The sequence below is a fragment of the Bombus bifarius genome, unplaced genomic scaffold, assembly GCF_011952205.1.
Source record: "Bombus bifarius isolate JDL3187 unplaced genomic scaffold, Bbif_JDL3187 scf7180000010252, whole genome shotgun sequence".
Taxonomy (NCBI): domain Eukaryota; kingdom Metazoa; phylum Arthropoda; class Insecta; order Hymenoptera; family Apidae; genus Bombus; species Bombus bifarius.
In genome coordinates this window covers 1,920,931-1,993,019 of record NW_022885576.1, presented here as the reverse complement: position 1 = coordinate 1,993,019, position 72,089 = coordinate 1,920,931, and the positions used below count along the sequence as shown (strand labels likewise).

Genomic DNA, 72,089 nt, shown 5'->3' with positions numbered 1-72,089 from the left:
TTTCGAAGCCCAAACATCATGTTGGATGCTTCGAAAAGTCCGAAAGGTGTCGTGATCGCGGTTTTCTTAACGTCTTCTGGCGCGATCGGGATTTGGTGGTAAGCGCGGACAAGGTCGATTTTTGAGTAGACACGCTTACCGTATAGATGTTGCGCGAAATCTTCGATATGTGGTGGGGAGTACCTGTCGGGTATGGTGCGAGCGTTCAACGCACGATAGTCGCCGCATGGTCGTAGACTTCCGTCCTTCTTTGGGATGACATGCAGGGGTGATGCCCATGGACTCTTCGATGGCCGCATCACTCCTTGCTCGATCATTGTTGCGAAATCCGCCTTGACTTGCTTGAGCCGATCCGGTGCGAGACGTCGAGGTTTACTGTAGACGGGTGGCCCGGGTGTGGTTTCAATATGGTGTACCACACTGTGTCGGATTTTCTCTCGTCCGAAGGCCGGTGGACGAGTTAGATCCGGAAACTCCGCCAAAAGTCGATGGTAGACCGATTCGCCGATTACGGTTTTGATGGATATTTCTTCCGTCGTGGCAGCATATCCCCTTGTTGATAATTGGGTTGTCGTGTCGAGGAGTCGTTTGTTTCGCGGGTCCACGAGCAACCCATAATGGCTTAAAAAATCTACGCCTATGATAGGAGTTTGAACGTCAGCAATTACGAAGTTCCACTTGAAGGCTCGTCTAAGGGACAGGTTAAGGCCAATCGCAGTGGTACCATACGTTGCGATGCGCGTCCCGTTGGCCGCGAATAGTTCGTACGCGTTTTTCTTGACGTGCCTATGGATTTTACTGCGGGGGTATACGCTGATGTCGGCGCCGGTGTCTACGAGGAAATAAATCTTCGTTCCCTTGTCCGTAACGAAGATGCGGCGGGATCTCAGGCCGTCGTCGTCTGCCGCGTCTACGGACGGCTGGTCTCGTTTCCCGACTTCCACGTGCATGGGAAACGACAGCTCCTCGCGCGTTCTCCGAACTTTGCATGATAGAAGCACAGACCGTCTTGCCGTGGCCGATCTCGCGAGCGCGAACGTCGGTGGTATCGCGAACGCGCGCGTGATCGTGATCGTGGTCGACGATGATTAATCATGCTCAACGCGTTCATCTGTGCCTGCAACTGTGATACTTGCTCGCTCAACACGTTGATTGCGGCGGCCATTGGTTCGTATGCTCCAGCGTTTTGCGCTGGTGGGTCCATTACTGCCGTTACCCGGGCGGTGCGCTGAAAATCCTCCCTGAATTCTTCAGCGATCAGGTCCGCCTGCCGCAATAACCTTTCTGGGTCCGAATCGTCGACTGCCGCGAGGATACGCCTGATGCGGGCGGGTAATCGGTTCCTCCACAGCGTGAGGGTAAAATCATCGGGCGTGGAGGGGCTGGAGAGTTTTTTTAGGTGTTGATAAAACTGGGATGGTTTTCTATCTCCCATCTCCTCCCTTTCCACCAACTTCTTTATCCGGGTCGCGTCCGTATCGGATAATTTGCGAATGAGCGCATGTTTTAATTTTTCGTAGCGTCCGATGTCTGGAGGGTTCGTCATTAGGTCTTCGACGTCCTGGAGCTGTTGATCGTTGAGGCATTTTGCCAGCGTCACGTACTTAATGGTGTCTTCCGTAATTCGCGCTGTCTCGAATTGTCTCTCCAGAAGGGCAAACCATGCCGCCGTGTTCGTGGGCAGCAGTGGAGACATGCTGATCACCTGGCTGGCTATGGTTCCCTGTGTATTACCTTCCATCGTCGCGGTGCACTCAAAATCGGTGGTTAAAACGATAGCACTTTCACTGTCACCTCTTTCACTAAATATTACGTCAAATCACGTCGGTAGTCACCAATTTGAGGTGGTATAGTGATAGGTGCGTAAGGAACTACTCTTGGTGTTTTTACAAATAACAGTTTATTAGAACTAATCAACAATCAGAGTTAACAATGAACAATCAACAATTACACTTAACAGACAACAGGTAACAACTAACAAATAACGATAGACACCGAGAGGTCATTCGACGCGTTGCTATGCGAATAGTACCGAGGAGTTACACTTTTAATGGCGCAAGACAGACTGACTCTGCTTTTTGTTTCGGATCGCGCAGATTCTTCCCTTCGTAGCCCATCGATATCCCCACTAGCGTGCATTCATTAGATGTGTCGCCTGTGCTGGCACGTGTATGCTCTTCCGAGAATTCGGCGGAAAGAGTGTGAAGATATCGATGGTACATTGGGCACGTCGGTGTTGCGCTTTGGCGGCGTCGCGCTTTGTATCCGGAGCCGTTGAAAAGTTCCGTGGCCCGTGCCGCCACAGGTACTATGATTTTGAAAAATATTTTGTCATCTATTGTGAAGATTTTAAGATCACTGATGTCGAGTATGAATTGAAAATGTTCGGTTTTGGCAGAAATCGCGGTGTTGTACATCTGGCTACCTATTGCCTTGGCGTAATTTTCCATGAATTCATTGGGGTCAAGTATTTGTGGACTAATTATTCCTTGTTTGCCTAATATCATGACGTTAAGTACTTCATCTAATTGGAAGTGTAAAGTTTGCATCGCGGTGTCGACTTTCATGATCATCTTAAGCATAGATCTATCGATATTTGCCTGCTGTTGTAATTTTAATATATCACTATGTGATCTCTCTAAGTGGTGTAGGTTTTCTGAGTTTACAATTTTTCTAATAAGTGCTGTTTGATTAGCTATTATGGTCTTGATTTTATTATTATCATCGAATAGTTTGTCCATATTTTCGTTTATGAGCGTAAGATCATCATCGTCGAGAGTCCCGAGCAGACTTTTCGATACGGAACCTATGATGTTAAGCAAACCTCGTGTGCTCCGGGTATGTGTTAACGCTTTCAAGTGTTTTGCGAGTTGTTTTAGGTTATTGATGCGATTTTGTAATCCGCCTAACTCTTCGACGTATTGTTTGCTGATTGCACGTGAGTCTATTGTTAATTTATATGATTCTAATCCTACTATAACATTGGCAGTATCGCTGTACAAATATCCTTTTCCTGTGTTTTCTACGAATACAGAGTTTCCTTCTAATGGTGTAATATTTATTTGCGCGGATACTATTCCGGCAAAGAGGAGCGTCGACCTGGAAAGTAAGGTTTTAAACGATTACCGTGTATCTTTTTGTCTTGAATCAGATAGTACGGAGTACATACTTTATCAATCGTGTATGGTCCTAACCATTCCACATCAAGTTTATGCCTTTTATGATCGTTATGTATTAAAACGGAGTCTCCTTCTTTGAAAACTGATTGAGGTTTTATAATCTTACGTCTTTGATCGCTCTGATATCGCTGTTTACTTTTGATCAATGTTTCGCGAGCGTGTCGGAGTCTAGAGTCCCATTCTTTCTTGCGGAACGTGATTTCGTCTGCGTATGTGCGTTGGGGATTCTTGGATATTGTGGAGGGAAGATAGGCTTGGTGTCCGAATGTGAGTTCGAATGGCGTGTAACCAGTAGAGTCGTGTATCATTGTATTATATGCAAGGCATACAAAGTTAAGTTGATCGTCCCATTCTTCATCCGAATTTCGCTGTATCGATTTTAACATGTCTGTTACTACTGCGTGTGTCCGTTCTAACGATCCGTTACTTTGTGGGTGGAAGGATGTCGTTTTGATATGTTTGATTTTGAACGCGTCTTCGTACTGTTGCATTAAACTAGATATAAAATTCTGTCCGCGGTCAGTTAATATCTTTTTTGGAGCGGAAAAGATGTAAATGTAATGATTCAAAAGTGCGTTCCAAATTGTTTCCGTTTGCTGAGTTTTTAGTGGTACGAGTATTAAGTATTTTGTCAATTTGTTATGTATGGATAGAATGTACTGATTGCCTTTTTTCGTCTTTTTCAGTGGGCCTAATAAATCCATAGCAATTTTATCGTTTGGTTCGAGGGGTGTGTCGGTGATACAAGGTTCTTGGCGCGGTCTGATACGTGTAGTTTTAGATGTTTGGCAGGTGTCGCATGATTCTATATGTTGTTGTATGCGTTTCATCAAATCTGGTACTCTGTGCCGTTCACGAATGCGGTCGTATGTCTTTTGTATACCGGGGTGTCCTACTAAATCGTGATTTTCTTTCAATAATTCGTCTATTTCTTCGTCGCTATATGTTTGAATTGGTTCCCATGCAAAATTTAATTCTTTTACGGTGTCGTTCAGGAATAGTAAAATTCGTTTGATCGCGTTCTTCTCGGTCTCTGTGAAACTGTCGTCGCCTATACCTATCTTTTCGTTTATACGAATAATTTCGTTTAATTTAGTTAACCATTCGATTCTGTCGTAATTTCCTAGCTCTGTTTTGGATAATTGATAGAAAGATTTACGGTTCGGAGTCATTTTGAGAATTTTGGGTAACGCGTCGGTAGATTTTTCCCAATCGTGATATTTTTTATCGAGTTCTATGTTCAAATTTTCGCGTCGTCTGGTCAGAACATGTATTCTAGATAGTGCGTCGGCTGCAGTATTATCTTTTCCTTTCGTGTATTCTATGTCGTATTCGTATTCTTCTAGTTTTAATCGCCATCTCATCAAGCGTGATGAGGGGTCTTTGCAATTCTGTAACCATTTTAGTGCTTGGTGATCGGTTCGGATGAGGAATTTCCGTCCTAACAGATATTGTCGGAGGCGTTTCACGGCCCATACTATTGCTAAAAGTTCTTTTCCTGTAGTGGAATAATTTCGTTCCGGTGGGTTTAGAGTTCGCGAGATCTAACAACATGGATGTCCGTCCTGTGATAAGATTGCACCTATACCTTCGTTACTGGCGTCAGTCGTTAATGTGAATGGTTTCGCAAAGTCTGGGAATTTTAGTACGGGTGATGAACAGAGTTTGTCTTTTAATGTCTGGAATGCTTCCTGGGTTTTATCTGTCCAATGAAATGGTGACTCCTTTTTTGTAAGTTCGGTCAATGGTTTCGCGATCTTAGAAAAGTTTCTGATGAACTTACGGTAATAACCTGCTAGTCCTAAGAACGATTTGATGTCTGTGGGATTACGTGGCTGTTTGAAATTGCTAACGGCTTCTAATTTTTTGGGATTTGGCTTTACACCTTCGGCGGTTACTATATGTCCAAGATATTCTAATTCTGGTTTGAGAAATTCGCACTTATCCGGCTGTATTTTGAGTCCGAGTTCGCGTAGGCGTTGCAATACTATCGCGAGGTTGCTATTGTGCTCTTCAATCGACTGTCCGAATATTATAATGTCGTCTAAATATACGAAGCAATGTTTATTTATGAGTCCTCTTAGCGCGGTATCCATCATGCGTTGAAATGTTGCAGGTGCATTCTTTAAACCGAATGGCATCCTATTGTAATGATAGTGTCCTTGTGGTGTGGAGAATGCTGTGTACTTTTTAGAGTCTATGTCCATTGGGATTTGGTGGAATCCGGAGGATAAATCGAGGGCTGAGAAGAATTTTGCGTTGCCTAGTTGGGATAGTATGTCGTCTATGTCAGGTAATGGATATGCGTCCTGGTCAGTTAGTTCGTTTATTTTTCTGAAGTCTATTACAATTCGCCATTTCTGTTTCCCTGAGGCGTCTGCCTTTTTTGGTACTACCCAGACTGGTGAATTGTAAGGAGAATCAGATGGTTCTACAATGTTCTTTTGTAGCATTTCGTCCATTTGTCGTTTGATTTCTTCTTTATGGCATTCAGGCGGTCGGTAACATTTTGTGTTAATGATTTTATTTTCTTTTAACGTTATTGTGTGTTTAGCAAGGTTAGTGCATGGTAATAAGTCGGTCTCTAGATTGAATACGTCGAGGTAGAACAGCAACATCTTTTCGATTGGTTCACGGAGGGTTTTCTCTATATGCGAAAGTCTAACTAAATCTTTAAACGTGGAGACTTGATCGTACGTATTTGAATTTTCGATAAAATTAGTCATTTTGGCTGGGCACTCACCACCATTGATAAAGCATATCGTTGTCGGTTTTCCTTCCAGGTAGACTGTTTTTGACACTGCTTGTTTTGGAGGTACATCGTTTTCCTGTTGCAATAAAAGTATATTATTGTCAAGTTTTAATTGTTGATTCGAGAGTTCAAATTTGAATTTAGATAGGGCTGGCAAACCGAGTATGCCGTCTTCTATAATTGGAAAGTTGTCTTCTACCACAAAAAATTCTAGAGTTTTGCCAAATAGTTTTATCAAAGCGTGTTCGTTAGTTTTAAATTTAGAGAATTTCCGTTCTTTTGTTATTCTTGGTCGTAATACGCATCTTCGCTTGAGTATATTAATTCCTGCTCCGCTGTCAATGAGGAATTTATGTCGCTGTCCGTCGGATCGTAAAAGTACTGTGGGTAGCCTTCCTGTTGTGGCGTTAATTCGTAAGTCTGGTCTATTGGTTTCTCTATTTCTTCCTTGTGTGTTTCGAGATTGTGGACTGCTGGTGGTCTCGGAAATTGGCTGGGTGTTCGAAAATTTTTACATTGACTGGAGACATGTCCGATCTGGTTGCATTTGAAGCATTTTAATTGTGTCCTTTGGGCAAGTGGTATTTGTTCGGTTTGTCGGAAGCTTCTTGGCATTGGATTGGGTGTTGGAGTTGGTTTTTTAATGATCGGATTAGGATTATTGGTTGTTAGTCGTTGCTGCTCAGGGAGTCGTAATCGTTCTATTGGTTTTGGTCGTCGATTTTGATCTTCCCTGAAGAATCGCTCGATGTCGGTGGCTTTCTTTTCGGCTTCAAGGATATTGTATGGCGGATTGGCGAGTAGTAATTGTCCTATTTCGCCTTTCAGGCCTCGGATAAAATCGATCACGGAGTCTTTTAAAATCCTGTCGTTCATAGCTCGTCTAGTAATTTCGTCACAGTATTCGTTCGTTATACTGTATTGTAACTTATTGAGCGCTCTGCGGAACCTGATGATATAACTTTGCACACTTTCGTCGTGACGCTGTCTCGTTTCGCGTAGCTGGTCTTGATGTTCTCTAACAGAGTCTTGGATGGCTACGTTTCGTCTTAGGGCATCGTACTGGTGTGCGTATTCGTATATCGGTATATTGCAGATGGCCATTGCGGCTTTACCCGTGATTTTCCCGATTTTGATCATGTTTAATAGTAGCGTGGGTTCGCTACACATGGCTCGTAATTCGCGTACTTCGCGTATGAATTCTTCTACTCCGATATTGTCTTCGCCGTTTAATTGCGGAATACATACTATCGCGTCTTTGGCCCGTAAGCTCGGAGAGGCGAATTGCGGTGGACGGTCTTCGTAAGAGGGATGGTTGTCTTCTTCTGTTCGAATTGGAACGCATGGTGGGGAAGTTCTATCTCTCGCGGCAACAGATTCGTCCATAGTAATAAGGGAGCCTAGTTCTGTAGTAGCGACGCGTCCTATTTTTATTTTGGAGATATTTTTGCCTAATAGTTCTATTTCCGCTGCACGCTTCTTATTTTCACTGTCGGCCGTCCGTTGTGTCTCTTCTACACGTTGCGCAAGAATTTCAATTTGTTTTGGTATCACGTCGAGTATGGCACGAATCGAATTGTCCGTACCTCCGTTTGTAGAAACGGTTTCAATAGTTTCGACTTTGTCTTTTCGTGATGTGGGCATGATTCTAATTAAGCTTATTGATTCTGAACTAATGTTGCTATTTGGACTCGAAGCGCTTGAGAAACTGGGTTTTCTCACACGGTATCGTGAAAATGAATCCAGATTTTTCAGCTTACCGTAGTAGCTATGACCGTTGAGGAGTCTCAGGGATGTTTCCTCTCTGGTTGGTTCTAGATTCCGAATCTTATTCGTAGGCTTGCTCTGCGCTGACCGTAGTCCTCTCGTCTAGTTTCACCGTAGTGGAACGTTGAAAGTTGCTGCAGGGCTTCGTAGTAGCAAAGATTCGCACTGGGTCCGTTGATCCTTCGATCTTCCATGATGCGCGTACGCCGAAATCGTAATTTCGTTTGCACTGAAGTGAATAGATCCTGGCAGGATCGCCAAAAATGTCGGGTAAAATTAAGATAAAAATAAGGAACTTGTTAATTTCCGAAAAGGAGATGAAGTTCTTTTTATTTTTTACTCAATTTATACAATTTTTTCGGTTCGCGATGATACACTTTCGATACTTGGATTAGTTAAGAATTTTTTTTAGACTGACTGGATGATTTTGAAGGGAGCATTTATATTCTTCCATTCGTTGGAGTGGGAGAAGGTTTTGTTTATACTTAGTGTAAACTTCGGAGAACGGCTGGAGTGATCGAATGCCACTCAGGCGGCAGAGAACGGGTGCTGACCAGATGGTCACACGCGATAAGGCGTTCGGAATTTCGGTTTGTTATATAGAGCTGCTCGAATTTCGTCTGTGACACCGTAATCGTTTAAGTTTTCAAGCAAAATCCGTAAGTGTTCGAATATTCCTATTTTCGTGTTACAATTTTTTTCGAGGTATTCATTGTCAGCGTTCATATATGCAAATCGATGCGTTAAGAATATTGGATGTTCTGTTACAGGTGCCAAAAATACATGGCCTATTTTTATCGGTATGGGGTATACTCGCATTATATGCCATGCCGAGTCTGTTAGCAAAGGTATGGTTATTTTAAAGAAAACTACTTTTGACAGTGAATACCGTTAATCTTGATCTTGATATCTAGAATGAAATGATAATTTTTGTATTTCGGTTCTAATGCTGTGTTATAAAGGTGATGTCCTAATGCTTTTTTATAACTCTCGATAAACATTACATGATCAATGATTTGAGGGCTAAGGATCCCTGCTTTTCCCATATTTATAGAGTTGAATATTCCTGTTAAGAATCGTGGATTTTGATAGCCGAAATAATGTTATAGGAACACTGAATTCACGCTGGAAGTTGCTGGAAGTTTCTTGGCATTGGACTAGGTGTTGGAGTTGGTTTCCTAATGGTTGGATTGGGATTATTGGTCGTTGGTCGTCGCTGCTCGGAGAACCGTGATCGTTCCATTGGTCTTGGTCGTCGACTGCGATCTTCTCTGAAGTATCGCTCAATGTCGGCGGCTTTCTTTTCAGCTTCCACGATGTTGTATGGTGGATTGGCGAGTAATACCTGTCCCATTCCGGTTTTTAGGCCTCGAATGAAATCGGTTACGGAGTCCTCGGTACCAAATTCATCCTCATGCGGCACACAAATATTGTATGCCCGTAATTATCGTAGTGGCGGCACTTGCTCCAGAAGGCTGGTGACCCGCTTCATTTATTTTCGGGGCTCGATGGTGGCTTCCCTGACGGAGACATCGGCTTCTCCTCGTAAAAGAAAGGTCTCATTTCGCTTCGTAATTGATCCGTCGTCCTGATGTCGCTCGTGAGTGCTAATCTCATTTCTCATTTTGGAATCTGTAAGTACTCAATCAGGCTCTGATGCATTTTCTTTCGAATATGCGAATTTTTTCCATTTGGGAGGCTGATATGTTGGGCAGCCGTAGGTTATGATCGGTCTGATTAGTGCTTGGTAGCATAGTATTTTTACTTTGCTGTCGAGATGTTTGGAGTAGAATAGTTTTTTTATTTTCCAGAATGCTTTATTGGCCTTAGTAAGTTGAATTTCGGTGTGCTGCTTGTAGTTTAATTTATAGTCTATGTTTACTCCTAGGTATTTTACGCAATTTTTGTGTGGTATGAGAGCCCCTTTGTCTGTTTTTTCTCTTATCTGAAATTTTTTGCAGTGTTCTCTTTCTATTGGGTCTATTTCACTTGACTTGGGTCTAAACAGTATGGTTTCGCATTTGCTTGTGTTGATTTTTAGTTTCCATGCGTGGTAATAGTCGTTTATTTTTTTGAAAAGTTCTTGAAGTTCAGTTTTTATTGTTTTGGTTTTGCGGCCTGTTACGTAGATGATTAGGTCATCTGCGAAGGCTATGGAACGTTTATGGGTGGATGTATCGAGATTGAAGAGATTTAGTAAGTCACTGTTGTAACTACTGAAAAGTAACGGGGAATTTACTGTACCTTGTTGTAGACCGTTTTTTATGGAGAATTCTTTGCTTGATGAGTGTGAACCTTCAGTCATTACGAATGTTCTGCTTGTGATCATGTCCCAGACTATTTCAATCAGGTATTTAGGAAAATTTTTCTTGATCAATTTGTATATGAGACCTGGAATCCAGACTGTGTCGAAAGCTTTTTCGAGGTCTATTCAGCAGGCGGCTACTCGTTGTTTTGCGTTTAGAGCCCAGCAGATGTCCGACGTGAGTTTGTTTATTGCGTGGATTGTGGAGTGTTTGTGTCGGAAGCCGAATTGATTCTCTGGGATTATGTTATTTTTTGTGCAGAAGGAGGTTAGGGGGTTGTTTATGATTATTTCAAATACTTTGCTTATGTTGGGGAGGAGACTTATGGGTCGTAGGTTTGCGGGCGATGAGCCGTCTTTATCCTTTTTTGTTATAGCTATCAATTTGGCTTTTTTCCATTTTCTGGGGAAATATGTGTTGTTTAGTGCATTGTTAAAGAGTACTGTGTAGTACCATTTTATTTTGTTCGGTAGGTGCTTGAGTAAAATGTTTGGGATGCCGTCGAAGCCGGAGGATTTTTTGTTGTTTAGTTTGGAGAAGATTGTGTTTAGTTGATTGTAATTTGTGAAGTAGTTTATTTCTGGATCTGGTTGTTTGGGATTGTCTGCGGTGTTTTCTTTTGAGAATGTGCAGACTGTTTTGCTTAGCGTTTTGTCTTGTTCCATTTCATTTTGGGTTTGTTTCGGCGATGATAATTCTGTTTAGTTGTTTTCGGCCCATGTGTTCGTTTTGTGTGTGTATTTTGGAAAAGTGACTGCCGATAATGTCTAGTTTTTCTGTTGTTTTAGTTATTATGAAGTTACCCTCGGTGTCTTTGATGGTGTTGTGTATCGTTATACCTGCTTCTTGGGTGAGGGAGGCATTTGCTGGGGGCAATTTGAGAGGTGGGATGGGGTTTTGTCCTTTTGGTCTAAAGATTTGATTTATTTGTGGGAACACGTTGGCTGAGTCGTTTTTGGAGATGTTTTTTATTTTGTTTGTCCAGTAATGGTTTATTGAATTTGCGAATTCTTGCTTCAGTTGCGCTTTTATTTTGTATAGTAGGTACTTTAGGAATTCTAATTCTTCTCTTTTGTCGTAAGAATAGTTGAATTTTATATTGTTTATTTTGGAGAGTATGTAGCTTTTCTCTCGATGTAGATCTTTTATTTTATTGTTTATATAGGGCTCGCATGAATTTTTTTGTTTTATGATTGGCACGGATTTTTGGAGAGCGATTTGTGTGTGTTTTTCTATTTCGTCTAAGAATGAGTCGATTTGTCTGTTTGTTAGGTTGACGTTGTTGCAGATCTTTAGGTCGCAGTTTTGTTCGAGTGTGTTTTGGAACTTTTTCCAGTCTGTCTTTTTGTAGTTGTACCTGGGTGTCTCGGTCTGGGTTTCGAGTGTTAGGAAGTCAGATGTGTTTTTGTTAATTTGAAATACTAGGGCACTTATGGTCACTGTCATAGGCTAAGGTTTTTAGGGTGCTATTTGGACGTAGGTTTTGGAATTTTAGTCGCGCATCTGCTAGGCATATGTCCAGGTATGAGCCTCCTTTTGGGTAAGAGGGTAGCTCGGAGCTGTATAAATTTGTTTTGTAGTGGATGCTTTTATTGTCTAGCCAGTTTCTAATGAAGTTGCCTCTTGTGTTGTTTATTTGGTTTTTCCAGCTTGTATGTTTTGCGTTAAGGTCTCCTGCTATTATATAGTAGTTTTCCGGTTTGTTGAGCAGCAAGAGTTCGAAAAGATTATTGAATTCGTAGATAAATTCTTTCTGGTTTCCGTAGGTTGCGTAGGCTGCAGTGATGAATAAATTTTCCTTATTGCTTATTTTTATTTTTATGATCGTTGTTTCTAAGGTTCTGAAACTTGTTATTTTATCAATTAGGATCTTTTTGTATTTTATAGGGTTTTTTTATGAGGATCGCTGTTCCTCCTCCTTGACTGGCGTTCGGTCTGTCGTGTCTTATCATGGTGTAATTTTTGAAGTGTACATTGTGTCCTTTGTTTAGTTTTGTTTCTGAGATGAGTACCATATCGGGGGCTTCTTTATTTATTAGGGTTAGCATACTGTATCCTTTTTGGTTTGAAATTAAAGAGTTAGCATTTATTGCAATTATTTTCAGATGTTTTAGGTTGAATTTATGTGTTTTTTGCTGTGATTGTTGGTTTGGCGTGTTTTGGTTATTCGTCATCTGCACTATTGAAAGTGCAGAAGATGGCGTCGAGCATTTCTTCGTGCGTTGATAGTGTATTTTTTATTTCGTTTAATTGCATTTGTTGTTCTTTTAACGCTTGGAGAATACCTTTTTTAAAGTCTTCGATAACGTTTATAATGTTTGGATGGGGGGAGTTATCGATTGTGATTGGGCTTTGGCTTGAGCGCGGATCTAAGTTTGCTGATTGTGATGTGTTTTTGGTTGTTAGATTTGGTTTTGTTTGCTGTTTCACTACGTCAGAGAACTTTAGTTCTGGGACGTATTTGCGGCTTATTTGGGCAATTCGTTGTATCTTTGCTTTTTTGTCTTTTTTGACTAGTCTTTATCGGCTAGCTTTTTACGAAGCTCTACGAGTTTGGGGCAACCTTTGTATGACGCGGGGTGTCCGTAGTTTTTACAGTTGACGCAGAATGTTTTGCCTTTGGTTGCTGCGTTTTCCCTTTTTATTTTGCAGTCGCCTGGGCCATGGGGCTCACTGCATTTAACACAGCGGTAGTTTAGGTTGCAGTTTTGCGCTGTGTGGCCTAATCGCTGGCATTTGTGGCATTGAGTTATGTCATCCTTTTTTTTTTTTTTTTTTTCATTATTTTTTCCCATTTTATCTTGTAGTAGTTAAAATGGTTTATTTTTAGTTAGGTTGCTTATATTGCTGTCGGGGGATAGCTGTATTATGTAAATTGGGAGCAATATGTTGTTCTCCCTTGATCTTTTGATCAGTCGTGAATCGTGTGACTTTTATGAATTTTACGTCGTCAATGTGCAAGGCTTGTAGGTCTGTAAGTATTTCTGTTTCGGTGTAGCTATTGTCTAAACCTTTTAACAAGTATGTATGGTGTTTCTCTGTTTTGGGTGTGTATGTGTAGAAGGTTGTGTTCGCTGAGAGGAGTGTTTGTTTCGCTTTATGGAAGTCGGATAGGTTTCGGAGGTAAAGTGCGTGTTTACCTGAGTGTATTCTTTTGATATGAAATTGCTTGATGTCTGCTATTTTCTCTATGAGCATTACCGTGTCCTTTGGGTCTTGTAGGATTATGTTGATGGGTGGCGGCCTGTTATCTCTTGTGGCGGGAGGGGTGCTCGTACGCTCCTCCGCGGAGCATCCGGTGGGGCGTCCGTCCGGTGCTCGGTCCCCCCTTGGCGATGCTGGTGGCGCCGGGCCTCCTGGGTTGTACGATGAGACCTGTCGCCCCTGTGGTGTTGATTGCTTTGGCGGTGTGGTGGGACTGTGTTTTCCCAGTTTGCCACGTAATACTTGGTTTTTTTGTCTTATTTGCTCTGGCGTTGAGCTCGATATTGGGTAGTTTGCTGGTCCCGGCTGTGATTGTGGATGTGGTTCTGATTCTAGTAAGCTAAATCTGTTTTTTGTTGAGATCGCTGGGGGCGAGGCAGCTTTTATGGGTCTCATGTTTCCGATTTCCTTAGTCCTTTCGTCCTGGGCGGAGAGGTGCTCTTCTTTTGTGTTTTTTAGGATATCTTCTAATCCTTTGGTCCTGGCAACTAGGTTTGGTTGAGGGTTGAGTTTCCGCTTCTTTTGCGCGGACAGTCTTAAGCTATTGTTGATTTCCTTGGCCGCTTTTTGCGGATTTATTTTTCTTTTGGTGGGTTTTCTTGTTAATTCTAAGGTGGGTTCCGTTGCCTTGCCTTTTGCATCATTCTCGGTAAATTCTATTTTTTTATATACTTTTATTTTCTTATCTTTTTTTAAATTTTATTTTTATTTGTTTTTTTATTTATAGCGATGATGTCACTGCAATATTTTCAGGACCTAAGTCTGATGTCCCATTTTGGGCTGAGGGGTCCGTCCTGTTTGGAGGTTAACGATCAACTGTTTTTAGTATGTGTACTACCGAAGGAAGTAATTCTCATTTTGGCACACACCTATATTTCTTTAAATATTCTATTTTTTGATCATCAGAAACAAATAAGAAAACTGTTTACCTCAGCCAACGCTCAAACCGCGTTGAGTGCACTCGTTCTCGTCCGATCACGAAAGTTAAGGAGCGCTGGGCACGGATAGTACTTGGATGGGGTGACCGCCTGGGAACTCCGTGTGGTGTTGGCTTCTTTTTCTTTTTCCAATATTTTTACTTTTCTTGACAATCTATTTTTAATAATCTACAATCGAAGCATCGAGAAAGAGAAATGTTTTAGTATTACGCGACCATTATCATAAATTGTATCATTCTCATTTTGGCACACACCTATGTTTATTTAAATATTCTATTTTTTGACCATGGAAAACAAATAAGAAAATTACTAATTTCAGCCAACGCACATACCGCGCTGAATGCAATCGTTCTCGTCATATAATTACCGTGCGCTGAAACAGGCTAGGAAATCAACTGTCCGCGCAAAAGAAGCGGAAACTCAACCCCCAACCAAACCTAGTTGCCAGGACCAAAGGATTAGAAGATATCCTAAGAAACACAAAAGAAGAGCATCTCTCCGCCCAGGACGAAAGGACTAAGGAAGTCGGAAACATGAGACCCATAAAAGCTGCCTCGCCCCCAGCGATCTCAACAAAAAACAGATTTAGCTTACTAGAATCAGAACCACATCCACAATCACAGCCGGGACCAGCAAACTACCCAATATCGAGCTCAACGCCAGAGCAAATAAGACAAGAAAACCAAGTATAACGTGGCAAAATGGGAAAACACAGTCCCACCACACCGCCAAAGCAATCAACACCGCAGGGGCGACAGGCCTCATCGTACAACCCAGGAGGCCCGGCGCCACCAGCATCGCCAAGGGGGGACCGAGCACCGGACGGACGCCCCACCGGATGCTCCGCGGAGGAGCGTACGAGCACCCCTCCCACCACAAGAGATAACAGGCCGCCACCCATCAACATAATCCTACAAGACCCAAAGGACACCGTAACGCTCATAGAGAAAGTAGCGGACATTAAACAATTTCACATCAAAAGAATACACGCAGGTAAACACGCGCTCTACCTCCAAAACCTACCCGATTTCCATAAAGCAAAACAAACTCTCCTCTCAGCTAACACAACCTTCTACACGTATACACCCAAAACAGAGAAACACCATACATACTTGTTAAAAGGTTTAGACAATAGCTACACCGAAACAGAAATACTTACAGACCTACAAGCCTTGCACATTGACGACGTAAAATTCATAAACGTCACACAATTCACGACAGAAAGATCAAGGGAGAACAACATATTGCTCCCAATTTACATAATACAGCTATCCCCCGACAGCAATATAAGCAACCTACTAAAAATAAACCATTTTAACTACTACAAGATAAAATGGGAAAAAATAATAAAAAAAAAAAGGATGACATAACTCAATGCCACAAATGCCAGCGATTAGGCCACACAGCGCAAAACTGCAACCTAAACTACCGCTGTGTTAAATGCAGTGAGCCCCATGGCCCAGGCGACTGCAAAATAAAAAAAGAAGAAGCAGTAACCAAAGAGAAAATATTCTGCGTTAACTGCAAAAAACAGTTCTGCCCGAACAGCCGAGCTAAACGGGCGTGTAAAACAGTGCTTCAGAGAAAGTGCGGCAAGTGGGGAAGAGAAATTTAAGAACGGTTACGCCTATAGCCAAACAGTGGAAACCCGTGTCTTCTATCAAGAAGACTAGCAAACCTACCATGGAGAATATTGCACCAATAAAAATTATAAACAAACAAGATCAATACTACATATACAAAACAACAGATACATCAAAAACAAGTCAACCAACAAACCAAGGACAGGACTACTCAGCCACAATTGAAGTTGACATGGAAATCAACAAAGTAACAACTCAACAGGACGAAAGCTGGAAGGTTGCCAGCTATAACAAAAAAAGAAAAATAACAGGTAATCTAGATACGGAAAAGCAGCGATGGCTGCAAGAATTACCGCTAAGAAACTCCTTCAGCTCGCTAACAGAAGAATTAGACGACGACCCAACAAGCAATACCACAACTCAACCAACACACATTACAAAACCTCCACCAATATTTATTGAGACGCAAATAATAGACCCGCTTATCGATCAACTTAACAATATTGTTGGAAAGGATAATTACACAATAAAACAAACAAAATTAGAACAGGTAAAAATCCAAACAAACACACCAGAATATTATAGGAAAGTTATAAAAGAATTAAGGGGAAAAAATGCTATATACCACGCGTACCAGCTCAAAACGGAAAGGAGCTACAAAGTAGTTATAAGAGGACTGCATCCAAAAATTAACACAAAAAAACTAAGTGACGAATTAGCAAATATTGGCCACCAAACAAGAACTATAAACAATATTACAAGGTACGATACGAAGCAACCACTACCGCTATTCTTAATAGAATTAGAACCTAAAAATAACAACAAGGAAATGTTCGATATTAAAAAAATTTTAAACACATTAATTACAGTCGAGCCACCCAGGCACAAAAAAGACATACCACAATGCATGAGATGTCAACAATATGGACACACTTAAAATTACTGCAACAGGAACCCGGCGTGTGTCAAATGCGCAGGAAAGCACCTTACAGTGAACTGCCCAAACACGGGAAAAATAAATGATGTAAAATGTTACAATTGCGGTGGAAATCGCCCAGATAGTTACAAAGGCTGTTTAGTAAGAAAACAACTTCAAGGTAAACTTTTTCCGCCGCTTCGTAACAGGATATACACTAACTCTCACACACATCAGGATAGCACAGTAACTGAAACATCAAGAAACATACAGCATGTAATGAACATCAACCATAATAATACCAACACCTTTGGTAGTCGAAGCTACGCGCAAGCAGCCAAACAGTCAACACCCTTAGATAATCAAATCCAGAACAATAACATCGACGACGCTACAGAAATCATAGAACTGATAAAGCTATCCATTAAAAACAAGGAAATGTTAGCAAAAATGATAAGTGAACAAAACGCAATCCTTAAACAGCAAACGCAACAAATCACACTCATGCTACAGCTACTCACAAACACGCTAAGCAAAAAATAAAAATTGACACGCTTAAAATAGCAGCCTGGAACTCTAACGGCCTACAACAAAGGGCCTTAGAAACTAAAACATTCCTGTACAACAATAATATCGATATACTACTTGTTTCAGAAACACACTTCACTATAAAAAACTATTTAAAAATACCGTACTACACCATATATGATACCAAGCATCCCTCAGGAAAAGCACACGGAGGGACCGCAGTAATAATAAGAAACGATATTAAACATCATTTACACAGTCAAGTTTGTAAGGAATATATCCAAGCAACCACCGTTACAGTACAAACTAGCAGCAACTATTTACAGTTATCAGCAGTATATGTACCACCGCGACACAAAATTACATCACAAATGTGGGAAGAGTACTTTCAACATTTAGGTGACAAGTATATTGCAGCGGGAGACTATAATTCGAAGCACACACTATGGGGATCAAGAATCACTACACCCCGAGGTAGAACCTTGGAAAAATACATTAGAAACAATAACCTCAATATATTGTCCACAGGAAGACCGACATACTGGCCGACAGACCGAGCAAAATACCTGACCTACTTGATTTTCCAGTTACAAAGGGACTAAATGCAAATAAACTATATATAGCACCCAGTCTTGAGCTTAGCTCTGATCATACACCCATAATTATTACATACAGAAACAAACCAATACTTTATAACAATTCAGAGACACTATGCAATAATACCCCCAAATGGCAAACATTTAAAGAAATAGTTGAGAACAAAATCAATTGTAACATCCCATTGAAAACACCTGAACACATCGAACAAGCAGTAACAACACTTACTGAAACTATCCAAGAAGCAGCATGGGCAACCACTATACCTGAACCAACCAATAGACAAACAAAAATAATTCCGCCAAACATCCTCGAAATAATTAAAGAAAAAAGAAAAGCGAAAGCAAAATGGCGAAAACATAGATCAAAAGAAAATAAAAAACACCTAAATAAACTTGCAAAGGAAATTAAAAACAAAATAAAAGAACACAATAACAATGAGTTCACAAAATTCATAGAGTCACTATCTGCGCACGAGAACTCCAACTACTCCCTATGGAAAGCCACAAAAAAAATGAGAAAGCCAATAAAACTAGTCCCAGCAATCAGAAAAGCAGATAATACATGGGCAAGAAGCAACGAAGAACAAGCTGAAGAATTTTCCAACCACCTAAGCAACATATTTACACCACATATAATCAATAATAGCAACCACAATTGTCATACCGATGAGGATGCGTTAACCACTAGTACCTCAACTGACAAACACTATATCATACCTAAAACAGCAGCACAAGAAATTAGAAACATAATCGAGAAAACAAAAAACAATAAAGCACCAGGGATCGACCTAATCAATGGTAAAATTTTAAAAAACCTTCCTCCAAAAGCGATACGACTAATCACAATAATTTACAACGCAATATTAAGAATCCAATACTATCCTAAACTATGGAAACTAGCACAGATCATAATGTTACCTAAACCAGGCAAAGACCCACACCAAACAACTGTTAGGGAAGTGATACATTTACACTGTACATGAGAGTGTGTGTGTAAGGGTCAGAGGGCGTCCAGGTCTTAGTTGAGACAAAAGACTGCCATTAGAAGATTCTGTTTAGTCGGTTGGCGACAAGCGTGCGTGCAAGACGTTTTTCAGAGTGTAATATAGATGTATAGCTGTTGGGTGTGAAATATAGTCAATTATTTGTATTTCCAAATCCTCGAATTTCCTCAACAACAACATCTTATAGACCAATATCACTACTTCCCGTGTTTTCCAAAATACTAGAAAAAATAATTTGCGCCCGCTTAAAACCAATAATAGAGAAGGAAAACTTAATACCAGATCACCAATTTGGATTCAGAAACAAACACTCCACGATAGAGCAAATGCACAGACTTACAAATTCTAGCATTAGAAAACAAACAATACTGCACAGCCTTCTTTATGGACATCGAGAAAGCATTTGACAAAATAAACCACGAAAGTCTACTTCAACCAATCAGAAAACAATTCCCGGAGCAGATATACCATTTAATTAAATCCTACTTAAGCAGCAGAACCTTCGTAATAAAAATTAAAAACACATACTCTGAAGTTAAAGACATCAAGGCAGGGGTTCCGCAAGGTAGCGTCTTAGGACCAATTCTATACACATCTTACACGGCCAACATACCAACAACTTCTAATAGCAAGATACTGACATTCGCGGACGACACAGCGGTACTAGTCAGGCACACTGACCCTGCAACAGCAGTCACATCACTACAAGAACATATCACAAAAATAGAAAAGTGGCTTCAAGCTAAAAAAAAACTGCAAAAACTACGGACACCCCGCGTCTTACAAGGGGTGCCCCAAACTCGTGGAGCTGCGCAAAAAGCTAGCTGAAAAAAAGAAAAAAGACAAGGAAACAAAAATAAAACGAATTGCCCAAATAAGCCTTAAATACGTCCCAGAACTAAAGTTCTCTGACGTAGTGAAACAACAAACAAAACTAAATCAAATAATCGAAAACACATCACAATCAGCAAACTTAGATCCGCGCTCAAGCCAAAGCCCAATCACAATCGATAACTCCTCCCATCCAAACATTATAAACGTTATCGAAGACTTAAAAAAAAGTATCCTCCAAGCGTTAAAAGAACAACAAACGTAATTAAATGAAATAAAAAAGACACTATCAACGCACGAAGAAGGGATCGACGTCATCTTCAGCACTTTCAATAGTACAGAAGATGAATAACCAAAATCCACTAAACCAACAATTACAGCAAAAAACACAAATTACACTTAAACCATCTGAAAATAATTGCAATAAATGCCAACTGTCTAATTTCAAACAAAAAAAGATACAGTATGCTAACCCTAATAAATAAAGAAACCCCCGACATCGTACTTGTCTCAGAAACAAAACTAAATAAAAAACACAAAGTATACTTCAAAAACTACTCCATGATAAGACACAACAGATCGAACGCCAGCCAAGGAGAAGGAACAGCGATCCTCATAAAAAACCCCATAAAACATAAAACAATCCTAAATGACAAAATAACAAGTTTTAGAACAACGATCATAAAAATAAAAATAAGCAATAAGGAAAACTTGTTTATTACTGCAGCCTACGCAACCCTCGGAAACCAGAAAGAATTTAGCGACGAATTCAATAAACTTTTCGAACTCTTACAGCTCAATAAGCCGGGAAACTACTGTATAATAGCAGGCGACCTTAACGTAAAACATACGAGCTGGAAAAACGAAATAAACAACACGAAATAAACAACTTCATTGGAAACTGGCTAGACAATAAAAGCATTCACTACAAAACAATCTTATACAGCTCCGAGCTACCCTCTTACCCAAAAGGAGGTTCATATCTGGACCTATGCCTAGCAGATGCGCGATAAAAATTTCAAACCCTACGTCCAAATAACACTCTCAAACCCTTAGCAGATCGCTGTGGAGTGCCGAAGCGTGCAGACGTGTCTCTAGTGCCCAGTGTAGTCCGAAAACAACACGTGTCGCCCAACCGTCGAAAATGAACACAGCCAAGTGTTTCCTACCATTTAGGGAGAAGAAAATTCCACGCACCTAACCCGAATACTAGCCTCATAGCCTCACGACTAGTTATTCATTTTGAATTAACTAGCTCGATGATGGCCCAGTAATCGCGACCAGGCTCTCCGGAGCAGACTCGCAACTACTCCGCGCTACCTCCTCCGTGGCAGAAGTGTAGCAGGTCTCTCCGCACCAACGACGCTAATATTACAAAGAAACGGAAAATAGAAACATCAAACCAGACATGAACGACACCCGGAACGAACAATCAACGATACAAATAAACACCCACAACAGGTTCGCCGTATTGCAATCCACTAACGACGCCATGGAAATCGCAGATCCGCCGCCAAACCAACAAGCACAGAAAATCCCCCCTCCCCCACCAATATTTGTGGATGACGTCATCAACATACAATGATCAAGTCCTTAGAGAGAGATATCTCCAAGGAGGACTACAACTTAAAGATAAATAACAATAAAGTAAAAATACTGCCGAGGAACCGAGAAGCTTACAGAAAACTCACCAAGATACTTAGGACCCTGAGCGCCAACTTCAGCACCTACCAACTCAAACAGGAAAGGCCTTTCCGGGTGGTCCTACGAAACATCCACCACTCAGCAGACATAGACGAACTCAAATACGAACTCTCAAAACTCGGCCACGAAGTCATCAACGTAAGTAATATAAGGCATAGAGTCTCGAAAGACCCGTTATCCCTATTTTTCATAGATATAAAACAAAAGCCCAACAATAAGGAAATCTACAATATCAGTCGCCTAATGAACGCGATAGTAAAATTCGAACCACCGCTTGTGAAAAAAGAAATAGTGCAATGCAAAAGGTGCCAAAGGTACGGTCATACGCAGAAATACTGCAACCATACTTTCCACTGCGTTAAATGTGCAGGCACTCACTCCACTGACCAGTGCGCCAAATCACCGGAAACCCCAGCGAAATGCATCCACTGTCAAGGTGACCATCCTGCCAACTACAAAGGCTGCTCAGCCTATAAAACCCTATACACAAACGGGTAGCCTAAACTCAGAGCAAAAGAGCTAACCAACCAAACACCCAGCCCGCCGAAATACACGACTACCCCAATCCCCTCAACCAACCAAACACCCAGTCCTACCAAATTCATCACCACCTCAACCTCCTATGCCCAAGCAGTACAAGGCATCCAAAAAACCCGAATAGCCAAAGGGATCTTTCCCAAAATAGTGTCCCCAACCCACCTAACACAGACAACTTCTCTAGGCTTGAAAAGCTAATAGAGAAACAATCAGAGCAAATAAATAATTTGCTATCGCTACTAACACTCATCATGGATAAATTAATACGCCCCGACGCAAAATAAAACCAAGGCGCATAGCTCTTTGGAACGCCAACGGTCTAGCGCAACACAAACTTCAACTAGAACTCTTCCTAAAACACCAGCAAATCGACGTAATGCTCGTATCGGAAACCCACTTCACCGACAAAAACTACCTGAAAATAAATGGTTACAAATTCTACCATACCCAACACCCCAGCGGAAAGGCCCACGGTGGCACCGGAATCATAATCAAAACAAGTATTAAGCACTTCCATCATTCCAGAAAGACTACCTCCAAGCAACAAACGTAGCAATAGAAGACTGTCATGGCACAATCATCACTTCAGCAGTATACTGCCCTCCCAGACACTTCATCGCCAAAGAAGACTTTGATAACTTCCTGGACACCCTGGGCAATAGATTCATAGCTGGTGGAGACTACAACGCCAAGCACACCCAATGGGGCAGCAGACTGGTTACAGCAAGAGGCAAAAACCTCTTAAACAGCATAATAACCAACAACTTCAACTACCTCACCAGATACGAACCCACATACTGGTCCACTGACACTAACAAAATACCCGACCTTCTCGACTTCTTCGTAACTAAAAATATCTCATCAAGACACGTCCAGATCAACTCCTCGGCTGATCTCTCCTCCGATCATTCCCCCGTGATAGCAACAGTCAGTTCAACAATTATCGAGAATACACCTAATGGCTCCATTCACAACCAACACACCAACTGGCAGCTCTTTAGAGAAGTCTTTACACACTCAACTTCAGCCTTAACTCCACTAAAAATAAAGGAAGAAATCGAAGCATCCAAGGAATACTTAAACACGAGCATAATAAACGCCATCCGCCTCTCCACACCGACAAAGACGTCTATCAGCGAACAAGAATATCCCCAATACATACTAAGAAAAATAGCAGAAAAACGTAGACTAAGAAGAGTATGGCAGACCCATAGAACACCGGATGACAAACGTAAATTAAACAACGCAACTAGATAGCTATCCAAAACCATAAAAAATTACAAAAACGACTGTTTCCAAAAATACCTCGCCAGCTTATCCCCCACAGCCGACTCAACTACTCACTATGGAAGGCCTTCAGGAAACTCACACGCCCCCCACAAATAATCCCACCAATCCGCCGTCCGCAAGGTGGATGGGCGCGAAGCCCTATAGAAAAAGCAGACCTGTTTGCTAAATACTTGTCTAAAGTATTCAAACTCCATCCCCCCAAAGCTGCCGCGGACGTTACTGAATACTTCCAAATGTTACTTCCAAATGTCCCCTCCTATTGAACCCTTCACTTCTGCAGAGACTATAGAAACAATCAGTCGCCTAAATCCCAAGAAAGCAGCAGAGCAAGACCTAATAGGCAATAAAGCAACCAAGGAACTTCCCATAAAAGGGATCGCACTCATCACATCGATTTTTAATGCTATCTTTCGCCTTGAACACTATCCTAAGGGCTGGAAAATCTCATTGATTACCCTCATCCCTAAACCCGGTAAACCGATATACGAAACCAGCTCCTATCGCCCAATCAGTCTTTTACCTACCCTGTCGAAACTATTCGAGAAGATGCTCACGAATCGACTCCTTCCACTCCTAGAGAACTTGAAAACACTCCCAGATCACCAATTCGGCTTCCGAAAACAGCATTCAACAGTAGAGCAAATCCACCGCATAACTCATACGATCAACCAAACACTCGAAAAGAAAAAATATTGCTCAGCGGTTTTCCTAGACATCCAACAGGCATTCGACAAAGTATGGCATGAAGGACTACTATACAAGCTTAAAAAGATCCTACCTTACCCCTACTACTCCATCCTAAAATCCTACCTAACCAATGGACAATTCATGGTTAAATGCCTAGACGCCACTTCCGCAACATTCCCAATAGAATCCGGCATACCCCAAGATAGTGTCCTCGGACCCCTACTGTACTCCATCTACACTGCCGACTCACCTATATCAAACGAGATAACAATAGCGACATTTGCAGACGACACAGCGCTATTAGCTACCCACGCAGACCCGGTAATAGCCTCATCCACTCTCCAGCGAAGTCTCGACTCCATGGAAAAGTGGTTTCACAAATGGGGCTTCAAAGTCAACGAAAAGAAATCCTCACATGTAACCTTCACGCTCCGAAAACAAACCTGCCCCCAGGTCACCATCAACAATGCAACAATTCCTAGCAGGGACACAGTCCGATACCTGGGCATGACCCTGGACAGGAGACTAACGTGGAAGACACACATCTCAGATAAAACGAAGCAACTAAAGGACAAACTAAAAAAACTCTATTGGCTCACGGGCCGACGCTCCAAACTAAACATACAGAATAAAATTACCCTGTACAAGACCGTAATAAAACCTGTCTGGACCTACGGAATCTAACTATGGGGAACAGCAAGTAACTCCAACATCGAAATACTACAACGATTCCAATCGAAAACGCTAAGAGCCTTAATAGACGCACCTTGGTATGTTACCAACGAAACCATCCATCGCGACCTCAAGACACCTACAGTCAAAGAGGAAATAGCAAAATATAGCGACAGATATAGCAAAAGAGTCAACAAACACCGAAACCCCCTAATCACTGGACTACTCGATACGACGGACCAGATTCGCAGGCTGAAGAGGCACTACCCGCTAGACCTAAACGTTAGATTCATTTAATTATCCAAATTAAGCATATGCACTTACTTATAATACTTATAAATTATACCTATCTATAATAAGTATTAACTTATTGTAAATAAACAGCCATGTCACTGCGCCACGCCAGAAAAATTACTGAAAATTCTCAACGCGAGAATTGATTCTAATTTCAACAAATAAATAAAAAAAAAACCCTTAGCCTATGACAGTGACCATAACGCCCTAGTATTTCAAATTAACAAAAACACATCTAACTTCCTAACACTCGAAACGCAGACCGAGACACCCAGGTACAACTACAAAAAGACAGACTGGAAAAAGTTCCAAAACACACTCGAACAAAACTGCGACCTAAAGGTCTACAACGTCAACCTAACAAACAGACAAATCGACTCATTCTTAGACGAAATAGAAAAACACACACAAATCGCTCTCCAAAAATCCGTGCCAATCATAAAACAAAAAAATTCATGCGAGCCCTATATAAACAATAAAATAAAAGATCTACATCGAGATAAAAGCTACATACTCTCCAAAATAAACAATATAAAACTTAACTATTCTTACGACAAAAGAGAAGAATTAGAATTCCTACAGTTCCTACTACACAGAATAAAAGCGCAACTGAAACAAGAATACGCAATTTCTATAAACCATTACTGGACAAACAAAATAAAAAACATCTCCAAAAACGACTCAGCCAACGTGTTCCCACAAATAAGTCAAATCTTTAGACCAAAAGAACAAAACCCCATCCCACCTCTCAAATTGCCCCCAGAAAATGCCTCCCTCACCCAAGAAGCAGGTACCCACTTTTCCAAAATACATACGCAAAACGAACACATGGGCCGAGAACAACTAAACAGAATTATCATCGCCGAAACAAACAAACTCAAAAATGAAATGGAACAAGACAAAACAGTCTGCACATTCTCAAACGAAAACACCGCAGACAACCCCAAACAACCAGATCCAGAAATAAACTACTTCACAAATTACAATCAACTAAACACAATCTTCTCCAAACTAAACAACAAAAAATCCTCCGGCTTCGACGGCATCCCAAACATCTTACTCAAGCACCTACCGAACAAAATAAAATGGTACTACACAGTACTCTTCAACAATGCTCTAAACAACACATACTTCCCCAGAAAATGGAAAAAAGCCAAACTGATAGCTATAACAAAAGAGGATAAAGACGGCTCATCGCCCGCAAACCTACGACCCATAAGTCTCCTCCCCAACATAAGCAAAGTATTTGAAATAATCATAAACAACCCCCTAACCTCCTTCTGCACAAAATATAACATAATCCCAGAGAATCAATTCGGCTTCCGACACAAACACTCCACAATTCACGCAATAAACAAACTTACGTCGGACATCTGCTGGGCTCTGAACGCAAAACAACGAGTAGTCGCCTGCTGAATAGACCTCGAAAAAGCTTTCGACACAGTCTGGATTCCAGGTCTCATATACAAATTGATCAAGAAAAATTTTCCTAAATACCTGATTAAAATAGTCTGGGACATGATCACAAGCAGAACATTCGTAATGACTGAAGGTTCACACTCATCAAGCAAAGAATTCTCCATAAAAAACGGTCTACAACAAGGTACAGTAAATTCCCCGTTACTTTTCAGTATTTACAACAGCGACTTACTAAACCTCTTTGATCTCAATACACCCACCCATAAACGCTCCATAGCCTTCGCAGACGACCTAATCATATACGTAACAGGCCGCGAAACCAAAACTATAAAAACGGAACTCCAAGAACTCTTTGAGAAAATAAACGACTATTACCACGCATGGAAACTAAAAATCAACATAAGTAAATGCGAAACCATACTGTTTGGACCCAAGTCAAGTGAAATCGGCCCAATAGAAAGAGAACACTGCAAAAAATTTCAACTAAGAGAAAAAACAGACAAAGGGGCTCTCTCTCATACCACACAAAAATTGCGTAAAATACCTAGGAGTAAACATAGACTATAAATTAAACTACAAGCAGCACACCGAAATTCAACTCACTAAGGCCAATAAAGCATTCTGGAAAATAAAAAAAACTATTCTACTCCAAACATCTCGACAGCAAAGTAAAAATTCTATGCTATCAAGCACTAATCAGACCGATCATAACCTACGGCTGCCCAATCTGGTACAACATATCAGCCTCCCAAGTGGAAAAAATTCGCATATTCGAAAGAAAATGCATCAGAGCCTGATTGAGTACTTACAGATTCCAAAATGAGAAATGAGATTAGCACTCACGAGCGACATCAGGACGACGGATCAATTACGAAGCGAAATGAAACCTTTTTTTTACTAGGAGAAGCCGATGTCTCCGTCAGGGAAGCCACCATCGAGCCCCGAAAATAAATGAAGCGGGTCACCAGCCTGCCGGAGCAAGTGCCGCCACTACCCTACAGGCAAACTTCTCACAATACGGTTTAACACAAAAACTGGACATGTAACACACTTCATCGACGCAGAAGCAGGAATCAACCTATTGAAAATGACAAAGTAGACTCTCAAACATTCAAAGCCGATGAACCTCGAATGTTCTCCATGGGACAAGACAAATATACCACTAACGAATTTATTAGATCTAAAATGTTTGCAAAGAACATAAATTTTTTATAGTACCGGAAGACTTTCCCCTAATGGAAGACGGAATAATAGGACTACCTTGTTTAGAGAAGTACCAATATGAAATTTCCAACGGTAGATTAAAACTTGATAATAAGATTTTATACTTTCAGAAACCAGAATCGATACAACCAGGCGAAAAGAGAGTTCGGACCATCTACCTAGAAGGCAAACCAACGCGAGTATGCTTCTTCAATTCTGGTGAGACAAATCATGAAATTTCTAACGACATTGATAACAGTAAAGGATTAGATCAAATTGCTAAACTTAAAACCATAGTGAGAACAAATCATATTAAACGCGAACTCCGCGAACCCATAGAGAAAATATTAATACATTACATTGACGCATTCAATTTAGAAACAGGCCTATTACGATGTACTAATCTAACAAAACATACAATCACATTAAAACAAGACAAAATCATAAACACCAAACCATACAGACTCCCAGAGTGCCACAAAAACGAAATCTACGAAAAAAACGAAAAGTAAATAAAAACATTATAGAAGAATCAGACTCTCCGTTCAATTCACCAGTATAGGTTGTTCCCAAGAAATTAGATGCATCAGAAAAACAGAAGTGGAGAATAGTTATTGACTTCAGAAAACTAAACGAACTGACTGACCAAGACGCCTATGCATTACCCGATATAGAAGATATATTAAGCCAACTAGGAGATTAGGATTACAAAACTGTATCAATAACCTGAAACAACTCGCAAAACACTTGAAAACGTTAATACACACCCGAAGCAAATGATGTTTACTCAACATCATAGGTTCCGTATCGAAACGTCTATTCGGAACTCTCGACGATGATGTCACGTCGATTCGGGGTAATTTCACGTTCCGCACGCAAGGTGAGAAATTCGTACTTAAATTTTGATTGTTATTAGAAAATTTATTGAACACTGACAGAGTAACAATACAGAATGGTCAAACAGCACAGAAAAGAATGTTCTTACAACGACTCGAGAGGTACTTTTTTATATCAAGGACCCGGCTCCTGTGGAGGGGCTATCGCTGGATGCCGGTCACATAGGGTTTCTATTACTGCTTAGCCATCATTTTGCTGACCAAGGTATGTGAGGCATAACCATCCTTTCGTTGCGTTCTCATGACCACCGTGACATTCCCCCCTCCTTAGCTTCGCTTTACTCCGCTAAAGCGTAAGGCTCTGGTGGGGCTTCTAAGTTGAATGATCCCCTCATCTTCGTCTTCGGTGATATTTTGGAAGGTGACCGTCCTTGGTACTGTTGATGTTTGATCGATCCTGTTTACGCGAGCGGTAGGGCAGAGTATTTTGATACGTACATTTTTAGGAAATGATCGGCGTAGACATTCGAAAAGTTTACATTTGTACATTACATATATTGTTCCTAGTCCTAGGGCTATGATTCCTAATATTTGTAGTGTGGATATGCCATATTCCTTCAATGAATTTATGCGTCGCTCAAATTGCAGGGTACTGATTTGTGTTTGTAATGTGTCGAGGTTGGCTTTATATTGGTTAAAATTGTGAGTTACTTTTGGAGCTGTTTCTAATATTTTCTCTAATATTGGAACATCTGTTTCTTCGAAGCTGTATATGCTATTCTTAAATTTGGTTTCGTAAGAGATATTTTTATGTGATCCTCCTATTTTCATAATATTATGATCGTATGTGATTATGCACCCGGTTTTACTGCTAATTAAGCTTGGTTGTCTAATTTCTAGGATTTTATGTGTCTTACATAACACGTCGATTTGTACATCTTTCGCAGGAATAATAATATAATGGTTTTTCGTCTGCAAAGGTACGAACGTCAATTCTTCCAGCTTGAAGACAGCAGTCGGGCAAGTTTTGACCGTCTGTCGATTAGTAATTAATTCTGATCTGCATTCAGGTGAATTGATTCTATTGTGACTCGGTTGAGTTCTTTTACAAATGTGGATGATTGCCGTTCGTTTACAATATTTGTTTAAGTAGTGACTATCGACAAAGGTGTATTGTTCTGAGTCGGTTAGTATCAAATCAGTTTCTATTACAGGCGCAATGAATACAGAGTTTTGTTTGGAAGGTATCGGGTAAATTTTAGTTATTTTCCATTCATTGTTTTCCAAAAGCGGCACAGTTATTGTATATATAAGTTTGTTATCTCTTATCCATACCTTTAGTTTGCTTAGATCTAGAATTAGTTGAAAGTTTTGAACTGAAGGTTCGATATGGTTAGTCATAAAGTTTTGTCTCGTTATTTGGTCAAGTGTTTTTAAGAATTGTTCGGGTTCTATAACTTGTGGGTTTATGATTCCTTGTTTCCCTAACATAACAGTGTTAAAAATTTCGTCGATGTTTATATGGAGTTCTGATATGGTAGATTCGGTTTGAATTAATAGGGAGACTAATATTTCGTTTTTTTCATTGTGGTTTTCAATCTTGTGTATATCGTTGGCTAAGTTTTCAAGTTGATTTGTTTTGGTATTGTCTAGCACGCGTTTGATGAGTGCGGTTTGGTTACTAAGAATTGTTTTTATTTTATTGTTGGAATCAAATAATGTATCGATGTTCTTGTTAATGAGTTCTAAATCGTTTTCGTCGAGAGTTCCGAATAAAGTTTTGGATACTGAGCCTATGACATTGAGCAATCCGCGTTTGCTTTTATAACGCAATAATAATTTGAGTTGCCGAGTCAGGTTTTGAAGATTTCTGTACTTAAATTTTAGGCTGCTTATTTCTGGTATGTAAGCGCAAGGTGGTTTACATTGACGGTCTATTAAATTTATTACGCGTTGTAATCTATTAACTTGGTCAATTGGATCGTTAAGGCCTACTATAAGGGTGATATCTATTTGTTCGTTGTACAGATAGCAATTGTCAATGTGTTCCAGGAATATGTTGGCGTAATTCAATGGTTTTACTTCTAGATCGCTTCTAATGTACTCGAGTGTTATGATGATCCATATTATGGTCTTCTTCCTGAAAGGTAGGGTTTTAGCCTGTTACCGTGGATTCTTTGCGTGTGACCGTTGGAATATTCGATAAGATAGGTGGGTGGATTGGATGAGAGGATTTCTGCAGGTCCTAGCCATTCGTGGTCTAGCTTGTTAGTTTTGTGATCGTTATGTACCCATACTTTATCTTTTACTCGGAATATCGTCTGTGTTTTAATAATTTTTCGCATTTGATCCCTCTGGTATCGCTTTTTGTTAGATTCGGTAACTCGTCTTGCTTTAGCTATATAGGCGTTGTGTCGATTTTTCCAGAGGTTAAACAATTGTTCTCTGGTTAGGCTAGGAGTGGTTGATATTGAGGATGGCATGTTAGCTTGTCGTCCAAATGTTAGTTCGAATGGGGTATGTCCGGTCGTCTCGTGTACTGAAGTATTATATCCCATGCATATTAATTTTAAGTTTTCATCCCAGTCGTTCTGTCGGTCGGTCGTACAAGTTCGAATAAGGTCCTTTACTACGGCATGCGTTCGTTCAAGGGATCCGTTAGATTGTGGATGGAAAGAAGTGGTTTTTATGTGTCGGATTTTGAAAGCCCTTTCAAATGTGTCCATCAATTTACATACGAAATTTCGTCCCATGTCCGTCAGAATACTTTTTGGTGCGGAAAATATGTACACATAGTGATCCAAAAGTTCGTTAATGATTGAGTTGGCTGTTTGGTCTTTTAAGGGTATGAGGATGAGATATTTGGTTAATTGATCTTGGATAGACAGGATAAACTGATTGCCCCGTTTGGTTTTGGTGAGAGGTCCGAATATGTCCATTGCGATTTTATCATTAGGATTAAGCGGTGTGTCAGTTATCATAGGTTGTTCCTTGGCCCTGATACGATTTAGCTTTTCTCGTTGGCAGGTTTCGCAGTTTTGTATGAATTCTGTAACGTCTTGTTCTAGGTTTGTCCAGTGATGGTGCTCTTGTATTCGTTTCACGGTGCGGTGTATATCTAAGTGTCCTACTAATTCGTTATGATTTTCGCGTAGTATCGTTTGTTTTTGTTCGTTATCGTAGTCTACTGGCGGATCTTGTCCAAATATTAATTTAATTTGAGGGAATCTAGTTGTTAGAAACCTTAGCATGAGTTGAATATTTACCTTTTCTAACGTGCTGAAGCTATTGTCGTTTATTCCTATTTGTAAGCGTCCGGTTCGGTGTTTAATAAAGTGTTTGGTTAATTGACGCTACCAATGCTGTTCGGTAAAGTCTCCCAGTTCGGTCTTTGTAATTTGTTTAAAGTGTGGTCTGTTAGGTTTTTGGGTTATCGGAGCTGGGGTGATATTGATTTTCCAGTCTATATACTCGTCATAATAGTCCGGGTTTTCTACATTGGGTTGGATTTCTTCATTAGTGATAGGATACAATCGGGATAGAGCATCTGCAGCTGTATTTTCTTTTCCTTTTTTGTATTCGATTTCATAATCGTACTCCTCGAGTCTCAAACGCCATCGCATGAGTCTCGATGAGGGTCTTTAACATTCTTTAACCATTTCAAGGCTTGATGATCGCTTTGAATTTTAAATTTTCTACCAAGTAGGTATTGTCTTAGTCTTCTGATTGACCATACTATTGCTAATAACTCTTTCTCGGTTGTGGAATAATTCTTTTCAGGAGGGTTCAAAGTTCGGGATATATAACAGCATGGATGTCCGTCTTGGGAGAGTATTGCTCCTAACCCTTCGTTACTTGCGTCTGTTGTTAATGTGAATGTTTTGTCAAAATCTGGATATTGTAGTACAGGGGCTTCGCAGAGTTTTTGTTTTAGTGTGTCAAATGCAAGTTGTTGTCTATCGGTCCAGTAGAATGGAGTGTCCTTTTTTGTGAGATCTGTCAATGGTTTTGCGATTTTAGAAAAATTACGTATAAATTTTCTATAGTATCCAACGAGTCCTAAGAATGACTTTATGTGGGTCGCGGTCTTTGGTGTTTTAAAGTCTTTCACGGCTTGAATCTTTTTGGGATTAGGTTTTACTCCTTCCTTTGTTACTACGTGTCCTAAGTATTCTAATTCCGGTTTCAAAAATTCGCATTTGTCCGGTTGTATTTTTAATCCTAAATTTTGTAGTCTGTCTAGTATAATGGCTAGATTTCGGTTATGTTCTTGGATGGTGCTCCCGAATATTATAATGTCATCCAGGTATACGAAACAGTTATTTCCTATTAACCCCCGTAGCGCGGTATCCATCATACGTTGAAACGTCGCCGGTGCGTTTTTAAGGCCGAAGGGCATGCGATTATAGTGGAAGTGACCTATACCAGAACACGAGTGGTCTGAATTGACACCGTGCGAATCGCGGTTGCTACGTTCAATAGGAATGTAATGTTACTATGACAGAGATATGTATATGTATATGTATATGAATGTGCATCTCTCAAACGGCGAAATTGGATTTGGAAACAATTTCTCTTTGCTAATTTAAAGATAACCGAATATAGTTCGCAAATATAAAATGGTTTAAGCATAATGTTACTGGGGACACTATTTTAGCTCCGCGTTGTTTTCTCCATTTCCAAATGTATATGCTTTTGCTTAGTTATAGATTTCGAAAGTATTACACTGTCTGTTTTTGTACTGCAGCTGCATTTATTGGGACTCTACTAACGCTTTAATTTCAGCAGCGACGGAAGAGAAAGTTTCTTCAGTTGCCTCTCGCAAAGCGCGTGTTACATATTCCTCCGTAACGTTCTCGTATGCCTCTTTGGCTGTAACATACATAAAGAGAAATGATAATTATTTATCCTGGTTTAAAGTTACAAAGAGATATTCCAATTAATAACCAATATTCAATTAATAAACATGTCTAATCATCCACTTGCACATTAATAACAAAAGCGTCAAAAATAAACAAATACGGCGCTTTATTTTTTCATGCGATAATTATGTAATTAATGATATAGACAGTTTGCTATTTCATCATACTGAATATTAAAAAAGTTAAACAATACTTTTACAGATGATTACAAACCTTCGTATTTCTAATGGGGATAAAATGTATCGATATCATCATACGTTATAACCCAATCATTCTCTCAAAAACTAGTATAAAAGTTCCATCGTAATCTACAGAACGTTTACGTTTCAAAGAAAAATGTAAAGTAAGTGATTATTGTCTGACTGTTTATTAACGCACATTAAAACCATAAATGTGGCGAATCAAATTTTTCAGCAATCAAATAACAACAAATTATTCTTCCACTTGTGAAATATACCGCTGTGCAGTAATAACTAACTATAACTACTACATTCACTTACTATGTAAATTAAGAACTAATATTACATCATGTTTTTTGACATTGATCTTGACAGTGATCTGTTGATTTCGTGATTTCCTGTTCTTCCACGTGACAACGGCAGCAAATATCACGATGTTGACTTAAATATCGGAGAGATCTCTACAAAAATTAATAAGTCCACTGCATCTATTTACAATTCCCTGGAAATGCCTAAGAAGTACGGTAAAAACCACAATACTGGTGACAATACTAAATTAACAAGAGAAGATCGTTTACGAATATTCAAAGAAATTGTTATTGGGAATAAAAGAGCCAGCGAAGTGACAAGAATTTTGGACTTTCCGGTGATCGCACAACGTGCCTAAAAAATATTGTGGCAAAATAGAAGATTAAAGTAGACCAAAAAATCATTGAAACCACCTTTTGAGCAGGAGCATAAAAGAGTAAGAATGGAATTCGTTCAAAATCACATGTCATAGCGTGAGAAGTGAAAAGATATTACATTTTCTGATGAAAAAAAATTTAATTTAGTCAGTCCAGGCAGATTTAAACATTATTGACACTCTTTGGTTAAATTTCGGTGAAGGAAGTTTGATGGTGTGGATTACATTCAGTTATTTCCAAAAAGCACCAATTTGTATGATCTCTATAAGAATAAATTCAGAACAATACATAGAGTTAGTAGATGATTGTTTGATTACGATCCTTTAAGAAAGTCACGAAGAAAATGTTATCTTTCAACATTCGACAAAAGGATTGGAGACTAAAGTGGTATTCACGCTGCCCGGACTTCCAAAAACTTAGTCGGAATGCTATCAAGAGCCGTATATAAGAGAGGCAAACAATATAATAATGTTACTATACTACAATATTTCAAAAATTAATTTGTAATATGGACTATCGAATATTGGAAATGATTAAGCGTACTAGTGGAAGTACATGTCATTAATATCATAATTTTTATGTTCTTTGTAATAATTTGGTACATTGTACTTTACACATTACGTATTGCATATGCGTTATTTTGTTTTTATTCTTTTTGTCCTGGTTTGCGGTATATAATAGGTAAGATTTTTCCGATGATTTCATATGTAGTTCCTTAATATTTTCATTAAAAAACGACACTACAAAAAATGTTTCCTACATCTGGCTCATCTCTCGAAATCACTTGAATTTCGTGAAAGTAATTCTCATATCATCGCAGATCGAGAAAATATTTACGTGGCCTGTTTTAGGTGAAGCACCTTGTATATTGGGAATTACATCAGAAATATTGTTTAATAACCGTTTAGGCCTAGCTCGTTTTCAGAAAGTCTGGTGAGTGGCTAAAATAAAACCGCTTTTGAAGAAGAATAAGGATCAATCGGACCCAGTTAGTTATAGGTCCGTATCACTTTTTCCTAATATTAGCAAAATTTTTGAAAAAATCGTAAACAGAAATGTTATCAATTTTTGTCATAATAATGGTCTTATGTCAAACAAATAGTGAGAATTTCGCAACCACAACTCCTAAGAGGTCACCACCACTTCTAAGAAAACTCTACATTTGGTCTAACATAACTGAAAATAACACCCAGCCTCGAGATTAGCTCCGATCATACACCCATAATAATTACATACAGAAACAAACCAATACTTTACAACAATCCAGAGACACTACGCAACAAAACCACCAAATGGCAAACTTTTAAAGAAATAATCGAGAGCAAAACCAACTGCAACATCCCATTGAAAACACCCGAACACATCGAACAGGCAGTAACAGCACTCACAGAAACTATCCAAGAAGCAGCATGGACGACTACTATATCTGAACCAACCAACAGACAAACGAAAATAATTCCACCAGACATACTTGAACAATTTAGAGAAAAAAGAAAAGCAAAAGCAAAATGGCAAAAACATAGAACACGAGAAAACAAAATACACCTAGACAGACTTGCAAAGGAAATAAAAAAACAAAATAAAAGTGCACAACAATAACGAATTCACAAAATTCATAGAGTCACTCTCTGCACACGAGAACTCCAACTACTCCCTGTGGGAAGTTACGAAAAAAATAAAGAAACCAACAAAACTAGTCCCACTAATCAGAAAAGCAGACAACACATGGGCAAAAAGCAGCGAAGATCAAGCTGAAGAATTTTCCATCCACCTTTACAACACATTTACACCACATAATATCAACAAAAGCAACCATAATAGTCATACGGACGAGGATGCGCAAACCACTAGTACCTCAACTGACAAACACTACACCATACCCAAAACAATAGCACAAAAAATTAGAAACATAATCGAGAAAACAAAAAATAATAAAGCACCAGGAATCGACCTAATCAATGACAAAATCTTGAAAAACCGTCCGCCAAAAGCGATAAGACAAATTACAATAATAGTTAACGTAATACTAAGAACACAATGCTTTCCTAAAATTTGCAAACTGGCACAGATCATAGTGTTACCTAAACCAGGCAAAGACCCACATCAAACTACATCATACAGACCAATATCACTACTTCCTGTGTTTTCTAAAATACTAGAGAAAATAATATACGATCGCATAAAACCAATAATAGAGAAGGAAAAATTAATACCGGATCACCAATTCGGATTCAGAAACAAATACTCCACTATAGAGCAAATGCACAGACTGGTCAACGAAATAATACTAGCACTAGAAAACAAGCAATACTGTACAGCCGTCTTTATGGACATAGAGAAAGCATTCGACAAAATAAACCACAATAGCCTTCTACAAACAATCAGGAAACAATTCCCGGAGCAAATATACCAATTAATAAAATCTTACTTAGGTAGCAGAACCTTCGTAATAAAAATCAAGGACTCCGAAGTACTCCGAAGTCAAAGACATCAAGGCAGGGGTTACGCAAGGAAGCGTTTTAGGACCAATACTATACACGCTATACACGGCCAACATATCAACAACTACCAATAGCAAAATACTGACATTTGCGGACGACACAGCCGTACTAGTCAGGCACACTAACCCAGAAACAGCAGTCAAATTACTACAAGAACATATCACAAAAATAGAAAAGTGGCTGCAAGTTAAACAAATTAAAGCAAACCCCGAAAAATGCAACCACGTTACATTCACACTGCGAAAACAGATACCACCAAACATTATACTGAACGGCACGCACATAATACAAACAAGGCAAGTCAAATTGCTAGGACTCCACCTAGAAACACAACTCGCATGAAAACAGCATACTAAATCAATAACAGACAGAATACAGATAACAAGGATACAAATGCATTGGCTAACAAGTCGAAAATCGAAATTAAGCATGGAAAATAAATTAAAAATATACAAAACGATCATAAAACCAATCTGGACGTACGGAATACCACTATGGGGAGACAGCAGCAATGAGCCATATAAACAAAATAGAGACAGTACAAGCTAAAATTCTTAGAACAATAGTAAACACCCCATTGTACCTTAGAAACGAAGATATATAGAAGGACCTGGGAATACCAACGGTCATAGAGGAAATTAGCAGACACGCAGGAAAATATAAAGAAAGAATAGGAACACACCCAAACCGGCTAGCTGTGGAAACAATCAACACCTCAAACATGGATAGAAGACTTAAAAGGAAACACCCAACAGACCTCACAAAGGACACAACCTAACCAACACGAAATGGTATCCCACTGGGGGCAGCCACCCACATGATAATCTAACAGCTAAAAAACTCTACCAAATATCCAAACTGGACAAATTGTGAATGTAAACAATTAAATAAAAAAAAAGAAAAGAAAAAAAAATTTGGTCTTTTTAGTTTTCTCAAGCACTGAAGCTGAGATGTAGTTGTTGTCCGTGATACTTGTAGCGCTGGCTGTAGATGTGGCTGCTGAGGTACTGCTATTTTTCTTCTAATTTAGATGCGTGGAAGAAAAATAGGACACGGGCGCTGGGATTCGAACCCGGGTCCCGAACTTTCGTAACCTAAGGCGCTAACCACTGCCCTACCGTGGTCCGGTTGTAGTTACTGTCGAGTGACGGTATTTGTTGTCGAGTGCCGCCACAAAGCCATAGACAAAAGACTGCGACGAAGTCAGACCATAAACAGTATACAGGCGACGTTGGCTTCGGGATTTTTAGTTATTGGATAACACAGCTAGCGTGCGGATCTGGACCAACTCAAATTGTATTCTTACTTATAATTACACTTCTGCATTAAAATATATTTCTACCTTACAATTCATCCACGAGTTTCTCTGTTTATACATCAAATAACCTCAACAATAATAAACATTTTTTACAGCCCATCGATACTAACGCGCAATACGCTGCCATGGACACACAGCTATGGATTGAGTTCATTGTACCGATCATTTTTTGCGAATATCTCGGAAACTAAGCGAGACCGTCGATTACGTATGTAGGAAAAATCGGAGGTGAAGTAGCTTTTTTGCAGTTTGACAATTCAGTCTTTTCTTTGAGGTATATTATAATTTACGACCGACCTATTTCAATATTGCCACGTGAATGTTTCAAGTGAAATTTCCGTAGGAAATGAATTTCTACCACATTTTTGAGATTTTCTACAACTGCGGAACATCAGCGTGTGAGCAGCACATTTCCTCTGACAGCGGTCTCCTCTAATGGTTGCAGATCCTGCAACTGGATCCGCATACAGGTAGCTGTGGTCACAACGGAATAACTATAGCGCGTTGTTTGAACGTACCTCAACTTTCTGCTTATGAAAACCGTACCTGGTAAGGTTTCGCGCCAGGTACAGATACGTGAAGAAAATAATAACGTATTTGCTATCGTAATCTAAAATCTCCGAAAAGTTTTCTATCTTATTCGGGATACCATTTTGTTAATTTATTTTCATCTCGACACAAGTTATACATTAACTTAGGTATCATTTTTAAAAAATTATAGATTGTGGCTACTAAGTATAAAATATAATATGAATGAACAATAATTTTTTATGAATATACTAGGAAACTGATAAGAATATGATTAGTAATATATACGTATATATACTAACAATTACTCACATTTCATTGACAAGTGTCCAAAAAGTTCGCAAGCTGCCAGATTAAACGCATGAATATCTTTTGCACCTTGAGTAGATTTTCTGGCCCAAATATAAATTCTTACGTCTCTGTACTCCTCTTTATTTTCTTTAATATTTGATTTACCTCTCGTAATATATATATTGTGTGCTATTTGTTTATTTTGCAAATAGTCTATTATCAAAAATGCCCAATTAACAAAGTCATCCATATTCTGGACATTGGAATACTTTATACAAAATCCTTTTGCTGGGTAGTTTCTTAATATTTGTATAGGCCCTGCATGTTCTTCAAGATCCTGAAAAATAGTACTAGTGTAGATAATAATGTTATACAATAACAAATATCAGTGTTAACGAAATTATATTGAAAAGAAAATTACAAAAGTTGCAATAAATAAGCAAAGAATTTAGCCTTTTATCCATCAGTAACATATGATAATTGTTATTTAAATTTTCCGGCATCTATTTCAAGAAGGTTTAATATCTGATAGACATTACAATTAGTTAGACTAACACGTGACGTTATATATCAATAACGTAACGATATATCAATTGTTAATCATCTTCACCATTAAAATGTAATTAAGAAAAGTGAAAGATAAAATGATTGTTTTATATTGTTCTCGTTAATGATATTAATTAGATTAAGTTGCATTTTTCTGTTAATACTCTCCACATATGTCAAAAAATATACTGGATGAGTAATAAAAATGATTGTAGTAAGAAAGTTTAAAAGAAGATTGTAACGAAACAAATTATGAAATAGTATTGTTAAAATTATTACAATTGAAAATCAGTTTACTCTCTGAGAGACTTTCCTAATTACATGTTAGCATGTTTCTATACATCCAAAATAAATACTTGAGCAGATGTCTATCTTCTTCTACACCATTTACAATAGGAGGTGCAGCTACAAATTTCTTTTACTTGGGATGATAAATTTAGTCCCACAAATAATTTTTATATCATTAATAACCATATATTTATTACATATTTTCTATTTTTCACAGAGAATGCTGCAAATAGCGAGTCAGAAGCTTTTAAACAATTTATATATGTCGGGTTATCATTAGAATTTAAGGCGCGTAACGATTCTTCGTTTGAATTAGCCATTGTTTTACGAAACAGAAATTATATTTACGCGAATATACAAGATTTTACAAAATATTATGAATAATGAGTTTAATGAATGATAAGATTAACAAACGATAAGTTTAACTAATGATTAGATTAAAGAATAATAAGTTAAACGAATAATAAGAGGAACGAATAATAAGAGGAACGAATAATATGTCTTACGAATAATGAATTTAACGAATAATGAGATTGATATGTTTTACGAATAATGAATTTAATTTACGCTATTAACAATGTTCCGGAGTTCAAACGAATCCACGGTCAACGGGATAACTCTTTACTATGCGTAGAATAATTTTAAACACAAAAATACGATTGCTGAGACACTCGGTAAATTGCTCGATGTATCACTTTCCAAGGCGATCACACGAATGAATATCTGATGAAAATCTTTTTCGCTATACAACTGCATTTGTTTGTTATATGCTCGCTGGAGGCATCGAGAAGGTTCCAATCGACGTTGCTAGGCAGTTTCTGTCAAAAGTTTGTTGTATACTCTTTGGAAGCATCGAGAAAGATCCAAGCGCCGTTGCTAGGCAGTTTCTGTCTGGAGTTTGATTCGTAACACAACGTGTGTCCCATTATATCGACATCTCCAAAGTACAATTCTATGTGATTTCTAGGGAGAACAATACAACCGATCCACACCTTGATCAGGCAAAACGTTTATCCCGTGACCGTGGCTACGTTCGGCGACCAGTTGTCACCTCGAACCCACTTTCGCTATCACAAATATCGAACAATTACAAATGACAACAATTGCTTAATTACAGCTATGATAAAATCTAGGCTAAAGCATTAGAAGACTTTCTCAAAATTGCAAAGGGAAGGCTCCGGTTTTCCTTTCATCTCCGACATATATATTCAGGGGCTCAGCTCCCTTATCGCGATAGTTAAACAAACGTAGTAAAGCTGTTGTCAAACTTTAACTAAAGTCTTATTTAAACCAAAGTCTTCCATTGCTGAAGAATCATGATATTACTTCAACATCTCTTGTATTTTCTCTCCTGGTATAACCAGCAACCACGAAGAAGTCAGCCGATTTCCGTTTTCAAAATATTGGAACCAAACTTCCAGAATTTCAAGTCTACCAATAATATTTCAGCGACGCGGAAGACTGGCGAAAATAACAATTTGACTTTAAATTACGCAAAAGCTATTATATTTGCAACAAAATCTTTCATACCACAAACTTACATAGCTACATGACATTATCGAGTGACAGCAATTTCGCTTTATGAGAAGTAATATCCAAGCTATTAACCCCTTAACCTACGATTTACGTTCGAGAATTTTGGACCGAAAACGTAAACAAGCTATTATATATTACATTATATATTATATTTGGCCCGATCATCATACATCATACCACTGCCCGTTTACATTTGACCCGATTATCGTACTACGGGCTATGCCCGCAGTTGTAGGTTAAGGGGTTAATAAAAAGATGGAAATCGAAGAGAATGTTACAATCGTCCTATACCCCGCGGCGTACTTTTTATTTGCTTTGCTGAAATTATACGAATTATTGTATACAAGGCAATAATACTCCTTATTTTCTTCATTATTACGTTATTCATTTGTATTCTTCCTCTTGATGTTTTTGATGCGAAGTCTCAAATAACTGGCGATCAGTCAGGTTGCAACTGATCGCTTGATATCACAAACCGTGAACGATATTAACGCTCAAGGTGGAGGTAAATTAAAGATACCGAGTAGTAGTACGTTTAGTTGATTTATTTGCACTCTGTACATGAAGAGAAGCTAGCAAGTTAAGATGCAGAGTAATGTTGTGTTTAGTTGATTTATTTCCAGTGTTTAGTATACACGGAAAGAGTCACTAGCAAGTTAAGATGTTGACCGATTGAAGATTGGAAAATTATCATCCTTCGGTGATGATGGTGCTGTCGCTGAGGAAAATTAGTGATAGTTGTATCTAATTTGTATTAGTGATAGTTGTTTGACAATTTGTTTTTAACCTCATCGATTTTCCTTTAACTTTTCCCCACATATCAATAAGTCATCTACGAATAGAACTAAGTATACATCATTGATCTCATACTTTACATAGAGATAAGAATCACTCTCGCTTCTTTGAAATTCTAATTTTTTCATATAATCGTCGAAACACTCATACCAAGCTCTTGAACTTTCACACAATCCATATAATGCCTTTGATAACTTAGATACTTCCCCGCTTTTGTCGTCGTAACCCATAGATTGTTTTACAAGTATTTCCGACTTTACAGCTCCGTTTAGGAATGCTGTCTCTACATCCATTTGCATAATTATTGACACATATTGACAGCAATAAAATAATAGTAATTTCAACGCCTGCATTTTTTTTACTGGAGAGTATAAATCTTCCTGTACTTATTTTTGTTGGAAGCCTCGAACAACTAGTCTCGCTCTCTGACGATTATCAGATTTATTCGTATATGTCCATTTCAAATATAATATTTTCTTGTGTTTTAGTTTCTCTACTAATTGTCAAGTTTTATCTTTAATTAAACAATTCATTTCTCGATCCATTGCTTCTTTCTGTGAATCTCTGCCATCTCACTTAAAGTCTCTTCATGGATTTTAGGACTATCTGCGCTAACTACATTCACGTAAATGAGATATGAGCTCGTTTGGCCGTATCTTTGAGGTTTCTTTCTTTCCCGTTCTGACTGTCTCAAACCATTTCCTTTATCATCAAGTTTCCCTTCTGATTTGTTACTTAAGTTCCTGTCCTTTTTTGCTTTAACTTTTTCCGCAGAGGTCTCCGTCCGCGTGTTACCCTCGCTCCGAACCGAACCGAAAACCCAACTTTATTTATATAATCAAGAAACAATTATAAACCTCACTCCTTGATTTCAATGTACAGATCTATGCGCCTTTACTGTAGTGGCCTATAAATGTCAAAAAATATTTTGATCCATCATATCCGGTATTAGTGTGAGACCCATTTAATCCTTTCGCCACTGGAGGTTTCTCCGGCGAAGCGCTCCCGCTGAACGAGCCGCCGTGCCAAAACTGTTGAAATGTTATTGTTATTTCCTTGTATATAATGACTTAAAAGTTGGTGAATTAATTCCAGGTGAAATTTTGCCATTGATATTTGTTTGTCAGTTTTTAATTCATATAAACAATGAGAGTTCCAAACACACATATCTATTAAATAATAAAAATATTTTTATACAACTTCATACTTTTTCGTTCTGAATGCATGGTGTTTATAACCATGTTTGCTTTGTCCACAGTTCTCATCAACCGACTATAATCGACAATACGCTCTGCTTTTTTAATCATTTCTTGCGTGTGATAATGACGTTTCGTGTGAACAAATTTTTCATTGTGGAAAGAACGCAACATATACACTTCCCTCTTGTCACACCATTTCATTGCTAATAAAAGACTTGAGGAGCGGAAACTCGCTTCACCCATTTTTAATTTTTTCTGGGTAATTGGGGTGCCCTTTCGCCTTTCCTTTACAGTTCTATAGGTATTAGTTCCATTTTTATATAAAAAGATAAAAAGTGCTGGGCTTCTGTACCAATTATCCAGATAATTTGCCTAAATAAGGTTTCAATAGTTACACGACTATAGTCTTTGATTCGCAGATAATTTCATTTTCGCTGCTTACAGTACTCAATGATCCACTATAAATAATAAGACCCTGTACATACCCAGATTGGGTATCACATAAAATAAAAAATTTTATCCCAAATCTGTTTTTTTTTTTTTTAGAGGGAATGTATTGTTTAAACGATAACCTTCCTGTACAAAGGAGTAAATCCTCATCAAGGTACAAGTTTTCGAAAGGGTAAAATGCCTTCTGAAAACTTTGTCTGGGCGTATCGCAAATTTGCCGTATTTTATTGCTGTATTCATAACTCCTCCAAAAATTTTGCTCTTGAACAATTCATCGTTAGATCAATATTCACAATATGACACTTTTTTATTTCGTGGCATTAATAATTTGATGGCGAGAAAGCAACAAATTTCTGGAAGAGAATTGTTTCGGGAATTTATCGCATTAGCATCCTGATCAATTCTGCTCCGATAATCGTTTGTCGTGCCAACAATGAAATTTATAAAATTTTCAGAAGAGAACAATTGAAAAAAATCTAAAACTGGTGCCGAATAACTAATTGATATTTTTATTCCTGAATGCTCACAATTAAATTTATGAATATTTGGCCGGAATGATTCGTTAGTCCATGTAATTTCTCTGGTATCTTTTCCAGATTCAGTTGAAGTGTTTGAGGTATTTCGTCCGCGAGAAAGAAATGAGGCAAAACAAAATACTAATGCTACGTGTCCAGAGTAAGATACTTGATGTGTAATAACTTCAATCACTCGTCGTATGTACAGTACACGGCATTTTACAAAGAGCAATTATTTCGCCCATAGTACGTCAGTGACATTTTATGCAGAGCGACTGTAGTCGCCCGTAGCAGCGAAAGGGTTAAATCGGTATGTACCAATTCTAAAATTTCGTGTGCTTTACTGCGGTTATTTTGGAAAGGCAAAATGTGCATTTTATTCTGGATGCAGGTTCCACATTTCAATTCTATTCTGTTCACAATTTTCTGGCATTCCCTCAACTAAGTTTTTCTTACATGTCGTATTTAAATAATTAAAACTATTACATGTCCCAAGATTCTGTGAAATTTATCTTTTAGTGTCATCTTTTACATTTTTTGCATGAGACTCTTGCCTTTCAATATAACTATTTATCTATCTTCCATCTTGGTTACAATCCACCGTAATTTCCATCTTGGATGACTAACAATCGCAATTGTGTAATCAGATGTTCTCTAAGTCTTCGGTTTCCAAAAACTCGTAAAAATGAGAAAAATAAAACGCGTAGATAAATTGTATGGTAGAAAATATATTTTAATACAGAAGTGTAAGTATAAGTAGGAATATAATTTGAGCCTGTCTACTGTGTGTCTTCGTCCCAGTCTATTGTCTATACGCTGTGGATAGCTTCAGTGCTTGAGAAAGCTAAAAAGACCAGATGTTACGTCGCGTAACCCTCTACCTAGCCCAGGCCACACACCGCGGGCAATATGGCAACCAGATGTCTTCGGATACTCGCAGCGTATCCTCCATAGTTTCAAGTACCTTCCATAAATCTCATAGATTTCCTAGAAAAGGTCCTTCAAACGAAACAAACATCTGTTTCCGAGGAATTTCTAGAGACTATTGTCTACCACGGCGAAAAAGGGAAGTTAGTTTTTCTCACGTACGCTGCAACTTTCCTCCCACTAACCACTTTCTCTCGAGCGCGGTTAAGACCCTTCGTCTAACCAATTAACGACGAAGCCTACTCCCTCACTCTCCTAACTCAAATCGTCACGAACAAATCCGATGGTCCCGTGCGCTAGACACACCCATCCTTAGCTTTCCTCCGACACAGCATCGTCTCCCAAGGGAGTACTGATTTTACATCCTTCGAACGGTCAACATCCTTCGACCGGGTATACACACCCGTAGATCAGTCACTCACTCATCTCGTACATACGCACCAGCGTAACTGCCATCGTTATAAGTTGTTGGAATAAACGGTGAAATATAACTTACTACTGTGTCATATTCAATCAACCACCTCTGTTATCTTAACCGAAACAGGGGAACGACTACTTCGCGGCGTCGATTCACCGAATCGTAGCGAGAATTTACGCCTCTCGCTGACGCGTTTTCCTCGCGACCGCGTCTCTCCGCGATCGGTCGTAACAATTAGAGATATGTATCTTTTTTAATAAAAAATACAAATTTTATCGCAGTTGTTTTATTAAATAGAACTATATATCGTTGAAGATTATATTAAATATAATAGCTAAGAAGGGATCGTGTTATTAAATGTTAGAGGTCTTTTTGTGTATAAGTAATCATATTTACACGGAAATAAAAATTTTATCGCTGTTATCCTATTGAATAAGACAACTGCCTTGCTGCTGGATCCAACGGCTAGATACATATCTATATAAAATATATTTCGAAAGAAATTAAATTATTTAATATTAGAAATCCTTATACATATAGCAGTTTAATATATTTTTAATAGAAAATGAAATATTTTGTCACGATTGCCACAGTGAGAAATTAGAACAATTTGTTCAAGTTCTTAATGATTTTCTATATTTACGAGGTACTGATAGATATGTTTTCTATCGCAAAAGGTACCTGTATATTGTTTTTGTTACTATAAAAGTAATTCAGACTTGCGCACATTTTCCTCCAAATATATAGCTTTGTGCATTTATAACTTTATATTTTTAACCTTCTATTCCGAATTTTTTCACATTTTCTCTATTTGTGGGCAAAAAAATTGTTTTACTAATAAAATACTTGAAATTTGATTTCCTCCAGTTTAAAATAACCCGTTTATTTTGTCACGCTGGAATAAAAAATACAAAAAATAAAAAAGATTTGTTTAAATAAAAAGGGTGAAAAGTCAAACCGGGAATATGTCAGTTGAATAAATGAATTGCAAATTATATTATAAAGTTATACCTTCGGAATATTTTACCACTAATTTACATTTCTATTCATAAATTCCTCGAACAACGAATTTTACAGTATTTTAAAAACAGGCGGGATCTACTCTCAAATGCTTTCCTTTAATTAACATAAACATTCAGAATAATAATAATAATAATAAAAACCGAACGTGCAAATTTTAGCTTAATTTTCACAGTAAAATCTATTTAAAAACCGCAGTCAGGTAAATTTATCTGAGAAACAAAGAAAGAGAAATTATACACATATATATTTTTATGCATGTACAAAAGAAAATGCATAGTTTGTATAAAAATGCCAAAAGAGATAAAGGCTGACTTATTACGTCAATCAATGTCACATTCTTTACTTTTTATTTTATTTTAATTATGACGTTGAACTTTTTATAATAGATCTTTTATGGACTACCTTTATACCTACATATTTTTTATATTTTTTCACAACTTTATTAGCAAACAGTATTATTCATAAAACATTCTCGTAGCTTTCTTATTTTTAGTAACACTGTAAAAAATAATAAGTGGCATGTTATTGAAAGGTATAAAAAATAAAATGTATAATAGAAATAAAATGGAATATGGAATATTTCAAAAAATTGTGATTTACAAAGGAACCTTTATTTCATAAAATTTCACGCTAAAAATCTGCAGTATTTTTATGTTTTCGTAACCTACTACAAAATTCATACTAATTTAATATTTCATCATAAACTTCATGGTATTTCGATATTTCTTCCAGTATTTTATTTCCAGTATTTTACTTCCAATAATATCAGGAAATTCGTTTAAAAAGGAACTACGCCTTCCAAAATGTATTAAAAGTAAACCCATGTAACGTTCTTTTTCACTTTAAACCGAATTCCGTCAAAAAATTTCAATCCATCAGTGGTACGATTAAAAAAATCGGAATTCGATGAAAAATTCCATTCGATGGATAATTGTTCCTGTCAGGAATTTTTTAGTGTTTCCACCTTTCCACAAAGGGCGTAATAATGCTCGGTATCATCGTTCTCTGGCGAAATGTTTTCGATTTCAACTAGAATAATCTCGGTCATCAGTTGCGAAACGGATCGTGCAACGAGAAATCTATTATTGCCTCCTTGGATTTCTAGCAAGATTACTTCAATAGATTCGGAGAATAATGGAAAAGTACAGAAATTCAATTATAGGCGCAATCTTATCGAGCCATTGCAATAGTTGGCTATAAGTTAGCCCAATTCTTCTTCCTAATTGCCAGACTATTGACTTAATAATGAATTTCACAGCTGTCCAGAAAGCATATGCTTTTAACTTATCTAATTTTATTTCCGATATAAAACGATTATTATCTCGAACTTCCAATTTTTAACTCTAGAATTTGTAATACTTTCAAGTAGATGTTACTAATTTTATACAATTTTTCGTACTTTTAACTAAATGTTCTACATAGAATTAAATATTAAATGCTTTTAATATTTAATATTCTGTTATAATATTACGTTATGCTATTAAATATTTCAACATTTTAAATGTTTTCAATGCTTGTAGACAGTGCATGTAAAAGAGTTGGTCAACTTTTTTAATTAGAGAAGTTGACGACCTCTAGTCAAGTATTGCTTATTCTAATTATACATTCCCCCTTAGTTAAAATAAATGAAATTTCCTTGAAGTTGTAACTAATTGTAAATGAGCAAATAAAATTATTAATTTCTTAATTTACTTGTGCCTCTGTAGAATAATGATTCTTTAACAAAGGTATACTAAGAAAAAAGAAAAAATTTCGAGCTTCAAAATTTCAACAATATGAATTAGTAAAGAAGAAGCTGCGTTCTTCCGAATTTAAGGAACAAAAATATATTTTAAAATGACGAACTCTAACAACAAAGAAGTCATTAAAAACGTTTCGCCGTTTACATATTTTCCACGCGGAACGATGTTTCAACGGATTTTAACTGCGCTGCGTTTTTCCTTCCGTCGTATAAACCTAAACAACCGTACATTGATAAAACCATAGCAAAATACGATGTGCTTTGAAACAATGCCGCATCGAAACAACGAGATTTATTCCGAAACGTGAAATACGGTTTGAAATATACAGTCGCATGGCTGCACTGCCTTTTTAATGTTCATCGACACATGTGCAAGCGGTGGCATGAATGGAATCGCGAGCCATTTGCATACGTATTTTTACTATACATTCAAAGAAACGTATTCCCAAGAAATTGCATCAAGTTTGTCGACGTGATATTTTACTTTTATCGACGTCTTAATTAATCAAAAATAAAGAGAAAACAATTAATGATACGTCGAGTCTAGATCTTTAGTGAGATACGAGTAGAATTCCGAAAGAATTCTCCGTTTTTCGAAGAATCCAAGAAGGGAAACAGATTGTCCGTGGCTGAAGTATCATTATTGAACCGTTGAAAGGTGTACGATCATTAATTTCGTTCTTTGGTAATTTTTATTATCCCACTTCGGACATCGTTAACGTTCGCAATCTCGATTAATTTACCTTAGCACGCCCTCGAAGTAAATTGAGTTAGCTTCGAAGTGCCACTGGATTTACGAGTGCAAATTCCTTATATTTTTTCAATTATTGAAATAAAGTTATGTCCTAAGTTTGTTTCCTTCAAGTTCTCTCTTGAAGAAAAAGAAACTGAATACCATAGTCACCTTCCGATTTTAATCATCTTCCAATGCTTAGATAGATACAGTTAGAAAAACATGGTATATCATTAAAAAAGAGAAATACTTTCATATCCTCTAAGCAATTTCACCTGCAAAAGAGTCGATATAACAACACGACAAGCCATTTTGTGCTATGCAATTTTTATTCGAAAAATTTCTCTCTTCTCGTGCTCTCACAGATACTCAGGATGGTGGTTGCTATTAGACCCTATTAAAACCTTGTTACACTCTATATATTAAAATGAAGTAAACGACAATTAAACGATTAAAAGCTTATCAAACGATTCTTCAATAAAATGATATCAGCAACTCATTTTGCCAATTCATTATTTTCGGAATGTGAAAAATACATAACAGAAATATTTATACGATAATAACCTTTTTACCTATCATCGTCCGACACGTATGTCACGATTTATTGCGAGAAATTATATTTCACGGTTCCAACGAATAACGAGGCCATTACAGAGATTACAGGTCGCGCCATGATTTCAGCAAACATCTCACTGTTTCTTTTTTCCTTTTTAAACTTCAGCCCTTTCTCTTTCGCCCTTACTCTTGCTATGTTTTGCTCGCGGCACGCGAATTTTCAGCGGACTTTATCAGGCCGCCCGATGCTTGTCGCGGTTTCAACGCGATCGTAATTAATTTGTTGCCACCTCGCGAACGCAAGCCAATGAAATTAGGCCGTTGGAATGCAATTTCGTAATCGGGCACCTGAGAGCAAACAAAATTAATCGGCTCGCGAAGAGTTTTCAGAGATACGCACGTCTAGTGGATGCTTCGAATTGTTTCAGTTAGTTTTCGTTCCATGCACCTGGTAAAAGTAAAAGATCGGAATGAATATCCTTTTTTCCACTTTTTTAAATCTAGTATCGAATGATAAGTATGATGGAATTCATCCCGTAATAATATATTAAATATTATGTACATATACAATTGCGCCAGGAATTGTTGAAATATTTTCGGAAAATAATCATATCATGTAATAAGTAGGTAATTGAAATAATTGATCTTCGAAGAATCACGTTGCATGGAGGAGAATTATTAAAGGTCTGACTTGAGATTAGATTTGTTCAAGGCCTGTATTTATGTATATATATGTCGGAGATGAAAGGAAACCGGAGCTTTTCCTTTGAAATTTTGGGAAAATCCTCTAATACTTTAGCCTAGATTCTATCATAGCCGTAATTAAGCAATTGTTGTCATTCAATCTAATTGTAATTATTCGAGATTTGTGATAGTGAGATTGGCCTCGAGGCAACACAACTGGTCGCCGAACGTAGCCAGGATCACGGGATGAACGTTTTGACGGAGGTGTGGAGTGGTTGTATGGTTCTCCCTAGAAATGTGGTTGTGGCGGCATACGGCCTCAAGAACGGGCCTAGCCATGTGTGATTTTACCTCGGAGGTGCCAATATAATGGGACACACGTTGTATTAATAATCAAACTCCAGACAGAAACTGCCTAGCAACGGCGATTGGAAATTTCTCGATGCTTCTAACGAGTATTCAACAAACGAACGCAATTGTAAAGAGAGGAAAATTTTCATCAGTCTGTTATTCGTGCGATCGTCTTGGGAAGTTACACATCGAACAGTTTATACCGAGCGTCCCAGCAATCGTATTTTGTGCTTAAAAAATATTCTACGCTTAGTAAAGAGTTATACCGTTGACCGTGGATTTGTTATCGAACCCAAGAACACTGTCAATTGCATCCTGCGTGTCTAAACACCACAGTTGTTCGTTAAACTTTATAAAAGTCATTTTTTTTGTACCCGTAAATATAATCCCTGTTGTACAAAACGATGGCTAATTCAAATGAAGAATTGTTACGCATCCTAAATTCTAACGATAACCCGACATATATATATTCTTTATATAATAGAAGAAAGGAAGAATAGGAAGGAATGTTGTAAATTTTGAACATTTGTGATTAACAAAATTGTAAGGAAGATTAAAGCAGGAAGATTCTATTTAGTAAAAATCGAAAACTACAGTGTGAAAACCCAGCTTTTTAATAGAACGGAAATATTCACATGTCGTGTTAAAAAAAGAAAAAATCTGATTTCTCGCGTGTGTGTTTAGCCGTTACCGCTTGGAAAATAGGCTACGGTATATTTACGATATATTTGCTTCCTAGCAGCCATTGTAGTCCAATTGCTAGCTCACTGTGATTTTGCTACAACGTGTACGCAGTTCACAAGTTTTCGAACAAACCCAAATAGTACAAGTTTTCGAACAAACCCAAAGAGTACAAGTTTTCGAGAGGATAAAAATAAATGGAACTGTTTACGATTTGTAGAGTTTGTTAGAAACTTCGGAATTTCGAATCCAGACATGTGCTGATTCCCAACGGAGAACTCATTACTTTGATACGAAACTTACAATTGACTTGTTAGTATCGAAGCTGGTATCAAACGAATAGCACTTATATGGATAAAAAAGAGAAAAGCTGACTTTCATTAGCCTGTTAAACGGTTCGTTCTTTAGCTAGAAATTTCTATAATCTCTATAATTTCTATCACCTTAGAATTAGAATGTGATACAAATATATCAATTTCCGATCAATCAGATTTTAAAATTCTTTCAAATATAAATATGATATGATTTATTTGCAACAAAGATGAAATACCACATTTAAAGTTTAAAGCATTCACAACATTAAAAAGAATAAGAAATCTATGAATAAGGAAATTATTATCTCTTGTTTAACTAACAAGTTAAAATGAGAGACTCATTATTATCGATAAATGAATAACTGTGGTAATTAAGAGATAGTTAATCCAGCAATTTCATATTTCTTCCTCTCCTGTTATATCTTTTAATAAGTAAACAGGATATTTCACAGCAAATAAATATCGTACAATTATCAAATATATCATTATCTCTTATTTACACAATGTTTGCTGAGAAAACAAATTACTGCGTTGAGAATAAATCTATTATTAATAGTATTAAATAAGTATTCGAATTTATTCTCATAACACAATTATTACAGAATGCGATTAAAACCATTCAGAACATTTCCATTTCCAGAATCATTCAGTGTTATAACAATTATAACATTTACTACAATAATTTGACAAATTTCGATCAATCACTTTAGTAAAAATTGCCCTTTTTCTTGAAAATATTCCTACAAATGATAAATTATCGTGATAAATTACGCACGACATTAAAACCATTACGTTCTCATTATTAGCAATGTTATCCATTACGTGCTATCGACCCTGAAGCGAGCTTCGTTTTAACATCATTCTCTCCCTAGATATCATGATAAAAATGCGACCTTTACAGAAAAACAAATTTTTGACTATTTTGTTAATAAGTACAGTTTCAAGTGAAATAACATCGATCCATTTTCGTTGTAAAATGTTGATCTACTTCAGGAAAATTGACATGCATAAACTTTAAATAATTATATAAAATACGCACAAATTGCAACTTTGATTTTCAGAAACTTAATTATAATAAAAATTGTTATTTTTCTTATGCATGGTATGATCGGATTGGATAATGAAGTTTCGTATATTTATTTTAACTCTTCATAACATTAAATATACGTAATTCACAGTAAACTGCTTCTTTAATATGCTTAATAATTAAAAAGAGACAAATACTTAATAAATAATATTAGCGGGATAAAAATGAAAAAAAGCGATATTTCATATATACCGATCCAATATTTGCATAAACATTGCCAGTTTAATAATGACTAACAATGTTCTCCTCTCACGAACAAACAAAAGTCTAGTCAAAGAAACTTAAATAGCCGTTAAAATCGCAACTTTCCCTCTTGTTATCCAGTGTTGCGAGTAATTCAAGGGGGATCCCACGATTTTTCACAATATCGGCAACAGGCAAAGCGATATCCCTCGCGAATGATGCGAATAATTAAGCGGCCGGATCGATTTGTCGCGGCATCGCGAGCGAGGTAGCCGCGAATATACGCGTGTGATATCGAAAAATTGATTACCGCTATCGGGGAACACGTACACAGACGGTCGAGCAACGCGAAACGATTTTAATTACGTTCGAAGCTGATGATCGCGAACGTCGCTTCCGGATAACGGGGGCTACGATGAAATAAAATTCCTCGAGCTGCATAAAGGAATCAGCGGATATCCGGGACGAGATAACGAGGTTACAAACAGAGAATCGCTATCAAAGAGATTGCAACGTTATAATTTCGATATCGCGCTGATAAATTTTTAGAAAGTCAAGCTCGCTCGTAAATTGTAAAAATCGAACCGATTTTTCGACGATTTACATTCGTACCACGTCGTAAATGGAGCTTTGAAAAGAATTATGATGGCGAAGGATGAACGTAACACACTCTGCTATTTATGGTTCTGATGTACTTTTTCTTTTCTCATTGATGTGGCACTATCTAACATAGTTGAATTTAAACGTACGAAGATTTTTTTTTATAATCTTTTCTGTCCTTTATTTTTAGAGTTTACTTTTGGAGTGAGATTTTTGTTGAGCGGGACCGAGAAAGGAAGCTGCATGAAATTAATTCCTATTTGAATAAAACTCGTTTGTCACAATTTGTTATAAAATTGACTGCAGAATTTAGTCATTGAACATATATTCTCCGGATAAAATAAATTACGCGAGACAATAACAGATTGAAATATTCATTCTACATTAGTTTACTCTACACTGAGCGCTATAAATGTTTCATAATACATCATATGTATACTCGATACATTATAATATAACTATAAATATTTTAGGTGTCAAAAGTGTTCTATATTACGTTATTTCTTAGGTCTATAAATCTGTGATTGCTTCGAACTTGCAGAAAAAACGATATTCTAAATGTATTCTAAATTAGGTAATAGTAAAATATAATTGATTCTTTACATTAAAATCAGGAAATCAAAAACGTATATATTTATCATGTTCTTCTTCTGTCTTTAAAATACCTTAGGTCCCTTGAAAATGTATAGGTATACATCTATCGTGAATCATTGTAAATTTCCAAGTTTAAATTCACATAACAAATGGAATTATTTTTCTCGTAAGATTAAAAAGATTACATTACTGTAACAAGTAACAGTTCAGTATTTGGCGGCTTAAAAATTTTTTACTATATTGCGGTCACGTCATTCAAATTTCAAGAATTTCTCCCAAATTTCTCCACACTCGAGCGATATCCTTTCTCCCAATTTATGTTTGAGGAAAAACGATGTCCGGCTCCGTACTTTTTAACGCGGAAGCTCGGTCGGATAGCGCGTGACGCGACGAAAAATTATGCGAACGTGAGCCGAAACTGGAATCATTGCCTACAGATTTATGTAGTCGAAGGGAAGATATATCTTCACCGACCGAACTTTTTCTTCGAAGCTTGAACCAATCAACGATAAAATTGTCATGCCGATCGAAGACAGACAAAAGTAGAACTTATACTTAACTACCGTCTATTTGGTTTTGGGAAAAAATTCACTGGAAATTTAGTGAAAAGTTTCATATGTGTTAAGTAGGAAAGAAGAAATGAAAAGACAACAGCAAAAAGTAGATCAAATTCAGATTTTTTGACACGGTAGAAAAATGTTTCAAATCATGTATTTCTTAATGCTAGAAACGTTTAAAACATTAAAATATGCTTCTTAATTTCAAGAATATTTATAATCATCGTTATAATTTTATTATACGTATATACATATATGTACAAAATTGAAAGAACCGTACGCAGTATAAAACGACGAACCTCATACTTTCAAAATTATCACTGTTTAATATCTCTCATTTAATGTTGCTAAAGTTGAATATTATTTTTTACTGAAGTAAAAGAAGGAATGGAATAAAGTAATAATAAAATCATTTTTTCCGGATCACAAAAACATATTAACTCTTTACTCTTAGAATTGTTTGAAACAATTGACAATTGCAATTTCTCTATTTCATATTTTTTCTATATTTAATATATTTTTTCTATTCGCTATAGTCTTTTTATTATTAGAAACTGCGTATTTCAAAAAAATGGTTTAAATGGTTTAAATGTTTACTGCTAGATTTTACGAACAGATCGTTCCCAAATACTTTACTGCAACTACATTTATCGCGATACGATTTAAATGTCCGATTTAATGCAAACGATAAATCATCAAACTGCTCGTCTATCAAATTTCATACTCTCAGCACTCGTTTATCGACGTAACTGCTTTCCAATTTTGCGATTAAGCAGCGCTTGCGATCGTTACTACCAGGAACGATACCATTAACGCCGGTGCAAAATTCAATTGCTTTTAAAATGTAAGAATTTTGCAATATCTAAAAGTATAAAAATTGCGAAAAGCGCTTCTTAATTTCATGAATTTTACGAAATTCAATTAATTCCCACTCTGAGTCATATGCTTCCGCTTTTTCAAAGAAAAGTAAGCTCAATGTTTGGAAACACGTTATAAAAACCGTAATCAAAATAACTTTCAACGATAATTACCGGATTTGATAGAAATACTTTTTGAACTAGATGTTTATAGTGCTTATATACAACTGTGGATATTAATTTTGAATTTTCTGACGTTTATCCCGTGCATATAAAATCGTATGAATAATATAATATAGTGCATGTGTATGCTAAACAAATATGACGAAACTCATAACTTGAAGTCGTTTTGTATTTTGTAGTACTGAAATATATGAACGCCATATCTGTATGTAACAAGTTACCAACCAGATTTATGAATTCTCGTTCCTCATCTCGATACTAACTCCGTTTTATTTTAAAAAACATATTTCACAATTATTTTTTAAACTTTCTCTCAATTCTAATTATACATATGTTTTATGCGTTCGTCTATATTTTGCGAAAACTTTGAAATTCTTCGGAATTTCAGTCAGTTAATTTATAATACATAAAATTAAATTAAAATGTTTCGAATAATAGGTTAAATGATTACAAACTCGGTAATAGAATCAGTGGAGCAAATTGATGTATCAAACTGTATCATTGAAATCTTCTATAAATTAAAAAGCGAGCAAATTTTCCTCTTAAAATTAGACTCGTTTAACCCGTTGTGAGAAAAAGCACGTAGAGTTTATTGCGAAGCTTTGAATCTTATGCAACACGCAAGAAACCTTTCTCTTTAGAAAAGAAAATCTAATAAGCGGCGATATCTTTCACGAAACTCTTCTATTTTAGAAAATATAAGACAGTTTTAAATTCCATATAAAAGTAGATATTGCCGAGGTTAAAGGAAAGACGAATTTTATTTCAAGCAGTCTTAGAAGGTTTTAATTATATTTTACGCGTAAGTTATTCTTCTAATGAAATAGACCGCATCGAGGCTTAAATGGGAGCAAATCGGTAAAAGTTTCATTGGGTACATACGATGTGGAGCAACGAGCTATTGTAAGGTAAATTACGATGCATAATTAAACGATCTATCGTACACGCTTAAACTAATAAAATATTTCGCGCGCGAACAAACCTAGCTTTCCGTAAAGTAATTATAGCGTGATTATTGGCGAAAACCGATGTCAATGCGATTACGTTTGTGACCCATGATAATTCGATGATTTCCGTGTCAGAGTAAACGAAGTCTCCCGTTTAATCTAACCACCATTGTCCTTCCAAATTAATCAAACTTCAAGTATGACAAAAATTCGATTCGAATAAAATAATTAAATGATTCTGAATTGTAACTGTTTTTTTATTGAATCATTATTGGATTATTTTGAAAGTTTTTGTAAATTTTATTACATCTGATTTTATCCATCTATACTTTCTAATATATCAGCCTTATAGATTTAGTCAGGTATTTGATACATTCTTTACTAAAAAAAAAAATCCATTGTATTTTTTTATCGTCGCACGAAAACACGATTTCTGATAATCTGCCAAGTTTAACCGCACACCACGCTTTTTCTCCTCGAATCGTGTCTAGTTTACATGCGGAAATTCAGTTCCGATTTTTAATAGCTACGTCCACCACGGGTATCAGATGCTACCTTCCATTTCGTTTCCACGCTCTTTACATATAGAAAACGAATATGATCGATGGGTTTCTTTCATAGAGATAGATTGTTGCTAGACTGGCAGGAAATTTTATTCATGTATACATGTATACTAGCATATCTTTTCTTGCAAAGAGATAGCTTTTCCCAAAGCTTAATTTTTCTATGCTCGATATTACGTATACGCAACGTTATACTTTATAACTTATTAACTAACTAAATAATGTGGTATGTGATTATATATTATTAGTGAAAGTAAAAAAACGTTAAGAAATGAAAAAAAAGCCAACACTACACAGAATTCCCAAGCGGTCAACCATCTAAGTACTATCCGTGCCCAGCGCTGCTTAACTTTCGTGATCGGACGAGAACGAGTGGTTCCAACGCGGTTTGAGCGTTGGCTGAAAGTATTGGTTTACGATATTGTGGTACTAAATATTATACTTCAACTTAATTCAATATAATTAATTAGTAATACAAAAATTGTAAAGTTAAATTAATAATGAAACATTATATCACCATTGCTATAAATTGTTAAGTAATAGATTCTCTTACCTAATCAATACAAGATTGCCAGTAAAGCAAATGAAATTTTACAAAAGAATTTTAGAACGTGAACTTTATTTCTGGAAACCCAGTTTTCTTGATCGAAACCTATATTTACTGAAAGTGCTCATTGAATAGAATTCAAACGATATCAATTTTAAATTTAGGAATTTTCCCAGTCAAAGTTGTTTTGCAAAAATAGTAGCAACATTTTTCATGGCTTGCTTCGTTTTATACTGAATAATCGTAAATTGTTTGTTTGTCCTTGTTGATATTATGAGTGACAGATACTGTCTCGTAGAAATAGAAAAGTGTCAGTAGTTTGGTAGGCGTTAGGCTACGTACAGGCCAGGTATATGCGCGCGGAGGAGGCCCCGTTGCGACGCTCACAGCGATTCCCGGATCTCTCTCGATCGCAGCCGGGACGGTTATCGTGGAGGTTTTAGTCGGTTGGAGTCCGACACTACCACGCCGCTTTCCCGAAGCGGCCTGGCGTCCGTGCGGATTTCCTCCACGTAAAATATAAAAAAAAAAAAGAAAGGCCAGATATATGTATCTTTTTAGGCGGCAGAAAGCAACCCTTGTGAAAAATAGTATTTGACAAATGAATTCGTATATTAATAACAAGGCGATGTTCCGCTACTTTCAGCACAATATGTATTTAAATAAATAATAAAGTTTATCGTCTAAATGTAAAATTTACCACGTTAAACTAAACCATAAGCTTTAAAAATACATAACTATTGGATTGGTGGATTCCTAAACTCAAAACCACTACGTACCGTGTCTATTCATCGAGTACTATCAGAAAATGCAAAAGAAGTTAAAAAGAGAATGGTTCCCAGAGGAAAAGTTTACCCGTTTCAAAAATCAAAAATTATCCGACTATCTTATTTGAATTAATTAAAAAGTTGTAAAATTATAAAAGAAAAATCCCCAAGCTACAACTCGTCACTTTTCGAATTTATATGTACAGACGATAAAACATTAAATAATTATTATCACTCGGCTTATGTTTCATAAGATCCATTCAGAGTGTCAGTTTAATGGAACTTGAAAAAATCGCTTAGAGGTATCTTTAATTTATTCCACCCTTTTTTTAATAGCTGCAAGACAGCTCACGTCTGGTAGATTTTCCGTGTACGTGATGCACTCAGCCGAAAGACGAGCAAAAATCGTTGCGTTATCCAGCGGGGAGATAATGTCCCCTGACCGCGTGGCGGAAGTTAATCGAGCAACCACCGCTGTAACTGGAATAAAAGGTCATTAAGTGGAAACGGTTGGCAAAGAAAAACGAACACGATGAACTTCCTTTTATTACCTTCCATACGAAGTCATTCTCTACGAAAGAGCCCCACTATATCTTTCTCTCTTTCCCTCACATCCTCTTTAACAAACGCACAGCCGTTTATATGTACTTGGTCTTTATCAGTCCTTAGTCAGTCATTAAAATACTCATTCTCTCCTTGTTCCATCCTTTCTCCTTCTTCCTAGAGAAATATTCCTCTTCCTCTTGATTATTCTAATTTTCTATCGTCTTGCGGTTTTATTACTTTTCACGGTTTTTCCAATCATTAATCGATTTCCTCCCTCTTTCGACTCTTCTCGCGCTTTTTCTTCTGATTTCTTTCTTAGTCCTTCATCTTTACCAAGTTAGGGGTCCTTAGTTAATCATTAAAATACTCATTTTCTCCCTATTCCGCTATTTCTCCTTCGTGCTAGAGTTATACAAGTTTATGCAAATATTTTAGTAATCTTCGCAAGGTGTATACTCCCAATAATACCTTGTAACTTTTATATACACTTTCAGGTACTCGTAGGAATAGGATTATAGGACTGTACTATACGCACTATATATCCGAAAAACATTGAATAACATATGGATGGTGCTATAAACACAATTACAATTAAAAACTGTATACATTTTCAGATCCAAACTTGATCAATATAATCACGATAGCCGTGTCTCGTTATAGTGCTTATAAAATTTCAAAATGTTTTATAAAATATAATACGTAAAAAATTTTTCAGCATAATCCATTGTATACTGTGTAGGTATCTTCCCCTCTTGTTTATTCTAATTTAATATCATCTCTCGGATTTTTTTTTTCGTCGCTTTCTCCTATTGATTATCAATTTCCTCTTTCTCTCAACATTTTCCACTCTCTTTCTTCTAATTTTCTTCTTTTTCACTCTCTTTCTCTTTCCGTTTTTTCGATCTTCCATCCATGTTTCTCTTCCTCCTTTATTTCTTGCCCCATTACTTTCCTCTCTTGACTACACATTTTCATTCTCTCCGCTTTTTCGTTTCACCACTCGTCAACTTTATCTGTCTCTCCACTGTCTCATTTCTCGTCACCTATGTCTTTGCATTCAACATATTTTACAATAGACTTAATGGAACCGTGCAGCTGCTGTCGTACAGCCATCAGAGAAATTCACACCATTGTAGTAATTCTCGTAAGCCCTACCTTGCTTCCTTCTTTTTCTCTCTCTTTTCATCCTTCCATAATAGAACCGCAGAACCATATTATTCCCTGGTTACACGGAATCCGTCAATATCAATCTGATGTTCGTCAATATTTCATAGCATTGATATTGAAAGCTTGGAAAATAGTCAAACAGTTTCACAGTGCCGTCAATAAGTGAGCTATTTACAGATCAAAATATTTAAATTCATTATTTGAAATATTGGTTTTAGAGCACTTGTAATTGATGCTTATCTTAAGATTGCGAATATTTATGTATCTATGCAAAACTTGTATTAAATGCAAAGCTATACAGAAATATATAAAATATCCATAATATAATACTCGTTATAATCTTTAACAAGTAAACCAATTGTCTACCTAGATGCCATGTTTTTAAAATTATTCATAAAGATATGGCTTTGGATAAATACCCGCAGCCTTCTCATCTCATAAGAGTTTCATCAATTTTCTCCGATTTTCGTTTTGTGAAGTTAACCGATTTGGCAAATAAGCGGCTGAAATAGATTTAGCAGGAAATGGCAGATTCACTATCATTGTTTCCCCATTTTCTTTTTGTTTTTACGAGCGAAAAAACGCCCATTAGGCGTGGACGGGGTGTTCATAAATCAGCAAGACAGCCATAGTATCCATAATGGCTGGATGGCGCGGTACAGTCGATATTTCGACTATCAAACGACGAAACCCTCGGTGAAAGGAAATTAAACATTCGTGATCAATACGAATGACGGATATACTGCCTTGCAAATGGATTTGTCTTTTGCCTGCTAGGCTATCAAAGCGTTGTGGTTTGTGAGTGAATTAAACATTCAATTTGGCGTTCGTATTGCCGGAATATTGTATGTACAGAAATTTTTATTCTACATAGAATGTTTTATCGATTTAGCGTTGAGGCGATTCATAACTCAAAAATGTCTTAAAAAACTTTATTATCAAAATTCACTTTACTTTTTGTGAAAGTATTCGTAATATAAATACAGTTCTCAATTTTTAAAGTTCCATTACTTTCGTGAGTTATATCAATAATTCTCGAACAAAACTTAACTTACATTAATTTTGAAATTAGATTAGTATTCATATCATTATTGGCAATTGTAAAATATAAAATATGATTATAATATATATACATATATACATCTATTAACGTTAGAAGCCTTTCCAGCACGTTCGAAGAATCTTCTTAATCTGATTCTTAACTTAAAAACTGAAAATTCTGAAGATGAAGAGCTTGACTAATAACAAAAATAATTCTCCAAGACTTGACAATTGTAAACGCCAATCTTTTTTATTATCGCGTATCGGTTTTTAAAAAATCAATTTAATCGCATTATGATGTTCTATTATTTTACGTATCTACAGTGATTAGAAGGAATGAATTTATTGTAATTTAATCTACCCATAATTTTTTAATTAAAGTACCTACATCTTGTCGAAAGTAAGCGAGTGTTGGAATAGTCTCGTACCACAGTGTGATTCGCTATACAAAAATTCTCTTATTTAAACGTTCTTGTCTGTCTATTAACTCGGATGTTTAAAGTTCTCTACTTCCCCAATTCCCTTCGCATCCCGGTACAGATATACTTAGTTTCGTTACCAGTAGTTAAGATTAAAAGTTGCTAATTACACGAGCGAATATCTTGCGTTAGTTCGCAAGTCCCTTATTTTAAATGCTCTTACGAATTCTCAAAGTATTTGTCGCAGTCGCTTTGATCTGATCACCGTACAGAAAATTTCGAATCGAGCATTTAACGACATCCTATTAATTCCGTCCGTTATACATGCTTATAAACGCTCTGGTTGTTTCATACAAATAACATATAAAAATAATAACTATATTTTTTCAATTATTTATTCGTAATAATTATAATATAATTTTTATAAAAATATTTTTTAATGAAATAAATTTGGCAAATTTGAGGTCTACGCCTAGAAACAATGGATAAACATTGTCCCCTGGAATGTATTTATATACACCAAGAATTGTTAGAATTCGATTTTTGTACGATAGTTGAACAGCTTCTGCGGCAGAAGATCGTAAAGAAGAGTAACGATTGTCACATCGCGACCATAAATCAGAAAGAAAGATGCGAGTATGCTGGTACACGTCGATTGAGTTTTTAATAAAGTTTTTTATCGCTAACATCGTTATCATACGACTACATCATCGTACTAGGATCATAAGCTTTTGTCTCGACTATGTCATTCCGTTCTGACACTTTAATTTAAATATTCTAATCTTTCAGATCACTTCATGTTCACACTACATATATTATCGTATACCAAATTAACTAAATAATATGCTTAAATACACTATTTAATGGACTTTCGGTTTGGTTCGGGGCGAGGGTAACACGCGGACAGAGAGCTCTGTGGGAAAAGGGAAGTGTGAAGGGAAAAAGGAGAAGGAAGCACAAAGTGACACGAAAAAGAGAAAATAAAGGGTGAGAATACGAGGAGAAAGTGAAAGAAAAGCGAAAAGAAGTCAGTTGAGAGAGAGGTACAAATTAGAAAAACTAGAGGAGAAGAGGTTAGGAAGTCAAAAGCGCGGCAAATAAAGTAAGGTGGGGAAACGACAGATGGCGTCAAACAGAGGAAGACTAAGAAACGCGGGTAAAACGGGAGATAAGGCAGATTTCAAAAACACTGTTTAATGTAACAAAATATACCTTCCTTTTTATAGTATTAATTCCCTCGATTTTTATACATAAAGCTCAATATTCTAATTCAATGGTAATATTTTTAAATACGATAAAATAATGTAGCAAACAATACTCTTCAATACACCATACAACATATTAAAATGAAATGATAAATGTAATACGACAGTATGCTAAGCAATATTTTTCAATATATCATACACGTACTAAAATATTCTAGTAGTCGATAAACATTTCCTATAATTCCCTGATAGTTAATCGTGCTATTACACTGCATCTCAGGTACATATCCGCTAAAGTATAATCGCATTTTCATACGTGTTTTGATATATTCGGGTAATACCTCGTCTTAAAGGTCCTTCAACGACGCGATTTCATGTATTTCTAATGAGGATGCATTAAGATGTTGCTCGCGTCGGATCGCGTAGGCGTCCCTTGTCGCGTGGGCTACAGCCATCCCACGATGATATCAGGGAAACGCGAGTAGCTGCGAGCGCGCACAGTAGCTTCATACAACTGCCCTTCCTTCCGGAGATACTGGAACGCGATTCAGCTAGGAAACGTGGGAAACGAGCAACGGAATCCCATGATAATCTGTACTGATAAAACACGTGTTCAAATTGTTATATGATATCCAGGTTTCGCTCTAAATTTACTTTGTATGCAGAGAAGAATTTTGATGTAACAAGAATACGAATTATCTGTACTTACGCAACGATCCAAAATTATCTGGATATTTACTTATTTTCAACAAAATGTATCTTACGATATTATAGATGAATCGAGCTGCAGTGATTTCAATCTTTAGAATTGGATTGCGCATATTTATGTATCTTTAGAAAATTTGAAAAGTCTAGAAACGCACAGCAATAAATGCAATATAAGTAGTATGCTAAAATGTATAAAATATAGAGTATAATTCGTAATGTGTAATTTTGATCACTATTTAATTTATGACACATTAACCCATATGAATTCAAGCGTTCACCGCAATTCACAAACAAGATGCGTCATTTTGATAGCAATTTCACGAAATTCAAATACACATTTTCGATTAAAGAATGTTCAGCCGCGCTTCCGATGCTCAATTTTAGGAATTGCGACTGTCGAACATCGAACAGCACGATGATATCGACGTTTTGCATGCAACGATGCGAATGTTACGCGTCGATGACGGATCATTCAGTTGGAAAAATGAAATTCACTTTGACACGCAGCTTTAGATCAGATCTCGGATTGGATGAATGGTTGTTCAATCCTCGCCAATCTGACGATGCTAAATTTATTTTCACTTTACAATCAATTAAATAATTATAACGAACAAACGAAAGCCTTAATAATGTATCGTACAAAATTAGATATATGAAAAGTATTATAACTATTTAATTTTTAGGTAAGAAATAAAATATTCTTGGTAAAATATTAGTGAAAAGTCTAGAATAGCATGTATTTCGTGCTTGCATTCAATTTGAGAGAGAAAGAGCAAATATTCCCTAAGAAATGGAAACTATTTAATATTCTAAAAACATCACTTGTATTTCTATGGATTACAAATAATTCGATCTATTCAATTCGTCAGTTGTTATTTTTCAATATGTTCACGAACATAAAAATTTTGTTATCGTATTCTACGCAAGGAGTTATCGTATTCTACCAAGAGTTCTTCCTGGATACTATAATTTCGCAGACCTTCTTTCTGCGATCTTTAAAAAGGGCAGTATGTAATTGCACAACATACATTTTCCCCAGGATTCTGTCGCTTCCAATCTTTTTCCTCCCTGATTTCTCCATGATATAGTTAGTAGAAAAGAATGGAAAGTGAAAGAAAACTGACGTGCACGCATGCAAAGGGACAAATCAAAGTGCATTCTGTGCGAGCTTTTTGTAGGGGGAACTTTCCTGACGAACTGAACAACTGAACGTAAATGAGGCGCGCATTGTTGCATAATTCATGTCCATGCAAAGGCAAAAGGAACAGGTTGGATTGTGTGCAAACAACGAAAAATCCATGTTCCTCGTTGGACGTTATCCGCTGATTTAAATTGTATTCTTAATGCATATTCACGGAATGAAATTGAAGTTTCTTTGGATCTAAATACGTGAGATTTTCATTTTACTCGAGTACTATTTTATTGTATTGATAAGGGGACTGTGGATTTTTATGCATTTATGCGAGATGTAAAGATACAATAATGCGCAAAATAAAAAAAGTTTAGCACTTATTGTAGTACATATTGTATGTCTCAATTAATTTATCATGAATTACATAGTAAATATCTGTCTTAGTTACAACTCTATGAAGAAAAACAAACTGTTTTCAGGACAAAGTTAAACTATTTCAAGAGGCGCATGTAACGAAGAAAAAATCTTTTTTAATGTCACGATTTTTTCACGAAATTTCAAGGTTATCGGTATATTTACAAATGAAAACCAATATTTCTTTATCCATCAATAGATGCGTTTATGTATATTCTATACAAAATATTGAGATACTTGTGTCTGAAAATGCTATTTTAAAGTGATATTTTAACCTTAATTTTGTAAAACTTAATATATAAAAAACAAGGAAAGACGTAAAGTAACACTCTTTCGTTTATATTTTCCTTGTCTTTCATTCTATATTTGATGAGAGATATGATAAACTTATTTTTCTTAAATTTTTTATGTTAATTGATTTTGTTGATGATTTTAATTTTTTTTTTTGTTTATTTTATCGCATATTTTACTTCAATTTACTTAATTTATTTTATTAAATAGTACAAAAGACACAGTGAAATAGGATATAATAAATTTTATGGTATGATTGTAATCCAATTATCGAAAGATCAAGATCTACAAAAGTTTCCTGGTATATTAGGAAGGAGCAGGAAATACAGTATCTTGATAAGATCTAGACACGATTGGCGACGAATACAAAAGTCGTATGACGTGACAATGGTTCGCCGGAAAATGACGAACCTTCATGGAAAGATCGATACACTCGCAGAATGAAACACAGCGAAACGTAGAACGGCGAAAGACAAATGGTAGAAAGAAAATCTAGAAAAATAAGGAACACGGAATGATATATGGTCCCTGTACATCTGCAATGTTCTTGAAAGGTGAGGATCGAAGAAACGATATCCATTTTTGAGTCAACAAAAACACGATCGTGTATAATTGATCGATGTAGAAATTTTTCTAAATAAGTAATAAACATATCAAGAATGACAAAAATTCTAGTATTAATCCTTTACAATTTTGTTCTATCGCATATTTTATTTTTTATAATTTCTTTCATTTAATGCCTATTGCTTCGTATTATATTAATATTATACCGTGTGTAAGAATTAAAAGCAGTAGTAATTTTCAATCCATGTTTCACTTTTTCAAAGATTCCCATCGAAAGAAGTTATCGATACTTTTTATGCCCACTTTTCAAATTTATAATATTAACGCTGCCACTAAATTGATATTAATATCGCTATTCCACAAATTCAAAACCGAAAAAGAATAAATAACTATGGACAATATTCGCGAGCGAGGATGTATGAAAGCATAGGGAAATAAAGAAATATGTCGTGTGATCGACAGATGAAACTCGAGGGATTTATGAAATTGGATTGCATGCAGAATGCAAAAGTATACAAAAGATAAAATCGAGATGAAAATTATGAGAGACCATACCGTCAATGTATCATCGAGAAAAAGTGAAATAGTATGCATTCCATACAATCCGGCCTTTTTTAATTCAATGTGTTCACTAGTTTTATAGTGAAAGTTAAAATATTCGCGATCACTTATATATAAGTAATAATAAATATAAGTAAATAATTTTTCTAGCTGCTCCGATTGAACAATTTTTGTTAACACATTTCCATCTTTTTACCATTACAATATATGATGTTTTTTGAATAAGAGTCTTTGAAGAATCTCTAATGTCACATTTTATTATATCACATCGGACGTGTCGTTTCAGCGTCAGTTTTGAACTAACACGCACAGAGAACATTATCAATTGCTATTCTATTATATATCTTTGTTTCAATTGTATCCCAATTAAAATACTAATACATCGTTTTAAAAATAAAATATTAACATTATAGGCGCACCAAAAGATAGAAGAAGTTTCACTTTAAAATAATTATAATATAATATAAATATATTAATATAATAATATAAAATAGTATAATATAAAATATAAACGAAATAATATAATAATATAGAACTAAAAGCACAAAATCTTTTCAGTCTAATGAGATAAGTACATTGATATTAATAAAAGTTAAAAAGTGACGGTAACAGGGGTCAAAGTTTCTTTGTTAAATTCTTTCCATCTCCGACAGCTCTTACTTCGTCAGCGTTAATTAAAATCTCAAGAATCGCCCGGTTACCTTTTCTCTTTTTTCCCTCGAGAAACACATCTATTTAGCGTCGTGTTCTCTTTAAAAGTTTCCAATTTCCAAGACTTGCTCAAAAAAAAAGTTGTCGCAAAAATCGCCGCTCGAACTCTCGTTTCGAACGGCGACAACGACCAACTGTCTCGATATCACCGGTTAAGACAAAATTTAATCAAGGCTCGTGCACACCAACGCAACGCTTCGACTTCAATTTGTTCGGGACAAGACTAGCTTCGACAATACCTTTGTCCGAGCGTTAAAAGATGGCAACGGAGCTTGTATAACATATAATTGATAATTAAATATAATTAAATAAAGGAAAATTGTTGGCCCTGACGAATTGAAACGGACAACGAAATCGATAATGTAAACTACTGGTAATTTTATAAAACATCCAAAATTTCTTGTAACGTTGGCGTTCAATTCTTTTACGAATTAATTTTGTTCTTTTTGCTCGTGTGATTACGTAGACATGTACGAGCAATTTTAATTCAATTAAATTGCGTTTTTGGCGGTAGTTCGTTAATGTGGATTCTACCAATGAATATAATATGATTTTAATCTACCATAAAAATAATATTCAGAAATTGTATTTTACTTTTACTTTGCTTTATTTTTCATATAAACAAAACTTTTATTCATATAATCAAAATTTTTATTTAAGCAATAAATCTAGTAACACTTAATTTCTGTATAAAATTCTGTTGCGTTAATATTATTAAATATACGTGGTTTCTACTACAGTTTATAATACAATTTTAATCTGCCATAATGATAATATTTGAAGAAATGTTGGTTTTTATCGCGATAACAAAATTTTACGTACACAATTTCAATTTTTATAGTACATGTAACACAAATATGCGTGAGTGTCTTCCTACGAGGATTCTAATGATTTTCACGTGACAAAATGAAACATAACAATTCGCAAAATTAAAAGTAGCTCAAGTGTACAGTCTCGTGAATATTTTATTGAAATCCTTCGAAACTGTAATGTATGTGACCTTTGCGTGTATCGACATCTGCGTGTCTCATACACAGGCTATTAAATTCAACACCGAACAATCTGGTATTTAGCTCGCGTTATATAAGGATTTCACGTGTTCGTTAAAAAAGAATTCTGGCAAAGCATTGTTTAACAACAATTACATGCAAATCCCGTTGCATAAGCGACTAATTACAATTTTTCATGAATGTACGAGTAGGAACAACTGAAACAATCAGTGGTTGCGAAAAAGAACGTTAGCATTGAAATTAACGTCTTAATTTGTAGCATTTTGTTGTGTATTATGGTTATTATTTTACACGATGTATGCGGCAAAAATCAAATAAAATTCGCATTACAGATATAAATGGAATATTTCATTTATGTGAAGATTATAATGGTAAAAATAATATTTAAAATATGAGATTGAACAGACAGTAAATGTGGTTGGTATAAATCACACCCCAGATGCGTTTATTTATTTTCATTTATTACCAGACATATATAAATATAGATATCGAAATTTCATTGAAAACGTATTTTTGACATCGACATTATAAAATATTTGTTTTATAACTATATAAAATATCAAAAGTGTAATATTATTATATTTATCGCCTAAAAAAATTTTCTACCTGGTTCCCATCTTTTTAATTATGCTCATAAAACAATAAATTTGCACAGATATCCACAATCTACTTATAAACACTCAACCTGTCAAATAAACTTGCATATTTACACCTTGTTATGTTACATAATTCATTATCATGCAATTATCTGCATTTCTTCCATAACCCATTACACTCAGAACATTTCAAAACTTCGTTCAACTTTTCTTTTCACCGGTTCCGGAATCAACTTCATTTCAACTCTTCTAGGGAACGAGCGGCTAAAAATAACTAGCGTAATTGCGTCAGTGTCAATCAAGTCGGCTATCGGCAACCAAAGCCACGCGATCGACTCGAAATCCCTCGAGTAAGCCAGCCAAGAAAGGAGAAAGATTCGCAGGAATATCCCCAAAGGCGAATTTATTCGCGAACACAAATTGTCGATGCTGTCGTTTCCCGACAACGCTGAGAATCTCCCAACGAATCCTAACGCTACATTGGGATTAATTTTCACCCATCTTCTATCAATTTTTCTCCGGCTTGGAAGAGGATCGTAACTCCTGATTTCTGGCCAGAATAGCCTTAATGCTCTGAACTGGATGTTTCACCGAGCATCAGCCATCTAGGATTGCGTTTTATCGCGATGATCTAAAATATATCGACCATACTTGCTTACGCTGTCAACGTTTTAGCGTCCCTCCTTTGGAAAATTATTTATTGTCAAGGTTCGCATTCTTCAGCCTCGTGTCGTTAGCCTTCTCCTAAAGAAAATCCCTAAATCGGTGATTTTAGTGATCGTAAACTTTTTTCAAGTTCTATTGACTAGACTAAGTGTTATTATGGAGTCTTGAAATAGCTCAATTGTTACGACTAGACTGTAAATGTTTATGCAACGTATATATTGTTTTGAATACAATCAAAGAAGTAAAACCTAAATAAAGATTTACTTCATATTCTAAATATTATAATGAATAGCTCGCTTCGGATATTTCGTATGTTTTTGTATATTATAAGCAGTCGATAGATTCTTGCATATTCAAATATCCTATAAATTTATAAATATCTGCACAAACGTCTTAAGAAGTAAAAACATTTAAAATAATATCAAGAACCATAAAAAGATCGGATTACCGTTTAGTAAAAAGCTTAAGACTAAAGTTAAAGCGCAGGACTGTAAGTTAATTTATATTTATAATTATTTATAAATATTTATAATAATGCGTTTACACCACATTTGCACAACACTTCGCTACTTACAATTAATGGGATCTTAATACGTTACTTCTCAATTACTTTGTAGAATACTATAAAACGCTTCCAATCTAACGATCTTCAAATTGATCTTCGTTTATTGGGTTCTGAATGAATGATCACGTGATTGGATCGATGAACTGAAAGAGACATTTATCGTAGACCTCTGTGGACCGGAAGAAGATTAAACGGTATTGCTAATACGCGTAGCACGCACCATGTGTTGAAAGATCATGGTGTATGAGATGGTGTATGTCGAAAAAGCTGAACGTAATCACGCGACGGGATATTGTGTAGGAGTGGTTGCGGTTTGGGGTGGAACGAAGGATGTGGAGAATAAACGTGAAAATGAGGGTGAATACGTAGTTGAGGACGAGATACATAGGTGGTTTGGGTGATTAGGGGATTACGTGTTTGATTGATAATTCGTTATTCTTCTTTGCGGTTGAAAGATAGATTTATGGTAAAACGTGGTGTTGAAATTAAATACGTAATTTTTTATAGTAATGTTTTTAATTTTAACAAGACAGAATGCGCCTGAATTAATTCCAGTCAATAGTCTACAATTGCTCACAAAAGTATTTGGACACTTGTCATTGTGTATGTTATATAAAATCTTATGAAATTCCATTAGCATAATGAAACACGACTGTCAGAATGGTATTAATAAAATTTGGAAACCAATCTGGAAATGTAAACAAAAATTAGCAGATATTTACTGCATACGTACATTCAGTAAAAAATTAGTATACAGTATGAATAACCATCTTAATCATACAATAGATGTTAAAGATAATTCCAATGAATATTTAGTTTCAGAGAAATTATAACAGAGTGACTTAATAACTTGAAAACTAAGGTAAATTTTACTTCATCAAATTTAAAGCATTACAATTTTTTGAAAATAAAATTTTTATATATGTACATTATACACCGTGTATCAAATGATCTTTATTTCAAATTACGAAACATTTGTTGCTTCACTGATATAATGATTCATGCAGATTGTTTTATAACTATTATACAGCACAAGGACACACACAATTGCAGGAGGGCATGAGGTATGGCCACAAGTTTAATGACGTGTGTAATTTAATTGCAGAGTTAACACGAAAAGTTAATCTGAATTCCTACGATTCTCAGGAATTTCGTGACTGCAGTCATGGTTCCATTTTCGGGCATTTCCTCCTTCGTAATTAACTCCTTTGTCTTTGCTCAAAGAGCTTCGCCACATTTAACACGTAAACATTATTTACTTTACAAGAATGTATATGTTGTATTTTGCTGTACTACAAAATATCGTAGATCGTTTGACTCAGATAAAATGTTATTCGATAAAGCTAGATATATTTTAAAAACATCACAGATTCGATACTTTATGACGTAGTATATTTAAAATAAAATTCAATTTTTTTTGTTTTCTACATTTTAACTCCCTTTTATATCTCTATTTTTTCGATTTCATTTTACTTGCTTTTCAGTGTTCTATTATATTTTATCCATATGCAATTATACTAGAATTAAGTTACTAAAGTTCTAGATTAAGGTAAAAAGGTGCAATTAATTTTAATTTGCCTTTTCACAAGCAAAAAAACCTGCTCATAGAAAGTTAAATTATCAAGTAAAAAATTATGTGGTAGCACAGAAATCGGGTTAAATTCTAACAATATTATATTTTTCATAATTATTATTTATCACGTTCATAAGGTTCTTTAAATTATTTGAATTAAAAAATGTGTTCCTGGCTTTTCTACTCTTTTATACTCGTTACTTCTTTCAATTAACAACATTTTAACATTAACAAGCTCCTCTTACTTGTTTTCACGTCCCTGCTCTTTTATCATCAAAATTCAGATAGCTTTTACGAATATTTTTTAACTGCACACCCGCCCGCGTTATTATTGTCTAAAAATGCTATAAAGCAATATGGTTGTCATTTTATTTCGTACTATAAATTTTCTTTTCCGCATTATACTTGCGCGTGTCAAATACAATTTTATCAAAGAATTAAATTGGAATTTACGATTAGTTTGTCGTATCATACATGCTCCTGATTTTACTTCCATAACTAAACAGATTTACACGCATAGGAAGTATTAACAAGTCAAGAGTCCAAAATTACAATTACCATTAATCAGCTCGTAGCACGTAAAACGTTCCAAAATCAACTCAGAA

At 36.5% G+C, this 72,089-nt stretch overlaps 1 protein-coding gene, 1 non-coding gene and 1 pseudogene across 2 annotated transcripts; 1 reads left to right on the top strand and 2 right to left on the bottom strand.

Moving 5' to 3' along the window:
• The first annotated feature begins 14,141 nt into the window (after nt 1-14,141).
• Nucleotides 14,142-14,261, top strand: LOC117216249 (annotated as a pseudogene).
• Nucleotides 14,262-32,941: 18,680 nt separating this feature from the next.
• On the bottom strand, nt 32,942-39,041 carry LOC117216222 (GDP-D-glucose phosphorylase 1-like). Its single transcript, XM_033462799.1, has 2 exons — nt 38,696-39,041; nt 32,942-33,121 (listed from the first exon to the last, which is right to left on the bottom strand). The coding sequence occupies exons 1-2, from the start codon at nt 38,922-38,924 to the stop codon at nt 33,003-33,005; spliced, it is 348 nt and encodes a 115-aa protein (XP_033318690.1). The 5' UTR covers nt 38,925-39,041; the 3' UTR covers nt 32,942-33,002.
• Nucleotides 39,042-57,282: 18,241 nt separating this feature from the next.
• LOC117216244 lies at nt 57,283-57,401 on the bottom strand. The gene has a single exon (XR_004489332.1). It is a non-coding gene; the product is annotated as a 5S ribosomal RNA (ribosomal RNA).
• Between the last annotated feature and the right edge of the window lie 14,688 nt (nt 57,402-72,089).

Excerpts from the sequence above, each read along its gene's own strand:
- LOC117216222 (XM_033462799.1), bottom strand. The coding sequence starts at position 38,924 with ATGGATGACTTTGTTAATTGGGCATTTTTGATAATAGACTATTTGCAA. Across the intron at positions 33,122-38,695 it reads TGGACACTTGTCAATGAAAT|CCAAAGAGGCATACGAGAAC; the intron begins GTGAGTAATTGT and ends TGTATGTTACAG.